This window comes from Scyliorhinus canicula, chromosome 4 (genome assembly GCF_902713615.1).
Source record: "Scyliorhinus canicula chromosome 4, sScyCan1.1, whole genome shotgun sequence".
Classification (NCBI taxonomy): Eukaryota; Metazoa; Chordata; class Chondrichthyes; order Carcharhiniformes; family Scyliorhinidae; genus Scyliorhinus; species Scyliorhinus canicula.
This window is the reverse complement of record NC_052149.1, coordinates 227,505,754-227,577,552: the sequence shown is the minus strand read 5'-3', so window position 1 is coordinate 227,577,552 and position 71,799 is coordinate 227,505,754. Positions and strand designations below refer to the sequence as shown.

At 49.2% G+C, this 71,799-nt stretch overlaps 2 protein-coding genes across 2 annotated transcripts in view; both read left to right on the top strand.

Moving 5' to 3' along the window:
- cyfip2 (cytoplasmic FMR1 interacting protein 2) overlaps positions 1-2,414 on the top strand; it is a 133,504-nt gene extending 131,090 nt beyond the window's left edge. The window contains 1 exon segment of the mRNA XM_038793554.1: positions 1,964-2,414. Within this exon segment, the coding sequence (XP_038649482.1) occupies positions 1,964-2,131 (168 nt within the window). The 3' untranslated portion in view covers positions 2,132-2,414.
- A 30,030-nt stretch (positions 2,415-32,444) lies between these two features.
- On the top strand, positions 32,445-71,513 carry LOC119965421 (magnesium transporter NIPA2-like). The gene is made up of 6 exons (XM_038796187.1): positions 32,445-32,581; positions 38,473-38,715; positions 45,753-45,809; positions 61,799-61,889; positions 66,362-66,522; positions 68,042-71,513. Exons 1-6 carry the CDS (start codon positions 32,539-32,541, stop codon positions 68,656-68,658), a joined length of 1,212 nt encoding a protein of 403 aa, XP_038652115.1. The 5' UTR covers positions 32,445-32,538; the 3' UTR covers positions 68,659-71,513.
- Positions 71,514-71,799: the final 286 nt, after the last annotated feature.

Here is a 71,799-nt window from a genome sequence, read left to right as displayed (position 1 = left end):
ATGATTAATTTATGGCTTGGTATCTGGCCGTAGAAGCAGGATATCGACCATTAAACTACGCCCCCCGCCCCCCTCTTGCCCCACCTTTGCGCAAGCGGGAACAGCTGGACAAAGGCTTGGGATGCTCCAGATGTTCCATCCATGTTTCCTTGATCTCAGTGATCCTTCTCCGTGCCCAGAGTCAGTTTGGGTTTCCTTTCAGTCCCTAGGGACAGGTCTTCTTCCACCGGCAACGGGAGAATCCCAGAACCCGTGGCCACGCAGAATCTGTGATCAGCATTCCAGACAAAGGGCAGGATTCTCCGGCTCACCAGTCCCCTATTTCTCGGCCGCGCGCCGCTCACTGGCGGCAGGATTCTGTCTTTCCGCTGATTGTCGATGGGATTTCCTGTTGAAACCACCCCACATCTCCGGGGAGCCGGCCGGCAGGAATAGTGAATCGCGATGAGCAGAGAATTCCGGCCAAAGGCTAATACAAGAATGGAGCCAATCGGGTTTTAATAATAATCGCTTATTGTCACAAGTAGGCTTCAATGAAGTTACTGTGACAAGCCCCTAGTCGCCACATTCTGGCACCTGTTCGAGGAGGCCGGTACGGGAATTGAACCCGTGCTGCTGGCATTGTTCTGCATCACAAGCCAGCTGTTTAGCCCAACTGTGCTAAACCAGCTAATGGTTTACAGTAAATTCTACATTTACTGTAGAATGATCTATATCCAGCTCATTTACATAGATACATAGCAGAAAGGAGCAGGAGGAGGCCTTTTGGCCCTTCAAGCCTGCTCCACCATTCATCACAATCATGGCTGATCATCCAACTCAATCGCCTAATCCTATAGATACATAGCAGATAATTTACATAGAATTTGCCAGACAGCCAGAGGCCATTCATTCCAAATAACACCAACCAGTTTTTAAGTGCCCCCACCAGCTTTTACCCTACTTCATCTAATGCATCGCCCTCTGGTCCTTTCTCCTTCATACACTTATCTCCTTCAATGCATTTATAGTTTCCCCTCAGCTGCTCTTTGTGTTGGTGAGTTCCACATTCCCACCATCCGCTGTGTGAAGAGGCTTCCCTCAAATCCGCTATTGGGGTTATGAGGCGACCTTTACCTTTGACCTTATGTATGATTAAGGAGTGATCTAATTGAGGTGTTTAAGATGATTAAAGAATTTGATAGGAAAGATAGTTGGTGTCAGAGCCCAGAACAAGGGGGTATAATATTTTCTTTTTAAGAGTATCCAATTCATTTTTTCCAATTAAGTGGCAATTTAGCGTGGCCAATCCACCTAGCCTGCATATCTTTGGGTGGTGGGGGCGAAACCCACGCAAACACGGGGAGAATATGCAAATTCCACACGGACAGTGACCCAGAGCTGGAATCGAACCTGGGACCTCAGCGCCATGAGGCCACAGTGCTTAGATTACCCAATTATTTATTCCAATTAAGGGGCAATTTAGCGTGGCCAATCCACCTACTCTGCACATTTTTGGGTTGTGGGGGCGAAACCCACGCAGACACTGGGAGAACGTGCAAACTCCACACGGACAGTGATCCAGAGCCGGGATCGAACCCGGGTCCTCAGCGCCGTAAGCAGCAGTGCTAACCACTGCGCCACCGTGCTGCCCGAGGTATAATCTGAAAATGAGAGGCAGGCCATTCAATGATGTCAGGAAGCGTTTCTTCACACAGAGGACCTTGGAAATCTCAAACCGTTTCCTCTTGGAAAACAAATGTCAAGGATTGGGGGGGGGGTCAACTGGAACTTTCAAAACTGAGGTTTGTAGATTTGTTCTTCGATAAGTGTATTAAAAGTGACATAACCAAGGCGAGGTAGGTGGGGATCAGCTGTGAACCAGTCGAATAGCAGAGCGGACTTGAGGGGCTGAATGGCCCACTGCTTTTCCTGTGTCAGCGTGTTCTTGTGTCTGAGTCTTGTTTATTCTGCGTTCCTACAGCCCCTGAAGAAGATGGCGGACAGGATCAGAAAGTACCAGATCTTGAATAACGAGGTTTTCGCCATGTTGAACAAGTACCTCAAGTCGGTGGAGAATGACAGCTCGACAGTAGAGCACGTGCGCTGCTTTCAGCCGCCAATCCACCAGTCCTTGGCCACCACCTGCTAGGAGTAACACCGGCCCCGGTTAAACACCCCGGATCAGCCAGAGTTGCAAAAGTGGAACTGAGTTCAAAGTTGTTGTGGAGCAAATTCTGGTTTTGGTTTCAGTCATATCTACGTTCCCTGGTGATCCTGAACGAGGTCACTCCCAGCCTCTCCTCGCCATTTCATTTCAGCTGAGCCATTTGGAGACAAAAACAACATATCCATGTAGCCTCTTCCCAGCCAATTGCAAAGTTGAGCTGCTTTTTTTTTCTTGGAGGTGAAATTAAGTTGACTGATTCAGATGAGAACAACTGAGCTGACGGTGTTTTTATTGGTCATTTCTCCTACATGTTCTGTCCTGCCCACCCAACGTGCCCTCGGGCGGTTCATGCCGTGTTGTTGTCACCTGGCGCTCCCTGGGCACCAGACCTTGCCACCTGCCATATCTAAACACTTGAGCTCTGGTTAACAGTGCGATGGGGAATCCCCGAGGGCTTCACAAGTGTTGTCAGAAATCATGAACATGTTGGAAAATCCCGATGGAATTTTCAGGTCATCCAGCCTGTCACTCCACAAACCATCCCCTTAAAAGGCTTCTATGATTTGGGCACTTGGAGAAAAGCGTTCTGGAGTCTGAACTTACATTCCTGTGGCATCTTTCAGATGCTCCGGATATTGCAAAGTGATTCACAGCCAATGTTCTAGTCCAGGAAGTCAGCTGGTGAATGATACAACTGGAACCAATCATTACCCATTTTAATATTTATTTACGGCGTTGCAAATTACAGGCGTACACATCCTATCATTTCAGTCTGTGTCAATTTACAAGGGCTCAAGTCAATGTCTAGGTAATACCCACCACCTTCATATAATTAAATGTAATTAATATAAAATAACAGCCAAGTACTTCTTGAAGTATAGCTACTGTTATTAAGTAGGAAACTTGTGCAGCAGACTCCCACAGTCAGCAATGGAATTATTGATGAGATCCTTTGTTTTGTGGTCCTGGTTTTGGAATCAATGATGGGCAGGATGAGAACTCCCCTGCTCTTTGAAACCTGACATTGGATCGTTTACCTGAGAGGGCAGATGGGGCTTGATTTAACATTTCTCCTGAATAGAGGGACCACTGACGGAGCAGTACTCTCAGTTACTACACTAGGAATGTCGATCTGGATTCTGAGTCTCTGAAATGGGATTTGAAACCATGACACCCTGACTCAGGTTCAGAAATTGCAGCTACAAACAACGTGTGGACGAACGGGGCGGTATTCTCCGCTCCCGGGACGAAGTGCCCGCGCCATCGTGTATGCCGTCTCGTTTCACGACGGCGCGAACAGGTCCCGGGCACGACCTATTTAGGCCAGCACGGCGCTTGGAGTGGTTCACGGCACACCAGCGTCCCATGCACAGTTGGGCTGCGCCATCCTGCACATGCACGCGTGCCGGCCCCTCACCAACATGGCGCCGGTGTTCTGGTGCTGGCCGCGGAAGGAGGTAGGCCCGGGGTGGGGGGGTAGAGTCCGGCCCGCCGATTGGTGGGCCCCATCGGAGCCCCCCCCCCCCCTTCCGGTGAAGGAGCCCCCCTCCCCCCTCACAGGCTGCCCCCCCCCCAACGTTCCCGCACAGTTCCCGCTGGGTGCGACCAGGGGTGGACGGCGCCAGCGGGAACCTGTCGTGTCGGAGCAGCCACTTGGCCCATCCGGGCCGGAGAATCGCCGCTCGCCGTTTGCGGCGATTCTCCGAGCAGCCCCCCGCGATTTGCATGCCGCTGGTTTTGGGGGGGGTGGGAGAATCGTGTGCAGGGGTCGGGGTGGCGTGGCGCCCTGGCGATTCTCCCCCCCGGCGTGGGGGGGGGGGGGGGGGGTAGAATACCGCCCATGGTTAAAGGCTTTACCACTTCCTGTCTAAATTCACCACACGTCAGCTTGCAATTCCACGATTCATTCACACTTCACAGCTATTCATCTCAAGGGGGCTTAATCTTACAATAAAGTAATAGTTAATAAATAAATTAAATTCAAGTTCAAAAAGAAAGGGGAGATTTTCCTGTGTCTGCCAGACCGTCAGATACAGTGGTGCAGACTAGTCAGTCAGAGAATGTTTTGTTTTAAAGCAAAGTATTGGTTCACCCGGGAAAGAAACCTGTCATCCTTTAATAAAAGCAAATTACTGCGGATGCTGGAATCTGAAACCAAAGGGAAAATGCTGGAAAATCTCAGCAGGTCTGGCAGCATCTGTAGGGAGAGAAAAGAGCTAACGTTTCGAGTCCGATGACTTTGACAAAGGGTCATCGGACTCGAAACGTTAGCTCATCATTTCTCTCCCTACAGATGCTGCCAGACCTGTTGAGATTTTCCAGCATTTTCTCTTTGGTAACATGTCATTGTTTCCCAGTCTGGGCCTATATTGGCTCCAATCTCAAATCAATGTGGTTGACTCTGAACTATCGTCTGGAGTGGCCCAGTAAGAGATTCAGTTTGTATTAAGCCAGTCACTGTTCAAGCAGAAGGCCCACCATCACCCCAGGGAAACTAGGCTGAACAATTAATGTCAACGTTGCCACATCAATAATGAATTAAAAAACCACCAGGGCACAAGGATTATCGAAAAATGGAGTGGCCTCCTTCGATAGGCGCACAGTCTCCCCTGTCCGAATTTCCAACATTTGCTGCTTTTGAGGTGAACAGGTCCGGGAAACCCTGCCTGTTTTCCTGATGGGAAATGTGTAAAGAAGCGTTTGTAAATGGGGGGGAAATCCCACTAGGCCCAACCAGCCTGCTTCATTGTGAAAGGCCCAGGCCTCGGTTAATCTGACCAGATTTTACACTGTCACAGCCATGTGTGCAATGCCAGCTCCTCTCTTGGGCTTTCTCCCCGCCTTAAATCCATGCCCCCCCCCCACCCCACCCCCAGTTCAATCCACCCCTCCCCAACCCCCAGTTCACTCCGGCCCAGTTCAGGCAGCAAAGCCCATCTCTGAGTCATGCTGATCAGGAGCGGCCCCGTGCGTCAACCCAGCAAACAGAAGCACTACAATTGGCGTCATAGTGCTGAGCCGAGGATGGGGTTGGGACAAGAATTTCGCCGGGGTTCCTGCTCCACTCTGCCCACCCCTTTCTTGGGTCGTCTTCACGCAGGGATTTTGATGGAGGACTTTGGGCTGATTGGCAGATCGACCTGTTGAGGTGCTCGCGGTCTTGACTGACTGCTGGAGCTGGGCGAAATGCTCGATTGCCTTGTCCGCAGTACAGAGTCCTGGGGGTACAGATTCTGTTGCACCACTCAGGGGGCTCGGGAATGGGCAATGCTGTGAGCATGTGTGGGAGAGTATGCAGCAGAACCTGTGACTCGCCGCATTCAAAAAAGTAGAGCTGAAAAGTGGTTTGAATTCACCAGCACGGGCAAAGATACCACCACCCAACCCCAGTCTCTGTGACTCTCCAATACATCTGTTAAAAGTCAACATATCATTTCTCGGAAACCCGAGGAACAAAATCTCTCAGAGGCCTCTGGATCCTGCTCTCCTTTTTTTTTTACAAAACAATCTAAAATATTTATCAAGTGTGGCACCATTTAATGGGACATGTGTGCCAGAGAACAAGGAAATTTAACGAGCTGAACTAATTTATGTGTGACGTATGATCCCTGAACTTTTAATGTAAATTGTTCCGAGAGGAAGGTTTTTTTTTCATTATTTACACTTTTTGTTACACACGTCCTGCTCTCGGTGAACATTGACGCTGAGAATTTGTCGGTGTTGGTACTGACGCAGTGTTGTTGGTTGGGGTCTGATTGCTGCTGCACTGCCCGATGACACCCTACAATAGAACTCCCCGTGTGAGAGGAACTGGCAGCAGGTGAAGGAACCCCTGTCGCTGCTGCCTTTCATTGCGAGAGGGGATCATACGCCCATTAGCAGCGGCAGACGTGAATGCTGGTCTAAAGTGTGTCACCGCCCTCGAGCTGACGAGCGGTTGTGTAAATAAGTGTTTGTGCTATGTGCTTGTTTGGAATGTAAACGGTTTAATCTCTGTGACTGCGATGCATCATTTGTCAAACCCCACCACCAAGATCAATTAAAAGAAAGAGCATTTCCTTTGAATATTAAAACTGCTGGCCTGTCCAAGTTACTGCTTATTAGTCCGAATCTCAGAAAGGAAAAAAATAACTTGAATTTATTCAGCACATTTCAGCTCCTCAGTGATTTGCAGCCAATGGATTAAGGTAAATGCAACAAACGTTTTTTGCATTGCAAGATAAACAAATAAATAAATCCAAAGATCTCACTAACATATGTTCATGACCATAGCAGGCGATATTCTCCGATAAAATTTCCAAGAGTGGTAGCAAGCGGGAACTGCCGCGAGCTCCCGACGGTCGGGCAGCGAGGCCGGCAACGCTATTTAACATTAATCGGTCCACTTAACGAGGCCCCAGCGGCTTCTCACTGCAAATGAAGGGTCGCCAGCTGATTCGCTGGAACTGCACTCGCCAGCCCCCCGCTAACAAGGTCGAGCAGCACTTGCTCAGCAGACAGGGAGGGGTCACACTGTGATATAGATTGAGGAACACTGCCGCTCAGCTCTCTGCAGGTTATCATCAGTCCCCTGCCCTCAACAGTGACCCGCCGACGGTGCCGACACAATCACACAGCACCCTGGAGTGATGTAACACATACCCTGGGAGGGTGAGGAGATGAGGGTGGGGGGTGGGTAAGGTATCGATGACGGACCAGGCCATGTCCTATGTGAGTTGGGTGAGCATGAGGGCCTCTCTGGCCCTCCGGGCTTGCTGCACCCTCACCACGTCTGCCTGTCCTGTAGCCTCTGGCAGGTCCTCCCGCCCCTCCCTGGGATCGTCCTCCAATCCGTTACCTCATCATCCTCGTCCTCCTCCTCCGAGGTGGCCACATGTGCCTCATCACCAACCTCCAGCTCGTCGCCCCGCTGCTGTGCAAGGTTGTGCAGGACACAGCAGACCACCACAAAGCGGGCGACCCTCCGCGGGGTGGACTGCAGGGCATCCTGGTGATGGCAGAGAAACCTGCTGCCCGGGCATCTTGCTGGGCATGGTCCATGTCAATGTTGATGTAGTTTTCGGCACGGGTATACAGGGCATTCGTAACCTGTAGATGCACCTGTGGCCTGTGAGATACCACACAGGTCCCCCTCGAGCCCTGGAATGATCCCGTGGCATAAATATTCAGGGCTTGACGGCCACTGGGAGCGGGTGGCCCCCTCCTCCACGTGGTGCCATGTCCGTGAGGACGTGGCACAGGTGCTGCACCATCTTGTTGAGGCAGAGCCTCCTGCGGCTCGTGGTCCATCATCTGTTCAAACAACCAGTGACGCCTATACACCCTGGGCCGTCACGAGACTCCTCCCCTGGATCCCTCCCTGGTCTGATGGGTGACCGGATCTTCAGGGTGTGCGGCGGGGTCCGGCACATGGGCTGCTGCCTCGAGCATTGGCAGACACTGCTGCTACCGTCGTCTCCGACGTCTGACCACCCGAGTTGTCAGCAGCATCACTAGGGCAAATTCTGGGTCCGGAATCCCTGCGTTCAATACGTGTAAGGCATTGGGAGAGGGTGTTAGACTGACAAACAGCGGTGGCTCCCACTACGGGACCCTCCATTCCCCCACTGATTCCCCCCCATGGCTCAATCGCAAGATTGACTCCCTACTGAAGGACAGATCTGAGGCGTTCAAGTCAGGCGACCCTGACCAATACAAGAAATCCAGGTACGATCTCCGCAAAGCCATCCGAGCTGCCAAGAGAGAATATCAGACCAAGCTAGAGTCACAGATTAGCGTTACAGACTCTTGGTGGTTGTGGAAAGGCCTAAACAACATAACACGCTATAAAGTGAAGCCGAGCAGTATCTCTGGCAGCAGCACACCACTCCCCGATAAACTCAATGCATTCTATGCTCGGTTCGAGCAGGAAACCAACAATCTGCTGTCAAGTGCCCCAGCAGCCCATAACACACCCGGGATCACTGGTCGTGCACTCAGAGACCGCGCGGACCAGCTGGCAGATGTGTTCGCGGACGTCTTTAACCTGTCTCTACTTCGCTCCAAGGTCCCCACCTGCTTCAAGAAGACCACCATCATACCGGTACCAAAGAAGAACCAGGCAACGTGCCTCAATGACTACCGCCCGGTGGCCCTGACGTCAGTTGTAATGAAGTGCTTCGAGAGGTTGGTCATGAAGCGTATCACAGGGCAGCACGGTGGCCTAGTGGTTAGCACAACCGCCTCACGGCGCTGAGGTCCCAGGTTCGATCCCGGCTCTGGGTCACTGTCCGTGTGGAGTTTGCACGTTCTCCCCGTGTCTGCGTGGGTTTCGCCCCCACAACCCAAAAATGTGCAGAGTAGGTGGATTGGCCACGCTAAATTGCCCCTTAATTGGAAAAAATAATTGGCTAATCTAAATTTAAAAAAAAAAAATGAAGCGTATCACCTCCATGCTCCCGGAACACCTTAATCCACTGCAATTCGCATACCGTCGCAACTGGTCCACAGCAGACGCCATTTCCCTGGCCCTACACTCATCCATAGAGCATCTCGACAACAAGGACTCCTGTATCAGGCTCCTATTTATAGACTACAGCTCCGCCTTCAACACCATGATCCCAGCCAAGCTCATATCAAAGCTCCAAAACCTAGGACTTGGCTCCCCACTCTGCAACTGGATCCTTGACTTTCTGACCAACAGACCACAATCAATAAGAATGAACACCAACACCTCCTCCACAATAGTCCTCAATACCGGGGCCCCACAAGGCTGCGTATTTAACCCCCTACTTTACTCCCTGTACACACACGACTGCGTGGCAAAATTTGGTTCCAACTCCATCTGCAAGTTTGCTGACGATACGACCATAGTGGGCCGGATCTCGAATAACGACGAGTCAGAATACAGGAGGGAGATAGAGAACCTGGTGGAGTGGTGCAGCGACAACAATCTCTCCCTCAATGCCAGCAAAACTAAAGAGCTGGTCATTGACTTCAGGAAGCGAAGTACTGTACACACCGCTGTCAGCATCAACGGAGCTGAGGTGGAGATGGTGAGCAGTTTCAAATTCCTAGGGGTGCACGTCTCCAAAAATCTGTCCTGGTCCACCCACGTCGACGCTACCACCAAGAAAGCACAACAGCGCCTATACTTCTTTAGGAAACTACGGCAATTCGGCATGTCCACATTAACCCTTACCAACTTTTACAGATGCACCATAGAAAGCATCCTATCGGGCTACATCGCAGCCTGGTATGGCAACTGCTTGGCCCAGGACCGCAAGGAACTTCAGAGAGTCGTGAACACAGCCCAGTCCATCACACGAACCTGCCTCCCATCCATTGACTCCATCTACACCTCCCGCTGCCTGGGGAAAGCGGGCAGCATAATCAAAGACCCCTCCCACCCGGCTTACTCACTCTTCCAACTTCTTCCATCGGGCAGGAGATTCAGAAGTCTGAGAACATGCACGAACAGACTCAAAAACAGCTTCTTCCCCACTGTCACCAGACTCCTAAACGACCCTCTTATTGACTGACCTCATTAACACTACACCCTGTATGCTTCAACCGATGCCGGTGTTTATGTAGTTACATTGAATATCTTGTGTTGCCCGATCATGTATTTTCTTTTATTTTCTTTTTATTTTCAAATATTTAATGATCTAATGAGCTGTTCGCAGAAAATTATTTTTCATTGTACCTCGGTACACATGACAATAAACAAAATCCAAATTCAAATCCAAATCCCTCAGCCAGAATGTCCTGCCCTTGGACACCCAGCCGCAGACCCTGTACCCCAGATACCCGCCCAAGACGTCACCTGGACCGGGCACTGGTGTCCTCCCCGTGGCACTAAGCCATCCTCCAGCCATGGACATGTCCCTGGAGCTGTGTCCCATCCCCTGGGTGTTTGGATGTTGGCTGCTGCTTGTGTGATGTTCCCTCCCACAATGTTCAGGCAGGGTTCAGGCATCACGATTGGGATGCAAGGCAATGGCTCCCACATGCTACATGGCCTCCGCACGGGGATTCACTGGGTTGTGTGGTGCTCACTTAATAACGGCTGCCAATACTCTAAGAGCAACAGCCTTCTGTCACACGGCCAGAGGCCTTAACAGCCAGTGGGGGTTATGGGTGATCAGTGGGGCGGACGGGCAGGAAGGCTTGGGCCCGGAACGGGTACACATGATCCAGGGGATGGCATGGTGGTGCCGTGAACTGTTGCCCCTGGTTGCCCCCCCCCCCGCCCCCCCAAGCGCCTTTCTCCCCCCACCCTCCCATGGCGGCCCAGCCCTGCGGAGAGTGTCCCACTCCCAGCCGAGGTGTCCCCCCCACCCCCCCCCAGCGCCTTTCTCCCCCCCACCCCCCCATGGCGGCCCAGCCCTGCGGAGAGTGTCCCACTCCCAGCCGAGGGTCCCCCCACCCCCCCCCCCCCCCCCGCTGAGCACTGGGGTGGCAAACCCAGGGCCCCTGGGCTCACTGCCTGTGGACAAAGATGGCTGTTCACCTCCTCAGCTCCCCGCAGAAGCCCTTCTGCCAGGTTCACATTTTTCAAAAGGAGTACCAATCGGCGCCAACGTGACCACTTGCTGGTGAGGCCGCTAAATGTCGGCAGGCCATTTGATATGGGGTGGCTCTCGTTAATTGTACGGAATAGGGCTTAAGTGGAGATAATTGATTTCTCGCCTTGCTACGACGGGATCCCGATTTCACCTCCGGGTGCGGGCCGGTTGCATCGTAAACTGTATGGCGCCTGCCGCGGTTCTCATTTTCTGCCTCTCCAGCAATCCACCGGCCTTGTTTCACTCGAGTGAGAGCGCATGAGGCCGGAGAATCGCGCCCATTATCTTGGTTAAGGTGGAAATATTAGGCCTGGATAACAGGAGGAATCGCCTGTTCTTTCAATAGTGCCAGATAGGACAGGTGAGGCTTTGGTTTAATGTCTATAGTTAGCCTCTCTGACAGTGCAGCATTCCCCCAGGAATGACCCTCCGTGGCTTAGAACTGAGAATATTACTCACTCAGTCACGGCCAACAGGGATTGAGAAAAGGATTCTCGGCCCGTCATGCATCACAATTTTAACTCAGGCAACAAACTCTCAGGCTGTGTCAGTCTGAGGCTTGAGCTCATTCAGCCCCACCACACCTCCCGGGTTGCCATCCATATTCATAGAACCAAGATTGTAAATTATGTTCGGATACAGGTCTGCCATTGGGAGACTGACAGTTTTCCTATTGCAAGAATTCCTGCTCCTCCGGACCCACGAGGAAATGGTTAACGTTTCTAAAGTATGGCACGGTGGCACAGGGGTCAGCACTGCTGCCTCACAGTGCCAGGGACTAGGGGTCAATTCCGGCCTTTGGCAGCAGTGTGGAGTTTGCACTTTCTCCCCGTGACTGCATGGGTTTCCTCCGAGTGCTCCGGTTTTTTCCCCACAGTCCAAAGATGTGCAGGTTAGATTTGTTGGCCATGGTAAAATTTTCCCTTCATGTCCAAAAGATGTGTGGGTTGGGTGGCGTTGTGGGAATGAGGAGGGGAGTGGGCCTAGGTCAGGTGCTCTTTCAGAGGGTCGGTGCAGGCTCGATAGGCCCAATGGCCTCCTTGCTGAGCCCTGGCTCCCCACTGATGTGTTTGGCAACATCGATGACTTTCACAACCCTGCGTTGGACTCCAGTCCCTATTTTAACCGCCTTGTTTGCCCCATTCCCATTGGGCACTGGGCAGGGGCGTTAAAATCAGGGCTGTAGAATTTTATAGTCTGGAGTAGCCCATTCGGCCCTTCACAACTGTATTGTCTTCCTGACGTATCCACCTATCTTCCTACTCTTCCGTCTTATTCTCATACAGCTGTTACATGTTCTCTCTCAGATGCTTTTCCACTTCAATTTAAAGAATATGAACCCCGCTCTTTCCATGTCCTGTTAAGGGCCTCACACACACACAGCTTACCCTGGACAGTCCGGACAGGGGAACTTCTTCTTGAAATTATTGTCCACTAAATGTGGCTGAACTTGCTTGTGAAAACTTTGCCTCATAGCTCTCGGTCCATAATCCTCACCTAAAAATATCTCAGTACCCTCACCAAGCAAAAATCTATCTCAGTTTTAGACAATTAACCCTCAGCCCAAGAACTATTTGGGTAGAAAGTGTTCCAGATGACCGCTGACGTTTCTGTGAGTTCTGGCATTATCCCTTTTCAAAATAAATTTGGAGTACCCAATTCATTTTTCCAATTAAGGGGCAATTTAGCTTGTTCAATCCACCTAACCTGCACATCTTTGGGTTGTGGGGGTGAAACCCACGCAGACACGGGGAGAATTTGCAAACTCCACACGGACAGCGACCCAGAGCCGGGTTCGAACCTGGAACTCGGCGCCGTGAGGCAGCAGTGCTAACCACTGCCCCACCGTGCTGCCCTCTGGGCATCATCTCTGAATGGTTTTTAAGATTCTGCCCTCGGGCAGCACTGTGGCCTAGTGGTTAGCACAACTGCCTCACGGCGCTGAGGTCCCAGGTTCCATCCCAGCTCTGGGTCACTGTCCGTGTGGAGTTTGCACATTCTCCCCGTGTCTGCGTGGGTTTCGCCCCCACAACCTAAAAATGTGCTGAGTAGGTGGATTGGCCACGCTAAATTGCTCCCTTAATTGGAAAAAATAATTGGATAATCTAAATTTTAAAAAAAAGATTCTGCCCTCACGTCTGGACTAGAAATAATTTCCTGGATCTACCCTATCCTTTATCATGATTAGGTAACCACGCAAACATGGGAAGAATGTGCAAACTCCACATGGACAGTGACCCAGAGCCGGGATTCGAACCTGGGAACTCGGTGCTGTGAGGCAACAGGGCTAACCCACTGTGCCACCGTGCTGCCTATTATTACTCTTTCAAAGGTCAGTATTTCCCTCAATACTACACCGGAGTGTTATGCAGTACAAACGTTGGGTTTTGAACTCAGTATCTTATGATTCAGAACTCAGAGTGCTACAGGAAGCACACCTGAGAGAGGGGGACCGACTGTGGGTGAGGAAGGGCTGGGTGGGACAAACATTTCACTCATGTTTCGACACTCGGACAAAGGGGAGGTGTCCATATTAATCAATAGTCTCATTTACGGCGACTAGCAGAGTGACGGACCTTGGGGGGGGTGGTACATAATGGCCAGCAGGCCCCTTGACGGGGACTGAGTAGTTTTGCTAAACATATACGCCCCGAACTGGGACAATGCAGATTTCGTCAAGAAAACGATGGCCAGGGCAGCACGGTGGCACAGTGGTTAGCATTGCTGCCTACGAAGGGCGGCATGTGGCGCAGTGGTTCGCACTGGGACTGCGGCACTGAGGGCCCGGGTTTGAATCCCAGCCCCGGGTCACTGTCCGTGTGGAGTTTGCATGTTCTCCCTGTGTCTGCGTGGGTTTCACTCCCACAACCCAAAAAAAAAAGATGTGCAGGGTAGGTGGATTGGCCACGCTAAATTTCCCCTTAATTGGAAAAAATTGTTGGGTGCTCTAACATTTTAAAAAAAAGAAAACGATGGCCAAAAGGGTCGGGGTTGCGGGCACTGCTGCCCCTTCCGTTTTACCCGGTGCGGGGGGGGGGGGGGGGGGGGGGGGGAATACTCGGATTGTCCTGTGGTGATAGCCAAGCTGAAGATCTGGGAGGAATTTCATCAGCACTGTGCATTAAATTTGTGTATTGCTGTAAATATTAAGCAGAATTGGAGGCCCAGTCGTGAGAGTTACAGCGAGGGGCTCGAATCTTGTTCCTATTTTTGGTTATTATTACAGTCGTGTTGCCTTTTACAATCGAAATTCAGTGTCTTTGTTTGTTTTTCTGTATCTATAACTCCAAACACCAATTAAATGATCTTTTGTGAAAAAAGCCTGCAATGAGTCTCACTGTCGAGAGGGGGCGGGGCAGCAGTTCAATGACTTCATCTCACCTGACTAGTTCCTCCTGAGTCACACACTGGTATGTTCCACCTTGTGCCAGAGAGATGAGCCGCTGCCTCTAATCCCTCAATAGTCTGCAGCTATTCATATTAAAGTCAGGACTGAGAGGGAGGGTTCATAGAGAATTCTCCCTTCTCACTGAAAACTTTTCCATATTTCAACAATGACTTTTGTTTGTTGTCGCAAGACACAAGTTAATTTAAGGAACTCAATGACACGGAAAGTCCCCAAGGGTAAGGGAAGGAACTTTGTAAGGATGAGTGATCTCTCCCTCGGCCCGGCCCCTCCACTCCATTAGTCATTGAAAGGAATGAAACTTGGCTCTGAGTGCAGGAAATCTCACCCCTCTGCTGGTCTCACTTGTCCTTCTGTAAGCGTCACAAAACACGCACACACAAACTTACGTGCACAAATGGAAAACATAAACATACACACACACACATATATAAACACATGCACACATCTACAAATGCCACACAGGTAGACAATTAATACCATTGTGCCAACTTCTGGTCAGAATTTTCATTCTCACACGAAAAGGATCATTGAACATGAACTCTGAGCCGTTACCACAATGAAGGTTGCAGTGGGGGAACTCTTCCACCTGACAGTTATCCATCGTCTTTCACTTCCCCAGGACATCCCAACAGCCATCGCAAGCCAGTGAGCAAAGCCAACACCAAACCCAGATCCATGTTCAGGCCAGGGCATTGGGGGAAGAGTCAACTCAAGCCATGACAGAGTGGGAACAGGGGTGGGACACTGGGATCTGAGAGTGGGATTGGGAATAGTGATAAATCACTAGGAGCTGAGAGGGGGATTGGGATTGGGAATAGTGATCATTCACTGGGAGCTGAGAGGGATAGCGGGATTGGGAATAGTGATCAGTCACTGGGAGCTGAGAGGGGGATTGGGATTGGGAATAGTGATCAGTTGCTGGGAGCAGCAAGTGAGATTAGGATTGGGAATAGTGATCAGTCACTGGGAGCTGAGAGGGGGAGTGGGATTGGGAATAGTGATCAGTCGCTGGGAGCTGAGAGTGGGATTAGGATTGGGAACAGTGATCAATCACTGGGAGCTGAGAGGGGGAGTGGGATTGGGAATAGTGATCAGTCGCTGGGAGCTGAGAGGGGTAGCGGGATTGGGAATAGTGATCAGTCACTGGGAGCTGAGAGTGGGATGGGGATTGGGAATAGTGATCAGTCGCTGGGAGCTGAGAGTGGGATTGGGATTGGGAACTGTGATCAGTCGCTGGGAGCTGAGAGGGGTAGCGGGATTGGGAATAGTGATCAGTCACTGGGAGCTGAGAGTGGGATTGGGATTGGGAATAGAGATCAGTTGCTGGGAGCTGAGAGGGGTAGCGGGATTGGGAATAGTGATCAGTCACTGGGAGCTGAGAGTGGGATTGGGATTGGGAATAGTGATCAATCACTGGGAGCTGAGAGTGGGAATGGGATTGGGAATAGTGATCAATCACTGGGAGCTGAGAGTGGGAATGGGATTGGGAATAGTGATCAATCACTGGGAGCTGAGAGTGGGAATGGGATTGGGAATAGTGATCAATCACTGGGAGCTGCGAGTGGGAATGGGATTGGGAATAGTGATCAATCACTGGGAGCTGCGAGTGGGAATGGGTTTGGGAATAGTGATCAATCACTGGGAGCTGCGAGTGGGATTGGGATTGGGAATAGTGATCAATCACTGGGAGCTGCGAGTGGGAATGGGATTGGGAATAGTGATCAATCACTGGGAGCTGCGAGTGGGATTGGGATTGGGAATAGTGATGGGTCACTGGGACCTGCGGGTGGGATTGGGAATAAAGTTACCCCTGTGTATTCTGCTCACATTGCAGCCTCCTCCCTACTGTATTTATCTTTCTGCTTTCAATTCAGAGGAAAGGTGATCTCCGCTGCTGTTTCCCCTTGTACTTCCCAATGAGCACCTTATGCTTCTATCGATGATGACTGGGCGATTGGCCATGATACAATCAGCCTTTAATACCGGGACAGGGAGAAGGAGCAAACTCTCAAGCTGCTGCAGTCTGTTTATTGCACAGTGTTCCCTGGGGACCCACACACCATGTTTTGGGTAGTGTTCTGACCTCATTGATCCCGGCTACCTGCTATTTCGATAACCGCTTTATTGACAAATAATTATGGAGGCAGCTGCCGAATTGTCTTGAAGATAGAATCAAAACAGGTAATCATAATGTCTCCAACATAGTCATCGACAACCACCAAAATAAAAAATGATGTATGAAATAATAAAATAATTGCACAATGATGAAGATTTCAGTCTGTAAATAATTCAAATTACGATGCAAAATGCAGGTCTCCTGAATTGACAGAATAAAATGAAAGGTCGACAGCGCTCTGCATTTTGTGTCGTGCCCCCCTGTCCTGTTTATGCCCAGGATTGCTTTGGAAAGTGTCACCGACTGTCCCAGTGCTAATTCCAGGTGATGCATCACTCCGTCAGCCTCCATCCTTCGGGAACAAAAACAGCTCCTGTTTTTTCTGCCTCCTTCCCCACAGAGTGAGGGTAAGGGGTAAGCTGTCCTGACATGTATGGTCAAGTGTCCATTTGTTAACTGGGCATCACCCGTGCATCACTCTCCCCCCACCCCACCCTATCAATCCCCCCCCCCCCCCCCTCAACCCGCCTCCGTGACTTCTGAGTCAGAGAGACCCAGAGACGACAACACAAAATCTAGGACAGCAATTCAGGCAGGTCGGAGCGCTGCCCAGTCACAGGGGCTATATTAAGGGAGTGCTGCATTGTCAGCATCATACTGGAGTGACATTGGAGCAAGACAGGACATTGCACTGTCAGAGGGGAGGTACTGAGGGGGTGCAGCTCTGTCAGAGAGGAGGTACTGAGGGTGTGCAGCTCTGTAGAGGAGGTACTGAGGGGGTACTGAGGGGGTACAGCTCTGTCAGAGAGGAGGTACAGAGGGGGTGCAGCTCTGTAGAGGAGGTACTGAGGGGGTGCAGCTCTGTAGATGAGGTGCTGAGGGGGTGCAGCTCTGTCAGAGAGGAGGTACTGAGGGGGTGCAGCACTGTAGAGGAGGTACTGAGGGGGTGCAGCTCTGTCAGAGGGGAGGTACTGAGGGGGTGCAGCTCTGTAGAGGAGATACTGAGGGGGTGCAGCTCTGTAGAGGAGGTACTGAGGGGGTGCAGCTCTGTAGAGGAGGTACTGAGGGGGTGCAGCACTGTAGAGGAGGTACTGAGGGGGTACTGAGGGGGTGCAGCTCTGTCAGAGAGGAGGTACTGAGTGGGTACAGCTCTGTCAGAGAGGAGGTACTGAGGGGGTGCAGCTCTGTCAGAGAGGAGGTACAGAGGGGGTGCAGCTCTGTAGAGGAGGTACTGAGGGGGTGCAGCTCTGTAGAGGAGGTACTGAGGGGGTGCAGCTCTGTAGAGGAGGTACTGAGGGGGTACAGCTCTGTAGAGGAGGTACTGAGGGGGTGCAGCTCTGTAGAGGAGGTACTGAGGGGGTGCAGCTCTGTCAGAGGGGAGGTACTGAGGGGGTGCAGCACTGTCAGAGAGGAGGTACTGAGGGGGTACAGCTCTGTAGAGGAGGTACTGAGGGGGTGCAGCTCTGTAGAGGAGGTACTGAGGAGGTACTGAGGGGGTACAGCTCTGTCAGAGAGGAGGTACTGAGTGGGTACAGCTCTGTAGAGGAGGTACTGAGGGGGTGCAGCTCTGTAGAGGAGGTACTGAGGGGGTGCAGCTCTGTAGAGGAGGTACTGAGGGGGTGCAGCTCTGTCAGAGAGGAGGTACTGAGGGGGTGCAGCTCTGCAGAGGAGGTACTGAGGGGGTGCAGCTCTGCAGAGGGTCAGTACTGAGGGAATGCCGCACTGTCAGAGGGTCAGTACTGAGGGAGTGCCGCACTGTCAGAGGGTCAGTACTGAGGGAGTGCTGCACTGTCAGAGGGGCAGTACTGAGGGGGTGCAGCTCTGTCAGAGGGTCAGTACTGAGGGAATGCCGCACTGTCAGAGGGTCAGTACTGAGGGAGTGCCGCACTGTCAGAGGGTCAGTACTGAGGGAGTGCCGCACTGTCAGAGGGTCAGTACTGAGGGAGTGCTGCACTGTCAGAGGGTCAGTACTGAGGGAGTGCTGCACTGTCAGAGGGTCAGTACTGAGGGAGTGCTGCACTGTCAGAGGGTCAGTACAGAGGGAGTGCTGCACTGTCAGAGAGTCAGTACTGAGGGAGCGCCGCACTGTCAGAGGGTCAGTACTGAGGGAGTGCTGCACTGTCAGAGGGTCAGTACTGAGGGAGTGCTGCACTGTCAGAGGGTCAGTACTGAGGGAGTGCTGCACTGTCAGAGAGTCAGTGCTGAGGGAGTGCTGCACTGTCAGAGGGTCAGTACTGAGCGAGTGCTGCACTGTCAGAGGGCAGGTACTGTCGGAGTGCTGAAGTGTTGGAGGAGCAGGACAAAGGGAATGTTACACTGTTGGAGGAGCAGTACAAATGGAATGGAACATAGAACAGTACAGCACAGAACAGGCCCTTCGGCCCTCGATGTTGTGCTGAGCTTTGTCCAAAACCAAGATCAAGCTATCCCACTCCCTGTCATTCTGGTGTGCTCTATGTGCCCATCCAATAACCGCTTGAAAGTTCCTAAAGTGTCCGACTCCACTATCACAGCAGTCAGTCCATTCCACACCCTAACCACTCTCTGAGTAAAGAACCTACCTCGGATATCCCTCCTATATCTCCCACCTTGAACATTATAGTTATGCCCCCTTGTAACAGCTACATCCACCCGAGGAAATAGTCTCTGAACGTCCACTCTATCTATCCCGCTCATCATCTTATAAACCTCTATTGTCGCCTCTTATCCTCCTCCGCTCCAAAGAGAAAAGCCCTAGCTCCCTCAACCTTTTCTCATAAGACCTATCCTGCAAACCACGCAGCATCCTGGTAAATCTCCTTTGCGCCCTTTCCAATGCTTCCACATCCTTCCTATAGTGAGGTGACCAGAACTGCACACAATACTCCAAATGTGGTCTCACCAGGGTCCTGTACAGTTGCAGCATAACTCCGCGGCTCTTAAACTCAAGCCCGCTGTTAATAAACGCTAACACACTATAGGCCTTCTTCATGGCTCTATCCACTTGAGTGGCAACCTTCAGAGATCTGTGGACATGAACCCCAAGATCTCTCTGTTCCTCCACATTCCTCCACACCCTGCCCTGTAATCCGCATTCAAATGTTTTCTACCAAAATGAATCACCTCACACTTATCAGGGTTAAACTCCATCTGCCATTTTTCAGCCCAGCTCTGCATCCTATCAATGGATGGGATTCTCCGACCCCCGCCAGGTCAGAGAATCGCCGGAGGTCGGCGTGAATCCCGCCCCCGCCGTCCTCCGAATTCTCCGACCCCCCCAAAAAACGGCGAGGCCGCCGCCCGCCTCGGGGAATGGCGTGGGTCATGCCAGCGTAAATTAAACCACCTTATATAACGCCGTCAGCCACCTTATATAACGCCGGGCAGCGTGGAGGTAGGTCACGACGTGGGGTGGCCGCAGGAGAAGTGACGGCGTGGCCGCAGTCTGTGTGTGTGTGGGGGGGGGGGGGGGGGGGGGGGGGGGGGGGGTGAGAGACCGATTTGTTTTTAGGGGGGGCGTGAGAATCGGCGAGTATGGGCACAGGCCACACACCACGGCACCAGCCGACCACCCTCACCCTCACCCCCCCACCCACCCACCACCAACGCCCTCACACCACCCACCCACCACCAACACCCCCCCCCCCCCGGGCCACCCACCCAGGACTCCTGTGATTCCTGCCCTGTGACTCGGGACCCCTTTGGCGGCCGTTTCCTGGGGCGGCCCAGCCTAGATGGGCCAGGCTGCGGCTCGAGCGACTGGGATGACGAGCTGCCAGCCTGTCCTGCCTGTTGCCCACCGGATGCACCTGGGACGAAAGCGGGGGGAGTCCGAGTTGCCGCAGTGTTCCGGGGCCACCCCTACAGGGGGACACGGGACGGGCCCCAGCACCTCCTCCCCCCTGGGGGTGCCCGATGGCCCCCAGGCCTCTACATGGGTTGGGGGTGCAAACGGACCAGCCATCCAATGCCCCCCCGACACTGGCACTGCCAGTCCTGGAGGCTCGCCGTGGTATCGACAAGGGTCTGCAAGTTTGCAGCAATGGAGCTCAGGGAGTTGGCCATCCCTGTCTGTGTCTGGATGACACCGGACAGCATCTGGGCAATGGTGCCGATGCCCCCAGCGATGGCCTGCAGAGACTGGGCCATGGCCTGCTGGGACTGGGCCATGGTCTGCTGAGATTGGGCCATGGCCTGCAGAGACTGGGCCACGGCCTACTGAGACTGGGCCATGGCCTGCTGGGACTGCGCCACGGCCTACTGGGACTGGGCCATGGCCTACTGGGACTGGGCCATGGCCTGCAGAGACTGGGCCATGGCCTGCAGCGACTGGGCCATGGCCTGCAGCGACTGGGCCATGGCCTGCTGGGACTGGGCCATGGCCTGCAGCGACTGGGCCATGGCCTGCTGGGACTGGGCCATGGCCTGCTGGGGCTGCGCCATGGCCTGCTGAGACTGTGCCATGGCCTACTGAGACTGGGCCATGGCCTGCTGGGACTGGGCCATGGCCTGCTGGGACTGCGCCATGGCCTGCTGGGACTGGGCGATGGCCTGCTGAGACTGGGCCATGGCCTGCTGAGACTGGGCCATGGCCTGCTGGGACTGGGCCATGGCCTGCTGGGACTGCGCCATGGCCTGCTGGGACTGGGCGATGGCCTGCTGAGACTGGGCCATGGCCTGCTGAGACTGGGCCATGGCCTGCTGAGACTGGGCCATGGCCTGCTGAGACTGGGCCACGGCGTTAAGCGTCTCTGCCATCTGCCGCTGGCTCTGGCTGATGGCTTCCTGTGAGAGGGCAGCCATGTCCTGGGCCACAGACGCCGCCTGCAAGGAAAGCCCAGGGCCTTGCATTCTGCTCCCCATGTCTGACACCGTCGCACCCATTGCCTCCACCACGGACACCACCCGTGCGGTTTCGGCCTGGGTGGCACGCATGACCGGCACCACTCCCAGCTCCTGGACGCGGGTCCACTCCTCCACCTGCGTTTCCAGCCGCTACAAGCCGGCCGTTACCCCCTTCGATCGTCACTGGTTCGGTGACTGCATCAGGTCTATGGGTGGGTGCGGTAACTCCAGGAATCCGGGACCCATTTGGGCGGCAGATGTTTGCTTGGACCAGGATGCCCTCCGACCTCCCGCATGCTGTACCGGTACGGCTGTGTTGTGCGAACCAGTGAGTGTACCAAACGCCTCATCACTAAAGTCCCCAACCGAGGTGACTGTCTCTGCGATGGTGGAGGGTGTTGGAGATAGCAGTGGTGTTGTGTCGTGAGCATCGTCCGACCCAGAATCCATGGTTCCCTGGGGTGGCGGTTCGTCTCCACCCGTCCAGTGTGTGTCACTGTCATGTCTTTCGGTGACATGTGTGTCGGTGTCCTGGGTAGGGGTGTCCTGGGTAGGGCTGTCCTGGGTAAGGGTGTCCTGGGTAGGGCTGTCCTGGGTAGGGCTGTCCTGGTTAGGGCTGTCCTGGGTAGGGGTGTGCTGGGTAGGGCTGTCCTGGGTAGGGCTGTCCTGGGTAGGGCGGTCCTGGGTTGTGGTGTCCTGGGTAGGGGTGTCCTGGGTAGGGGTGTCCTGGGTAGGGGTGTCCCGGGTAGGGCTGTCCTGGGTAGGGGTGTCCTGGGTAGGGGTGTCCTGGGTAGGGCTGTCCTGGGTAGGGCTGTCCTGGGTAGGGCTGTCCTGGGTAGGGGTGTCCTGGGTAAGGGTGTCCTGGGTAGAGGTGTCCTGGGTAGGGCTGCCCTGGGTAGGGCTGTCCTGGGTAGGGCTGCCCTGGGTAGGGGTGACCTGGGTAGTGGTGTCCTGGGTAGGGCTGTCCTGGGTAGGGCTGCCCTGGGTAGGGGTGACCTGGGTAGTGGTGTCCTGGGTAGGGCTGTCCTGGGTAGGGGTGTCCTGGGTAGGGCTGCCCTGGGTAGGGCTGTCCTGGTTAGGGCTGTCCTGGGTAGGGCTGTCCTGGGTAGAGGTGTCCTGGGTAGGGGTTTCCTGGCTCGGCTCTGACGGGGGCCTATGGCTGCTCCCCTCGTCGCTGGGTGTCACACGCCTGCGTCGCCACACCCGCACGAGACGGGAGCGTCGTCTCCGTGTTGCTCCGGGCTTGTCCCTCTCTCGTGGCCGCCCTGGGGTGTCCTGCGGGCAGTCAGCATCTGCGGGGACGGGAGCCTCGACGTTTGGTCCTGCAATACACAATACAGCAGCAGCATGGTTAGACACGCGGGTGGGGATCGGGGGATATGGGGGGAGGGGGGATATGGGGGTAGGGGGGGATATGGGGGAGGGGTTATATGGGGAGGGGGGATATGGGGAGGGGGATATGGGGAGGGGGATATGGGGGAAGGGGGCTATGGGGCATATGGGGAGGGGGATATGGGGTGTATGGGGATATTGGGGAGGGGAGATATGGGGGATATGGTGGAGGGGGGATATTGGGGAATGGGGACGGACCGTGGGGGGTCTCACTTGCTGGCGGGCCCCCGACATCTGCATCGGCAACCTCCCGGTCCTCTGGTCCGCCTGCCAGTTCCAGAGCCCTTTCCTCATGGACGGTGAGTGGCCTCTCATCAACCGTGCCCCCTCCGGTCCTCTCTCACAAGCTGTTGTTGTGTGCGTGCTTCTCCTGTGGGGGGCGGGGGGGGGGGGGGGGGGGGGGGGGGGTTTGTGGCAGGGATAAAGGGCAACAGTGTTAGGCAGGGATATACATGCAGGCCAGCATATGTGTGTATATTGGCATAGGTACGCAGCACATTAGGGTTAGCATTAGGGTTGGTTGCACCTGGGGGTGTGCTGCACATCGGGGGGGGGGGGGGGGTTCTCACCCTGGCTGCCCCTGGCGACGTCATTCACCTTCTTGTGGCATTGTGCACCTGTCTTTGGTGTTACAGCCACAGCGCTGACGGCCTCTGCCACCTCCTTCCACAGGCGCCGGCTGAGGCGTGGGGAAACCCTGCGGCCGTGTCCGGGGTACAGGGTCTCCCTCCTCTGCTCAACTACGTCCAGGAGCACCTCGATGTCGTGCTCCTGGAACCTTGGGGCTGTGCGGTGGGCGGCCACCTTGTCGGATCTCTGGGGGGGGGGGTGGCGACGGTGTCTTTTGTGCTGTGACACCGCCTGCGTTAATTATGCCACGTGTCCGCGGCGGGCGGCGCCGTCGCAAATGGCGTCACGCCGCTACTTCCGGGCCGGAATATTTGCGTCGTTTAGGGGGGCCCGACGCACTCCAAGTCATTGATAAGAATCACAAATAGCAGAGGACCCAGCACTGATCCCTATGGTACACCACCTCCTTTACTAAGTACGGGTAAAACCCAAAGCTGTGGGTCTGAGTCATACTTTCCTGAGTAATAGAATTGTGAATAAAATTGCGCTAAACTGTGAACTTTCCACATTGCTGGAGGAGGTGCTGACGACAAGGGGACTGGAGAAGGGGGTAGTGTCAGCGGTTTACGGAGCTATTTTGGAAGAGGATAAGGCACCACTGGAAGGGATCAAAGCAAAGTGGGAGGAAGAGTTGGGAGAGGGTATAGAGGAGGGGGTCTGGTATGAGGAGCTCCGGAGAGTGAGTGCCTCCACCTCATGTGCGAGGTTGGGGCTGATACAGCTGAAGGTGGTAAATAGAGCGCACCTCACGAGGGCGAGGATGAGCTGATTCTTTGTAGGGGTAGAAGATGTGTGTGATCGTTGCCGGGGGGGGGGGGCTAATCACGTGTATATGTTTTGATCCTGTCCAAAGCTAGAGGAGTACTGGAAGGAGGTTTTAAGGGTAATTTCCAAGGTGGTGCATGTGAAACTGGACCTGGGTCCCTGGGGGGCCATATTCGGGGTGTCAGACCAGCCGGGGTTGGAAACGGGTCCGGAGGCAGATATCGTAGCCTTCGTCTCGTTGATCGCCCGAAGGCGGATCCTGCTGGGATGGAGAGCAGCCTCTCCACCCTGTGCCCTGGTGACTATGGGTAATCTCTGATACCTTTTTGTCATTTGTTTATGTAAACATGCGGGCTAATGTTTGGGGGTTGGTGGGAGGATGGGATCATTGTTATTGTTATGGGGATTCACATATTTGTTGCTGATTACTGTTTATTGTTGGTGGGTGTAAATTCGGGAGAAAATGTGGAAAAGGAGAATAAAAATATTTTTTAAAAAACTGTGAACCTGTTTTGTCCTTTGTTCATCTCGTAAATAAGGGCACCTGGGTTAAACTTCTGAGTAAGTGAACTGGTCGACGTATCAGAGGTTTTAAAGGTACAACATGTTGGCACCCCAGGTGGCCCTTCGATAAGAAGCGATACGTTGCTCCAAAGTCGAACCTTCAGCCCAGTATTCTCCAACACTCCGTCTGAGCCTGAATTAAGAGGGCAGATTGCCCCACGTAATGACCAGCCTTAAGTGAGTGGAAGACTAATAAGATTTCGATCAGTAAAATTAGGCCATAAACCGGGGCCAGGATTCTGCGAAATTGAATCCGGCGTCAAAACCGGCCCGAGAGACGCTGGCCTCCAGGCCCAGTCATTCTCCCCTTCCTCGGGGGGCTAGCACGGTGCCGGAGTGCTGTGGGCCTCCAGGCCCAGTCATTCTCCCCTTCCTCGGGGGGCTAGCACGGCGCCGGAGTGCTGTGGGCCTCCAGGCCCAGTCATTCTCCCCTTCCTCGGGGGGGGCTAGCACGGTGCCGGAGTGCTGTGGGCCTCCAGGCCCAGTCATTCTCCCCTTCCACGGGGGGCTAGCACGGCGCCGGAGTGCTGTGGGCCTCCAGGCCCAGTCATTCTCCCCTTCCTCGGGGGGCTAGCATGGCGCCGGAGTGCTGTGGGCCTCCAGGCCCAGTCATTCTCCCCTTCCTCGGGGGGCTAGCATGGCGCCCGAGCGACGCTGGCCTCCAGGCCCAGTCATTCTCCCCTTCCTCGGGGGGCTAGCACGGCGCCGGAGTGCTGTGGGCCTCCAGGCCCAGTCATTCTCCCCTTCCTCGGGGGGCTAGCACGGTGCCGGAGTGCAGTGGGCCTCCAGGCCCAGTCATTCTCCCCTTCCTCGGGGGGGGGGCTAGCACGGCGCCGGGGAGGCCCTCCGTAGTGACCTGGTCCGCGATCGGGGCCCACCGATCAGCGGGCCGGCCTCTCTGGCTGCGGACCTCTTTTCTTCCGCGCCGGCTCCTGGATCCCTGCACCATTTGGCATCGGGGCCGGCGCGGGGATGACGGCCAGTGCGCATGCGCTAGTTGGCGCCGTGCTGGCCCCCCCAGGACCCGAGAATCGGGTCTTGGATCCGGCGCCGGAGTAAAGTACTCCCGTTTTGGCGCCGGCGCCGGCACTCTGGCGCCGGAGCAGAGAATCGCGGCCATGATATTTCAGAAGTCAGTGTGGAAATCGGTGCTCTGGCAGCACCATAATGTCAGACGTTAGGGAAAAGAGGTTAGCGTCTGGAGAGTTCCCAGTCTCTGTCCAAAGGGATATGATGTGTGCTTTTGGGGAGCAAGCAATAGATAAAGATGACGGAGATATAAATTGGGGAGTTTTGTCTTTTGCGTTTCAACAAAAAAAGATAAATTAAGAATTTGGAAAGGAATCAAATTATATTCTGAATACCTCTCTGAAAGAAATTGGGAAGTGGTTGGTTTTATTCAATATAAGGTTAAAAGTTAATCTGCGGACTTTAATCAACTCAGTCAGAGCGGCTGGCAGCTGGAAAAAAAGGAGAACTGATTGTGTGTTGGGTGTGTGTGTTTACTAAATAAGTTGTGAATTTCCGTTGGTGCTTCTAGTTTTTTTTACATGTTTCTGCAAAACTGAGTTTTAAATCAACTGGCAGCTGTAAACTGGATTTTAATTTTATTTTAAATTGACAAATTCATCTCAACCAAATGAACTAATTTGGCTCCAGGCCGAGTGTATCATTGTGGTTTTGTTTTCAATACGGATAAATGGCAAGTCATAGCCAACGATTCTAGCTGCTTCAAGAATTCCAAGATTGCTCTGTCACAACACAGGGACAATGGGGATATGAAGGCTTTTCCTTTTGTGGAATGTTTACCTCATTCAGACTTGACTGCTGCCCTTTGAATTAAAGTTTTTTGTGAAATGTTGCACTTACCTTCTACACCAATTGCCGTGTCTGATGATTTGGTTTCTCTCAGAACTGCCATGCTGGGATATAATTGCTTTAGAGATCTATTTGATTAAATAGCAATTAAGTGAAAATAGTAACGAATATGGAAAGGACTGAGGGATGCTCAGTGAATAGGCCCAGTAATACTAAAAGGAATAAAACGGGAAGTAAAAACATAAATGGTAAGCGACGCAGCAGGTTGTTACATGAAGATATGGGTTCAACGACAAGGAAAATTAGGAGAAAAGTTAAGAGGAAATATAAATTAGGAGACGTTACTGATCGAGGTGTTAAGATTCAAAACAGAGGTATAAAAGCCAACATAAGTGTACTTTACCTGAATGCTCGTAGTATTCGGAATAAGGTAAATGAGGTGAAGACGCAAATCATCGTGAATGACTATGATTTAGTGGCCATTACTGAAACATGGTTAAAGGATGGTCACGACTGGGAGTTAAATATCCGAGGGTATCAAACTATTCGGAAGGACAGAGTGGATGGTAAGGGAGGTGGTGTAGTTCTGTTATTTAAGGATGACATCCGGGCAATAGTTAGGGATGATATCGGTGCTGTGGAGGATAAGGTTGAATCCATTTGGGTGGAAATCAGGAATAGTAAGGCGAAAAAGTCACTGATAGGAGTAGTCTATCGGCCACCAAATAGTAACGTTATGGTGGGGCAGGCAATAAACAAAGAGATAACTGATGCATGTAGAAATGGTACAGCAGTTATCATGGGGGATTTTAATTTACATGTCGATTGGTTTAACCAGATCGATCAAGGCAGCCTTGAGGAGGAGTTTATAGAATGTATCCGCAATAGTTTCCTAGAACAGTATGTAATGGAACCTACGAGGGAACAAGCGGTCCTAGATCTGGTCCTGTGTAATGAGACAGGATTGATTAATAATCTCATAGTTAGGGATCCTCATAGTTAGGTGGAATTTAAAATACAGATGGAGGGTGAGAAGGTAAAATCAAACACTAGTGTTTTGTGCTCAAACAAAGGAGATTACAATGGGATGAGAGAAGAACCAGCTATGGTAGACTGGGAGCAAAGACTTTATGGTGAAACAGTTGAGGAACAGTGGAGAACCTTCCAAGCGATTTTTCACAGTGTTCAGCAAAGGTTTATACCAACAAAAAGGAAGGACGGTAGAAATAGGGAAAATAGTGGATATCTAAGGAAATAAGGGAGAGTATCAAATTGAAGGAAAAAGCATACAACGTGGCAAAGATTAGTGGGAGACTAGAGGACTGGGAAATCTTTAGGGGGCAACAGAAAGCTACTAAAAAAGCTATAAAGAAGAGTAAGATAGATTATGAGAGTAAACTTGCTCAGGATATAAAAACAGATAGTAAATGTTTCTACAAATGTATCAAACAAAAAAGAGTGGCTGAGGTAAATATTGGTCCTTTAGAGGATGAGAAGGGAGATTTAATAATGGGAGATGAGGGAAATGGCTGAGGAACTGAACAGGTTTTTTGGGTCGGTCTTCACAGTGGAAGACACAAATAACATACCAGTGACCGATAGAAATGAGGCTATGACAGGTGAGGACCTTGAGATGATTGTTATCACTAAGGAGGTAGTGATGGGCAAGCTAATGAGGCTAAAGGTAGACAAGTCTCCTGGCCCTGATGGAATGCATCCCAGTGTGCTGAAAGAGATGGCTTGGGAAATTGCAAATGCACTAGAGATAATTTACCAAAATTCACTAGACTCTGGGGTGGTCCCGGTGGATTGGAAATTAGCAAACGTGACGCCACTGTTTAAAAAAGGAGGTAGGCAGAAAGCGGGTAATTATAGGCCAGTGAGCTTAACTTCGGTAGTAGGGAAGATGCTGGAATCTATCATCAAGGAAGAAATAGCAAGGCATCTGGATAGAAATTGTCCCATTGGGCAGACGCAGCATGGGCTCATAAAGGGCAGGTCACGCCTAACTAATTTAGTGGAATTTTTTGAGGACATTACCAGTGCGGTAGATAACGGGGAGCCAACGGATGTGGTATATCTGGATTTCCAGAAAGCCTTTGACAAGGTGCCACACAAAACGTTGCTGCATAAGATAAAGATGCATGGCATTAAGGGTAAAGTAGTAGCATGGATAGAAGATTGGTTATTTAATAGAAAGCAAAGAGTGGGGATTAATGGGTGTTTCTCTGGTTGGCAATCAGTAGCTAGTGGTGTCCCTCAGGAATCAGTGTTGGGCCCACAATTGTTCACAATTTACATAGATGATTTGGAGTTGGGGACCAAGGGCAATGTGTCCAAGTTTGCAGACGACATTAAGATGAGTGGTAAAGCAAAAAGTGCAGAGGATACTGGAAGTCTGCAGAGGGATTTGGATAGGTTAAGTGAATGGGCTAGGGTCTGGCAGATGGAATACAATGTTGACAAATGTGAGGTTATCCATTTTGGTAGGAATAACAGCAAAATGGATTATTATTTAAACGATAAAATATTAAAACATGCTGCTGTGCAGAGAGACCTGGGTGTGCCAGTGCATGAGTTGCAAAAAGTTGGTTTACAGGTGCAACAGGTGATTAAGAAAGCAAATGGAATTTTGTCCTTCATTGCTAGAGGGATGGAGTTTAAGACTAGGGAGGTTATGCTGCAATTGTATAAGGTGTTAGTGAGGACACACCTGGAGTATTGTGTTCAGTTTTGGTCTCCTTACCTGAGAAAGGACGTACGGGTGCTGGAGGGTGTGTAGAGGAGATTCACTAGGTTAATCCCAGATTCCAGCCACGCCTCTTGGGGCCGTTGGAAGCGGCACCCTGGCGATTCTCTGGGCCCCGATGGGCCTAGCAGCCGTCCGTTTTTGGCCAGTCCCATCGTCGTGGGTTATGTATGGTCCCATACGGCTGGACTTGGCAGGTAAGTCGGCATGGGCGGCCCTCGGGGGGGGGGGGGGCACGGGGTGATCCGACCCCGGGGGTGGGGGGTGGCCATCACGGTGGCCTAGCCCGTGATCGTGGCCCACTGACCTGCGGGCGGCCTGTTCCGTGGGGGTACTTCTTCCTTCCGCGCCGGGACCCTGTAGGGCTCCACCATGGCTGACGCAGAGAAGAGAACCCCCGCGCATGCATCAAAATACGACAGCCGGTCTGCGCATGCGCGGAATCACACAGGCAGTTCCACACATGCGATTTGATTTGATTTCATTTATTGTACCGAAGTACAGTCAAAAATATTTTTCTGCGACCGAGGGAATGTACACAGTATACATAGACAAAGAGAATAATCAACCGAGAACATTGGCAAATGGTACAGTCACTGCGGCGCCGGCTAGAGTGGGCAAACCCCTCCGGCATCCACCTAGCCCCCTAGACAGATGAGAATTCCTCACCTTGGGGGCCCGTTGTCGCCAGAGTCGTTGGCACTGGTTTTCCCGCCGGCATGGCAACGTAGTCCCCGGAAGGGAGACTCCCACTGTATAATGATCTGATGGCTGGTCAGACAAGGGGAGTTACAGAGGACAATGGGTGATTGAACCACCATGGATAAAGAGGAGCATCCTGTCTTGCCCATTAACAAGTTGGGGTCTGGCCCGGACAATGGCCAGTGGTGGACTGTATACCTATGACTCAATCCTAGCTTCCTAGTATAAAGAAAGGAACTTCGAGCAGATCTTGAGCAATAACCTGGCAGTTCCCCAGGCACAACCATCGCAAGAAGAAAGTACCCTGGGTTTCGAACCCAGAGATGACACCCACATCGAGTGATGGCAGCCTGCCAGCCTCCTTTACTAATTGCGGTAAAACCCAGAGCTGTGAGTCTGAGTCACATTTTCTTGAGTAATAGAATTGCGAATAAAATTGCGTTAAACTGTGAACCTGTTTTATCCTTCGTTCATTTCGCAAATAAGGGCACCTGGGTTAAACGTTTGAGTTAAGTAAACTGGTTGAACGGATCAGAGGTTTCAAGGTGCAACACCGTGCACTCCCTCTGTATACAATGTGCACATATTCATTTTGTTTTTATGATTTGAAATTGATGCCAGTTCTATTAATATATCAATGAGTAAGCATTTTCTATTACACATTGTGGAACATTTAGCGTGTATTAAAAATCTTATTCATTGGGTCACGATCTGTGAACAATCCTGATTTCAATCTTGCCACTCACTGAGATGAAGGAGGGACATTCATGCAGCCCACTCACTCACCTGGGTGGTTTTATCACTGGCTGTGCAAGTAACATATACCTGGACAAGGGTTTCAGCCACTAATGCTTCAGGGTTGGAATCAGGCAATCTTACTGATGTGGATGTAGGTGGTCTTGGTGATCCATGGGTATGTGGGCAGAAGCTCATTTCGGGGCCAAACGCAACATTCTGAGGTTGCAAACAGCTTGATTTTAGGTGGTTGCCAAGGGAAGGAAAGGAAGCCAGTTTAGCTCAGCTAGCTGGATGGCTGGTTTGTGATGCAGAGCAAGGCCAGCAGAGCAGGTTCAATCCCCGTACCGGCTGAGGTTATTCATGAAGGCTCCGCCTTCTCAACCTTCCATCTCGCCTGAGGTGTGGTGATCCTCAGGTTAAATCACCACCAGTCAGCTCTCCCCCTCAAAGGGAAAAGCAACCTATGGCCATTCAGGACTATGGTGACTTTACTTACTATGGGCAGCATAGAATCATAGAATTTACAGTGCAGAAGGAGGCCATTCGGCCCATTGAGTCCGCACCGGCTCCTGGAAAGAGCACCCCACCCAATGTTAACACCTCCACCGTAACCCAGTAACCCCACCCAACACTAAGGGCAATTTTGGACACTAAGGGCAATTTAACATGGCCAATCCACCTAACCTGCACATCTTTGGACTGTGGGAGGAAACCGGAGCACCTGGAGGAAACCCACACACACACGGGGAGGATGTGCAGACTCCACACAGACAGTGACCCAAGTCGGGAATCGAACCTGGGACCCCGGAGCTGTGAAGCGATTGTGCTATCCACAATGCTACCGTGCTGCCACATAGCATGGTAGCACAGTGGGTAGCTTGTTGCTTCACAGCTCCAGGGTCGATTCCCAGTTTGGGTCACTGTCTGTGTGGAGTCTGCATGTTCTCCATGTGCCTGCGTGGGTTTCCTCCGGGTGCTCTGTTTTCCTCCCATAAGTCCCGAAAGATGTGCTTGTTAGGTAATTTGGACATTCTGAATTCTCCCTCAGTGTACCCGAACAGATGCCGGAATGCCGTGACTAGGGGCTTTTCACAGTAACTTCATTGCAGTGTTAATAATGTCAGCCTACTCGTGACAATAAAGATTTTTTTAAAAATTAAAGTGGCATTCAGGGCGCTGGGGTTTGCGGCAGGGGGGGTCAGGGGGAGAGGGTCTCAGTGTCACTGAGAGAGTGGCCAGGGTGTGGCAAGTGGCCGATGACTTCACCCGCCTCTCTAATCTAATCTTAAATGTTGAGACAGTTTGTGCCTCACCCACAAGTCCTGGGATCAGAGTCTGGCGGCTACTCTCTGGGTGACCCATGTGCCTCCTGCCTCTGTGCTGAAGCGTAAAATGATATAGGAAGCATAGAAGGAGACAGCACAGAAGGCCAGTCTGCCCATCGTGCTGGTACCGGCTTTTGGGGAGAGCTGTGAGATCAGTCCCACTCAATTGTCAAATATTTATGCAAAGCTCCTTCTGCCTCTGCACCGCCCTTTCAGGCAATGCATTGCAGATCAGAGCAGGCTGAGTAAATAATTCGCCTCTGCAGCAGCTTTCTTTTTGTGTCTCACATTTTAATCGAGACCCCCCCCCCCCCAAAATACCTGACCCATTCTCACAAACGTGTGCAATGTCCCAATTAAACATTTTTCAAATCTTTGCTATTTGTATCTCCCTATTTCCAGGCTGGACTCAGAATGTCGACTCCGGGTTGGGGGGGGGGGGGGGTGGGAACAAGAACCTAAAGTTGTTGCCTTGGTTGTTGCCCTCATGTCTGAGGCTTTATTTAGCCCACAATTTTAAAAAAAGGTGACTTTGCCGGAGGCAGACAGTTGCAGAACCAGTTTGGAGTGTGGAAATGTGATGCCCTGTTCCCAACTTGAAGCGTCAGCAGAAAGGAATCATGTTCCTTTAAGGAGGAGGATGGTTGTGACACATCAGCAGCATAGAAAGGGGGAGGAGGGTGGCTCCTCAAGGCAAGCCAGGTGCCGCCGAGGTGAAGCACAGAAAGCCATTCTCACACAGACAGCTGGGCTTTGTTGTGTGTGAGCTCCTGTTTTTTTGGATGAGAAGCTGCAGAAAGGCTTCTCAGGGATGGAGGAAGCCACCGTCATGGCTCAACACAACTGCTCGAAGGGTAGGTACAGACTGTAACCCTGTGGGGATGGGGGGGGGGTCAGACAGGCAAGTTTTGCAAAGTTTGCAAAGCGGAGTGTCGCTTTTGGAGAATTCTACATTCTTGGATTTGGGCCAGATCTCTATTTGGAACGTCCCTGGTTTAATTGTTCCTTTTGCATTCCCAGTAAAGTTGTCCAATTCTAAATGTGCTGGGTGAACCGGCACATGAAGAGGTGTCGATCGGTGGGAAGCCCTGAACAATTGGATCAGAACTTTTTGTCTTGAGTTCTGCTTGGTGTGACAGCTTAACCAGGGTGTGCGGGGTGGAGGAGTGAGATTGGGTGGGTTGGTGGGGTAAATGGGGGGGGGGGGGGGGGGGGGATATCACAGTCCGGGGCTGTGAAAAGGCAAAAATGCTGAAAGTAACATTCTATAGAGCATTGAAATGAGCTCTGTCTATGGGGTAAGGAGGCTCAGAGTCCATTCACTGGATGGGTTGGACGCCTGGGGAGGGGTCAGGAAAACGTTCCACCCTTGGAGGTAGGTTTTGTAAGCATTTTATCTTCTAAGGAGGGTGACAAGAACTGGGCAGGTTCCATGTTGGCTTAACAGGGTGTGTGCTCCTGGCTTAATGAAATGTCATGCTAAATCCATACCCATCCTGTGACCAGTTCTGGGCACCACACTTTAGCAAGGTTCCTTGAGACCTCATGATAATAATCTTTATTGGTGTCACAAGTAGGCTTACATTAACACGGCACCTGTTCGGGTACACTGAGGGAGAATTCAGAATGTCCAATCCACCTAACCTGCACATCTTTGGACTGTGGGAGGAAACCGGAGCACCCGGAGGAAACCCACGCAGACACGGGGAGAACGTGCAGACTCTGCACAGGCAGCGACCCAAGCCGAGAATAGAACCTGGGGCCCTGGAGCTGTGAGACAACAGTGCTAACCTCTGTGCCACCGTGCCGCCAGGCGGCATACACCGGAGATTTACTAAAATGGGATCTGGGATGAAGGACTTTGCAGTCAAAGAAGTGCAGGTTAGGTGGATTGGTCATGTTAAATTTCCCTTAGTGTACAAAATTGCCCTTAGTGTTGGGTGGGGTTACTGGGTTATGGGGATAGGGTGGAGGTGTGGGCTTGGGTAGGGTGCTCTTTCAAAGGGCCAGTGCAGGCTCGATGGGCCGAATGGCCTCCTTCTGCCCTGTAAATTCTATGATCTTATGGAGAGACTGGAGAAGCTCGAGCTGTTCTCTATTAAAGTGGAGATGGTTGAGTGTTGATTCGATGCCGATGTTCGATATCTTGAAGGGTTTTGGCGAATAGATAGAAACTGAGGAGACTTGGTGACCAGATTTCAGATGATTGTCAAAACAAGCAGGGATGGGAGGAGGGAGGACACCGCTGCCAGTGGGTCCTGGAGCATGCTGCCTGAAAGGGTGGTGGAAGCCGATTCAACAATCGATTCCAAAATGGAATCAGATAAACACTTGGAAAACAAATGTTTTCAGGGCTGTGGGACAAAGGGAGTGGGACTTGATGGATAACCATTTCAAAGAGCTAGTGCTAGCAGGATGGGTGGAATATTGCGTGCTGCATTATTCATGGTCTATTGAGTGAAGATGATTTAGTGCGAGCTGCACATTTAATGCAGACTGCTCCAAGTTTAAAATGGACTGCTGCTGCTTAGTGGAAGTGGTGGCTGGTTATAACAACAGAGTATAACATTACAAAGAGGCTGGAAAGCTTTAACGTGGTGGTCTGGTACAAAGATAAAGCATAAAGACAGTGAAATGTTCAGGCTGTTCATACAAATCTCCGTCAGCGTTTCTTGATTAATACATACTTGCCCACATGATTGTTAATTTTGTCCCAGATCATCGTTTCTCAAAGCTTTTCCACTATTGAGGTTGGGCTTGTAGTTGCTGTGTTTATCCTTGTACCCTTTTTTGAACAGGCATGTAGTATTTGCAGTTCTTCAGACCCCCTGTATCTAAGAGGATTGGCAAACCATGGGGTGTACTTCCACCATTTCCATCCTTACTTCCCTCATCATCTTCCAATGCATCCCACCCAATCCTGGTGACTTATCGGCTTTAGGTACAACCAGCCACCTCCGACACCTACCTTTTATCAATTTTCAGCCCGTCCAGCATCTGAATTGTCTCCTCCTTCACTATGACTTTGGCAGCATCGGCTTCCTTGATTTGTGCCTGGTTTCACGGATTTGAGGAATGAATGGTCAGAAGGAAAGGCTTGCATTCTTACAATGTGGGTTTCCATGACCTCCGGATATCTCAAAGCACTTGACAGCCAGCGAGATACTGTTTGAAGTTCAGCCACCACTGAGTGAGATGTAGCAGCCAATCTGCACACCGCATTGTGATATATGGTGAAAAGCTGGAAATGGTGTAGATCCAATGAAATTTGGGGCGGGGGAGGGGGTGAGGGTGTCCAGGTCAACAGCTTGGATTGGATTGGATTGGATTTGTTTATTGTCACGTGTCCGAGGTACAGTGAAAAGTATTTTTCTGCGAGCAGCTCAACAGATCATTAAGTACATGGGAAGAAAAGGGAATAAAAGAAAATACATAATAGGACAACATAAGGTATACAATGTAACTACATAAGCACCGGCGATGAAGCATACAGGGTGTAGTGTTAATGAGGTCAGTCCATAAAAGGGTCATTTAGGAGTCTGGTAACAGCGGGGAAGAAGCTGTTTTTGAGTCTGTTCGTGCGTGTTCTCAGACTTCTGTATCTCCTGCCCGATGGAAGAAGTTGGAAGAGTGAGTAAGCCGGGTGGGAGGGGTCTTTGATTATGCTGCCCTCTTTCCCCAGGCAGCGGGAGGTGTAGATGGAGCCAATGGATGGGAGGCAGGTTCGTGTGATGGACTGGGCGGTATTCACAGCTCTCTGAAGTTTCTAGCGGTCTTGGGCCGAGAAGTTGCCATACCAGGCTGTGATGCAGCCAGATAGGATGCTTTCTATGGTGCCAAAGTTGGTAAGGGTTATTGTGGATTTGCCAAATTTCCTTAGTTTCCTAAAGAAGTATAGGCGCTGTTGTGCTTTCTTGATGGTAGCGTCGTTGTGGGTGGACCAGGACAGATTTTTGGAGATGTGCAGCCCTAGGAATTTGAAACTGCTCACCATCTCTACCTCGGCTCCATTGATGCTGACAGGGGTGTGTACAGTACTTTGCTTCCTGAAGTCAATGACCAGCACTTTAGTTTTTCTGGCATTGAGGGAGAGATTGTTGTCGTTACACCACTCCACTAGGTTCTCTATCTCCCTCCTGTATTCTGCCTCATCGTTATTCGAGATCCGGCCCACTATGGTCGTATCGTCAGCAAACTTGTAGATGGAGTTGGAACCAAGTTTTGCCACGCAGTCGTGTGTGTACAGGGAGTAGAGTAGGGGGCTAAGTACGCAGCCTTGCGGGGCCCCAGTATTGAGGACTATTGTGGAGGAGGTGTTGTTGTTCATTCTTACTGATTGTGGTCTGTTGATCAGAAAATCGAGGATCCAGGTGCAGAGTGGGGAGCCAAGTCCCAGGTTTGGGAGGTTTGATATGAGCTTGGCTGGGATTATGGTGTTGAAGGCGGAGCTGTAGTCAATAAATAGGAGTCTGATGTAGGAGTCCTTGTTGTCGAGATGCTCTAGGGATGAGTGTAGGGCTAGGGAAATGGCGTCTACTGTGGACCAGTTGCGACGGTATGTGAATTGCAGTGGATTACGATGTTCTGGGAGTATGGAGGCGATGCGCTTCATAGAATCATAGAATTTACAGTGCAGAAGGAGGACATTTGGCCCATCGAGTCTGCATCGGCTCTTACAAAGAGCACCCTACTAAAGCCCATGTTTCTACCCTATCCCCGTCACCCAGTAACCCCTACTTAACATTTTTTGGACACTTAAGGACAATTTAGCATGGTCAATCCACCTAACCCGCACATCTTTGGACTGTGGGAGGAAACCGGAGCACCCGGAGGAAACCCACGCGGACACGGGGAAAATATGCAGACTCCGCACAGGCAGTGACCTAAGCCGGGAATTGAACCTGGGACCATGGAGCTGTGAAGCAACTGTGATAACCACTATGCTACCGTGCTGCCCACTTGATGAACATCTTGAAGCACTTCATTACGACTGAAGTCAGGGTCACCGGATAGTAGTCATTGAGGCACGTTGCCTGGTTCTTCTTTGGCACCGGTATGATGGCGGTCTTCTTGAAGCAGGTGGGGACCTCGGAGTGGAGTAGGGACAGGTTAAAGATGTCCGCGAACAACTCTGCCAGTTGGTCTGCGCAGACTCTGAGTGTGTGACCAGGGATCCCGTCCGGGCCCATCGCCTTCCAAGGGTTCACTTTCAGGAAGGCCGATCTGACTTCGGAAGCTGTGATGGTGGGTATGGGTGAGTTATGGGCTGCTGGGGCAAAGAACAAAGAAAAATTACAGCACAGGAACCTTGGCCTTCCAAGCCTGTGCCAATCCACATCCTCTTATCTAAAACTGTCGCCTATTTTCTAAGGATCTGTGTCCCTCTGCTCCCTGCCCATTCATGTATCTGTCTAGATACATCTTAAATGACGCTATCGTGCCCGCCTCTACCATCTCCGCCAGCAGTGCATTCCAGGCACCCACCACCATCTGCGTAAAGAACTTTCTATGCATATCTCCCTTAAACTTTTCCCCTCTCGCCTTGAACTTGTGACCCCTAGTAATTGAGTCCTCCACTCTGGGAAAAAGCTTCTTGCTATCCACCCTGTCTATACCTCTCATGATCTTGTAGACCTCAATGAGGTCCCCCCTCAACCTCCGTCTTTCTAATGAAAATAATCCTAATCCACTCAACCTCTCTTCATAGCTAGTGCCCTCCATACCAGGCAACATCCTGGTGAACCTCCTCTGCACCTTCTCCAAAGCATCCACATCCTTTTGGTAATGTGGCGACCAGAACGCAGTATTCCAAATGTGGCTGAACCAAAGTCTTATACAACTGTAACATGACCTGCCAACTCTTGTACTCAATACCCCGTCCGATGAAGGCAAGCATGCTGTATGCCTTCTTGGCCGTCCATCAACCTGCGCAGCCACCTTCAGGGTACAATGGACCTGAACACCCAGACCTCCCTGTACATCAATTTTCCCCAGGGCTTTTTCATTTACCGTATAGTTCGCTCTTGAATTGGATCTTCCAAAATGCATCACCTCGCATTTGCCCGGATTGAACTCCATCTGCCATTTCTCCGCCCAACTCTCCAATCTGCCTATATTCTGTTGTATTCTCTGACAGTCCCCTTCACTATCTGCTACTCCACCAATCTTAGTATCATCTGCAAACTTGCTAACCAGACCACCTATACCTTCGTTCAGATCATTTATGTACGTCACAAACTCGACAGCGGATTGTTGGTTACCTGCTCGAACCGAGCATAGAATGCGTCGGGGAGGGGTGCGCTGCTGCCAGAGATACTGCGCGGCTTCACTTTGTAGCCCGTTATGTTGTTTAGTCCTTGCCACAACCGGCGAGAGCCTGTCTGTGACTTCTCTCGGTTTGATATTCTCTCGGCATCTCGGATGGCTTTGCGGAGGTTGTATCTGGATTTCTTGTAAGTCTCCGGCCCCATTTAAAAGTGATGAACAGCCAGGGAAAATAATCAGACTGGCCAATGGAACGCTGGCCATTGCACCTAGAGGCTAAAATACAAGGGGATAGAAGTTTCAATAGTGTAAACTCGCCTAGGTGTTGAGGGAAACTGCATCAGCAGAACCCAAAAGAATTGAGTGGGACAAGGATGGGAGCACAGGGGGGAAGGGTTGGGAATTCTTAAAAATAAGGGGGAAGTGTGAATGAAGCCCTCTTGGATTCTGCTTTCTCAACCACGCTCTGCTCTCTCTACAGGATCTTACGTGACATTGGTGTGCCCTTTGACTTCCTGTGAGGCCTTGTGTCAGATTATCCATGTGAAGGATCTAGCCGGCTCCTCCCTGAATGAATCGCTGGCACAGGACCCAACAGGGCGATCTCCTGATTTCTACATTGGCCTGGCCCTGGCCATTTTCTCCAGCTGCCTGATCGGTATCAGTGTCATTCTCAAGAAGAAAGGCCTGCTGCGTTTGGCTCAAATTGGTGGCACCAGAGCAGGTAAGGGGCTTGTTGTAGTTCTCACTCCGCCCCTCTTTAGATCCCGGGACTGATGGAGGAAGCCCCTCTCACTGTCGTTAATTGGGCCATTCCCCATCAATCGGCCAGACAAGGGTCCATGTGGGCTTTGTGTTCTTGCCTTGCTGAAACCAGAAAAGAGAGAACTTGCATTTGTACAACACCGATAAGGATTGATTGATAAGGAGATAAAATGATATGGGGGAGAACATAAGAACATAAGAAATAGGAGCAGGAGTAGGCCATCTGGCCCCTCGAGCCTGCTCCGCCATTCAATGAGATCATGGCTGATCTTTTGTGGACTCAGCTCCACTTTCCGGCCCGAACACCATAACCCTTAATCCCTTTATTCTTCAAAAAACTATCTATCTTTACCTTAAAAACATGTAATGAAGGAGCCTCAACTGCTTCACTGGGCAAGGAATTCCATAGATTCACAACCCTTTGGGTGAAGAAGTTCCTCCTAAACTCAGTTCTAAATCTACTTCCCCTTATTTTGAGGCTATGCCCCCTAGTTCTGCTGTCACCCGCCAGTGGAAACAACCTGCCCGCATCTATCCTATCTATTCCCTTCATAATTTTAAATGTTTCTATAAGATCCCCCCTCATCCTTCTAAATTCCAACGAGTACAGTCCCAGTCTACTCAACCTCTCCTCATAATCCAACCCCTTCAGCTCTGGGATTAACCTAGTGAATCTCCTCTGCACACCCTCCAGCGCCAGTACGTCCTTTCTCAAGTAAGGAGACCAAAACTGAACACAATACTCCAGGTGTGGCCGCACTAACACCTTATACAATTGCAACATAACCTCCCTAGTCTTAAACTCCATCCCTCTAGCAATGAAGGACAAAATTCCATTTGCCTTCTTAATCACCTGTTGCACTTGTAAACCAACCTTCTGTGACTCATGCACTAGCACACCCAAGTCTCTCTGAACAGCGGCATGCTTTAATATTTTATCGTTTAAATAATAATCCCGTTTGCTGTTATTCCTACCAAAATGGATAACCTCACATTTGTCAACATTGTATTCCATCTGCCAGACCCGAGCCCATTCACTTAACCTATCCAAATCCCTCTGCAGACTTCCAGTATCCTCTGCACTTTTCGCTTTACCACTCATCTTAGTGTCATCTGCAAACTTGGACACATTGCCCTTGGTCCCCAACTCCAAATCATCAATGTAAATTGTGAACAATTGTGGGCCCAACACGGATCCCTGAGGGACACCACTAGCTACTGATTGCCAACCAGAGAAACACCCATTTATCCCAACTCTTTGCTTTCTATTAATTAACCAATCCTCTATCCATGCTACTACTTTACCCTTAATGCCATGCATCTTTATCTTATGCAGCAACCTTTTGTGTGGCACCTTGTCAAAGGCTTTCTGGAAATCCAGATATACCACATCCATCGGCTCCCCGTTATCTACTGCACTGGTAATGTCCTCAAAAAATTCCACTAAATTAGTTAGGCACGACCTGCCTTTTACGAACCCATGCTGCGTCTGCCCAATGGGACAATTTCTATCCAGATGCCTCGCAATTTCTTCCTTGATGATAGATTCCAGCATCTTCAATATTACCGAAGTTAAACTCACTGGCCTATAATTTCCTGCTTTCTGCCTACCTCCTTTTTTAAACAGTGGTGTCACGTTTGCTAATTTCCAATCCACCGGGACCACCCCAGAGTCTAGTGAATTTCGGTAAATTATCACTAGTGCATCTGCAATTTCCCTAGCCATCTCTTTTAGCACTCTGGGATGCATTCCATCAGGGCCAGGAGACTTGTCTACCTTTAGCCCCATTAGCTTGCCTATCACTCCCTCCTTAGTGATAACAATCGTCTCAAGGTCCTCACCTGTCATAGCCTCATTTCTATCAGTCACTGGCATGTTATTTGTGTCTTCCACTGTGAAGACCGACCCAAAAAACCTGTTCAGTTCCTCAGCCATTTCCTCATTTCCCATTATTAAAACTCCCTTCTCATCCTCTAAAGGACCAATATTTACCTTAGCCACTCTTTTTTGTCTTATATATTTGTAAAACCTTTTACTGTCTGTTTTTATATTCTGAGCAAGTTTACTCTCATACTCTATCTTACTCTTCTTTATAGCTTTTTTAGTAGCTTTCTGTTGCCCCCTAAAGATTTCCCAGTCCTCTAATCTCCCAGCAATCTTTGCCACTTTATATGCTTTTTTCCTTCAATTTGATACTCTCCCTTATTTCCTTAGATATCCACGGTCGATTTTCCCTCTTTCTTCCGTCCTTCCTTTTTGTTGGTATAAACCTTTGCTGAGCACTGTGAAAAATCGCTTGGAAGGTTCTCCACTGTTCCTCAACTGTTCCACCATAAAGTCTTAGCTCCCAGTCTACCTTAGCTAGTTCTTCTCTCATCCCCTTGTAATCTCCCTTGTTTAAACAAAAAACACTAGTATTTGATTTTACTTTCTCACCCTCCATCTGTATTTTAAATTCCACCATATTGTGATCGCTCCTTCCGAGAGGATCCCTAACTATGAGATCATGAATCAATCCTGTCTCATTACACAGGACAAGATCCAGGACCGCTTGTTCCCTCGTAGGTTCCATCACATACTGTTCTAGGAAACTATCGCGGATACATTCTATAAACTCCTCCTCACGGTTGCCCTGACCGACCTGGTTAAACCAATCGACATGTAGATTAAAATCCCCCATGATAACTGCTGTACCATTTCTACATGCATCAGTTATTTCTTTGTTTATTGCCTGCCCCACCATCTCGTTACTATTTGGTGGCCGATAGACTACTCCTATCAGTGACTTTTTCGCCTTACTATTCCTGATTTCCACCCAAATGGATTCAACCTTATCCTCCATAGCACCGATGTCATCCCTTACTATTGCCCGGATGTCATCCTTAAATAACAGAGCAACACCACCTCCCTTACCATCCACTCTGTCCTTCCGAATAGTTTGATACCCTCGGATATTTAACTCCCAGTCGTGACCATCCTTTAACCATGTTTCAGTAATGGCCACTAAATCATAGTCCTTCACGATGATTTGTGCCACCAACTCATTTACTTTATTCCGAATACTACGAGCATTCAGGTAAAGTACACTTATGTTGGTTTTTTTACCTCTGTTTTGAATCTTAACATCTCCAGTTTTATTCCTTTTGTTATTACTGGGCCTATTCACTGTGCTCCCCTCAGTCACTGTACCTTGTACTGTCGCCCTTATGGATTTCTGACTATGTCTTCTCTGCCTTGCCCTTTTCCCCTTACTTCCTTTTGTTTCTGTCCCTGTTTTACTACCTTCCAACTTCCAGCATTGGTTCCCATCCCCCTGCCACATTAGTTTAAACCCTCCCCAACAGCTCTAGAAAACACCCCCCCTAGGACATCGGTTCCAGTCCTGCCCAAGTGCAGACCGTCCAGTTTGTACTGGTCCCACCTCCCCCAGAAGCGGTCCCAATGCCCCAGGAATTTGAATCCCTCCCTCTTGCACCATCTCTCGAGCCACGCATTCATCCTATCTATCCTGACATTCCTACTCTGACTAGCTCGTGGCACTGGTAGCAATCCTGAGATTATTACCTTTGAGGTCCTACTTTTTAGTTTAACTCCTAACTCCCTGAATTCCGCTTGTAGGACCTCATCCCGTTTTTTACCTATATCGTTGGTGCCTATGTGCACCACGACAGCTGGCTGTTCATCCTCCCCCCCTAGAGAAGGCAGGTGAATGGGGATATGAAACATATCAGCCATGATTGAATAGCGGAGCAGATTCTTTGGGCCGAATGGCCTGATTCTGCTCCTATGCCTTATGTCCTCAAGAGTGACCTTGAGGAATAATGCTGCTCACTGAGGGACGGGGGTAGGTCTGTGATCACCTCCACCCGCCAATATTTACACTTGCTCCTTTGTTCTGGGAGGTTCCACTATGTGACCTCCTGTCCCCACACACTCGCTATTGGTTGCCTCCCCTCAGCCAAATGGAAAGTGAACAGACTCCTTGTTACTCAACTCGGGCGGCACGGTGGCGCAGTGGGTTAGCACTGCTGCCTCATGGCGCCGAGAACCCGGGTTCGATCCGGGCCCCAAAACACTGTCTGGGTGGAGTTTGCACGTTCTCCCCGTGTCTACGTGGGTCTCACCCCCACAACCCAAAGATGTGCAGGGTAGGTGAATTGGCCATGCTAAACTGCCCCTTAATTGGAAAATAAAGAATTGGGTCATCTAAATTTATTTAAACAAATACTCAACTCAGTGATTCCTCACTGACTGCCAGTCACTGTCACTGGTTTCACCTCTCAAATGGACATCATTGATACCAGTCTTCAGCCAATTTGAATCACACCACATGATATCATGAATGGCTGAAGGCACCAGACACAGCAAAGGCTGTGCGCCCAGACAACATACTGGATACACTGCTCCAGAACTAGCTGCAATTCCAGCCACGCTTTTCCAGTACAGCTGCAACACTGGTATCATTCTGACACAGTGGAAAATTGCAGGACAGATACATTCCTACCAATTACCACACCATCAGTCTACTCTCCATCATCAGCAAAGTGATGGAAGGTGTCACCGGCGATGCTATCAAGCATCTATATTCACTGGGAACCTGCTCAGCAATGCTGACGTTGGATTCTGCCAGGACCACATGGACCTCATTGCAACCTTGGTTCAAAAATGGACAAAAGAGCTGAACTGCAGAAGTGAGGCGAGTGTGATTGCCCCTGACATCAATGCAGCATTTGACCCAAAAACGACACGAAGGAGCCCAGCAAAACTGGAAGTTAATAGGAATTAGAGAGTACTCGCCATTAACAAAAAAAGGAATGGGCGTGGTTTTTGGAGGCCAATCATCTTAACCCCTTGGGGCATCACTGCAGGAGTTTCTCACAGTAGTGTGCTCGGTGCAGCCATTTCCAGCTGCTTCATAATTGATCGCTCCAACATGAGGCCAGAAGTGGGGATGTTCGCTGATGACTGCAGACTGTTCAGTTCCATTTGAACCTCCCCGGTTAATGAAGTAATCCGTGCCTGCACACGCCACATGCGGCAAGATCCGGATAACATTCAGCCTCGGCCTGAGAAGTAACAATTCGCATGCACTCCACACAAGTGCCAGACAATGCTCCTTGTTACAAATTCAGTCAATTGTGTCCCGGGGTGTTAAATTAACAGTCTGTGGAAATTGTAACATGTAAGGTACAGGATGTTCCAATTCTGGTTATAATGGTTCCTGCTTAGTAACAAGGGTGGGACTCTCCTGAGTGTTTTGATAGGTCCCCAGATCAGTTCAGCGAACAACAATTGGTGGTCTGTCTGTGGGAGAGTGAGGAGCAGAAGGAAGAAACACCAGGGGGACAATGTTAAAGCTTCCGAGTGGGAGTAACATTTGGAGAGGATTCCTAGGAGAGATCTTCAAATGTTAAGGTGGGAATCCTGTTTCATCAGATTGTTGGACATGGTGTTTACTGACACCTGGGCGGGTTTTTGGAGAAATCCATGGACTCAATCTTGGTTGCATCTGTCATTTACTCTGTTGTGTGGTGTGTTTGACAGTTCACCTGTTAATTCACATGTACCCCACACTTATCCTGAATGTTAGAGTAGAAAATACCTATTGTATGTTGTTTTATCTTTCGGAACTTGTATAATAAATTTTGTTTTCTGTTTGTTCAAAACCTGTGAAATCATGTGTCTTTATTACAAAAGCAGGTGGCTTGAATCAGACCTTTTATCTACTTTAAACTAAATGTTATTGGTCCCTAATCGGATCTTTCCCCCCATGGCCTGGGGTGTGGCCAAGGATTGTAACACTATCACCGACGAGAGAATCTAACCCCCCCTCTTCCCGGATGCCATTGCCGAATACCCCACCATCAACATCCTGGGGCTACCATTGAACAGAAACTTAACTGAATCAGTCACATAAATACTGTGGCTATAGTAGCAGGCCAGAGGCTGGCATTTCTGTGGTGAGTCAGCTCACGGCTCCCCACAGTGTTTCCGCTATTTGCAATGCAAAAGTCAGGAATGCTATGGAATACTCTACATGTCTGAATGGGTGAGGCTTCAACGCTCAAGAAGTTCCAAACCATCCAGGACAAAGCGGCCTTGCCTAATTGGCATTTCCCCCTTCACCTTAAAAATTCACTTGTCCCACCACTGGCTGTAGTGTGTATCATCTAAAAGATGCACTGCAGCAACCTGTCCATGTTTCTTTAACAGTACCTCCCAAACGCCCATCCCCTATCACCTGGAAGGTCAAAGCAGCAGGAACATCGGAAAAGCAACGCTCCAGCATTAAGTTGCCCGCTCACGTCACGCACCATCTTGACTTGGATCTGTGTCGCCATTCTTTCAATGTTGCGAGATCAAAGACTTGGAATTCCTTTCCTAATGCCACACGGAGTGCAGGGGTCCAAGAGGTTGGCTCACCACCACGCCCTCGAGGGCAATTCGGAATGATGGCCAAGTCAATGTTACCCAAATCGAATGGATGAATTTTTTTCCAAGTCCTTCCTCCATATCCCTTTTTTTTAAACAAATAAAAACGTGTACAAAAAACTGACAAAAACACCCCAAAGTTTTTTTTTTCTGAGATGTGTTCTGGAGATTAATCTGTAATTCCAGAGTTATTATGGAATGGTACATCACAGAACTGGCCCATTTTTGGAAAATTCTTGGTAGTTTTTTTTCCTGAGAAAGAAATAACTCGTGTTTGTTCATATAGCACCTTTTGCTACCTCCGAACATTCCAAAGGAATGTAGCCAATATTGTAATGCAGGGAAACGCTAAGACCAATATGATCACAACAAGCTCCCACAATCAGCATTGACCAGATTAGCTGTTTTTACTGATGTTGATCTCGGGATAAATATTAGCAGATTCCAGGCTTTCCTTGATGAAGATAAGGCTCTCTCTAGATTGAAGTTTCCTCAGATACAGGAACTGTAGTTGTGTAAACATTGTGCCTTAATTTTATGTTTGGCCTTGTTGTCTGTTCTAGGGGACGGTGGCCATGGTTACCTGAAGGATTGGATGTGGTGGGCTGGCCTGCTAACAAGTAAGTAACAAACCTGGAGAACGGGTGAAGGCCGTATCAGTGTTTGCTGAAATAAGAGACAGTCATATTGTTGGAGAACATGCCCCAGTGTGTAATTAGGAGCTGTTCAGCTTATTATTCCACTAACTCTTAGGTATTATTGCTCGAATGTAAACATGTCCAAACACTTCATGTTATATTTTCATGCTAAAGAGGAGATGTGGTAGAATGGCCCAAATCGTCAGGTCTCTAGATCGTCAAAACGTGCCCCAAGACATTCATTGGGACCCCGTGGAAGCCCTGACACCCTGACCTCTGTGGAAATTACCTGGGAAGTTTCAACTTCTGCTCGGCAATCTCCCCGTTCCCAGGACCTCTTCCATGAATGTCTCTGACTCAGTTTGAGTTAAAGACTTTGGACAGTTACCCAGGAAATGTTTGTACACAAAAAATCCTAGCCTAGCTCCTCTGTAACTTCAGAACAGAACTCCAATCACGCACATTGACCTCCCCCACCGTCACCCAACTACCCCAGGCTCCCCAACTGACCACCCAACTGCATTCCCTGACGACCCGACTATCCCCTGATCAGACTGTAACCACCACCACGTGACCTGAGCTGACCAGCTACCAACCTGGCTACCCCACCCGACCCGGCAACCAATCCTGCCACCTCACCCATCCAGCCCCCTTAACCAACTCACCCACTAAGCCACCTTGCCCATTCACTGATTCATCCACTCAGTGACATTCGCATTGGACCTTTAAGCTTAACATATGGCAGCTAATGCCATAAAAATGCAGCGTATCTGTCATTTCCCCCCACCCCCCCCCCCCACCCCCCCCCCCCCCCCCCCCACCACCCCCCGTCCCTCAAGAGCACTGCGAAGAACCTCTTGAAGGGACACTGTGCTCTGTATTTCTGGTAAAGCCGGAATCGGAAGGTCTGGCAAGAATTGCGCGGCAGTGTCGCGGTAAAATGTTCCAGCGGAGCGGCAATCCATTGACTGCCTCTCCTTGCAAGAAATCATGTCGTAAATTGTTAAAAAATCTGAAATCCGCTGCCTGAAAGGGTGGTGAAAGCAGATTCAGGAGTAACTATGAAAATAGAATTGGAAAAAGACTGGAAGCCAAAAATATTTGAGGGTTGTGAGGAAACAGCAGATGAATGGGAGTAATTGGAAAGCTTTTCCAAAGAGCTAGCACGGGTACAATTAGCCAAATGGCCTCCCATGCTGCAGGATTATCTGAGGATACAGGTAAAAGATTTTTGATTGAGTCCACTTCAGCTCCTGTGATTTATTCACCTGAGATCGCAGAGTTGTTCAGCAAACCCACTGGCCACAATGTGAAGACTCGCTTCTGCAATATCCTCTCGTTCCATGACCAGTACAGATATGTTTTCTGTCGTCTTCCTTCAAACCTCCGAACACTTCAGCAGCCTATGTAGATGTCCTGCTCTCTCTCTCTCCAGTCCCACTTTGTGTGGCTGCACTCCATCCTTCCATTTTTTTTTTGCTTTCTCCTAATATTATCCTTCGCTTCTCTTGCCAGATTCAACTCAAGACTTCTCTTGCTCGCTTTGCCACTTTTACATCCTGGCATTCCTCCTCATGTTAATTCTGTACCATTTTCCTTCATGGCCTGAATCCAGCAGGGGCACTACGGGACGAATGGCCTCTTCCTGTGCTATGTCGTCGTTTTTATTCTTTTGAGTTGTTTTGCTGTCGAGTTCAACCAGGCTTTGCTTTGCCTGGGTGCAGAGTGACCTGTTGCATTCGGAATTGGCTCCAGAAAGGATTGAATGTTCCTCCACCCACCTGACCATGCTCACAGCTGCCAGGATCACTCTGACAAAGCTTACCAAGTGCGTAAAGTTGGCCTAATGAAGAATTAATTTGGTGATTTATTTTTTTTTGTTTGGGTTTTTTAAACCTCACCAAGCTTTTTAACCCCCTAGTCAAAGTCTGAAAGCCATGTCCACCTTTGAGTTGCATAGGAACATAGAAAACCAAAGCAGTAGGAGGCCATTCGGCCCTTTGAATCTGCTCCCCCACTGAATATGATCATGGCTGATCAGTCAACTCAATAGCCTATCCTGCTTTCCCCCCCCATATCCTTTTGATTGCTTTAGCCCCAAGAGCTGTATGTAACTCCTTGAAAACATGCAATGATTTGGCCCCTACTGCTTCCTGTGGTAGTAAATTCCACAGGCTCCCCATCTCTCTGGGTGAAGAGATTTCTCCTCCTCTCAGTCTGAATGGTTACCCCGTATCCTTAAACTGTGAACCCTGGTTCTGGACTCCCCCTGCCATCAGGAACATCCTTCCTGCATCTACCCTGTCTAGTCCTGTTAGAATTTTACAGATTTCTATGAGATCCCCCCTCATTCTTCTGAACTCCAGTGAATATAATCTGGACCGACTCCATCTCTCTTCAAACATCAGTCCTGCCATCCCAGGAATCAGCCTGGTAAAGCTTCGCTGCACTCCTTCTATGGCAAGAACACCCATCCTCAAATAAGGAGAGCAAAGCTGCACACACTATTCCAGGTGTGGCCTCACCAAGGCCCTGTATAATTGCAGCAAGACATCCCTGCTCCTGTACTTGAATCCCCTCGCTATGAAGGCCAACATCATTTGTCTTCTTTACCACCTGCTGCACCTGCGTTTTTACTTTCAGCGACTACTGTGCAAGGACACCCAGGTCTCGTTGCCCATTCCCCTCTCTCAATCCACAGCCATTCAGGTAATAATCTGTCTTCGTGTTTTTGCTACCAAAGTGGATTACCTCACACTTATTCACATTATACCTCATCTGCCATTCATTTGCCACTCAAATTGACCAAATCATACTGAAGGATCTCTGCAGTCTCCTTACAGTTCACCATTCCAGCTTTGTCATCTGCAAATCTGGAGATATTGGGCGGAATTCTCCGACCTCCCGCAGGGTCGGGGAATCGCCCGGGGCCGGCGTAAATCCCGCCCCCGCCGTGGCCAGAATTCTCCACCACCCGGGAATCGGCGGGAGCGGGAATCGCGCCCCGCCAATCGGCGTGCCCCCCGCAGCGATTCTCCGGCCCGCGATGGGCCGAAGTCCCACCACTGTCAGGCCTCTTTCGCCGACGTGGTTTAAACCACCTCTGTGCCGGCGGGATTGGCGGCGCGAGCGGGCCCCCTGGGGGGGGGGGCTCGGGGCGATCAGACCCAGGGAGGGGTGCCCCCACCGTGGCCTGGCCTGCGATCGGGGCCCACCGATTGGCAGGCGGGCCTGTGCCGTGGGGGCACTCTTTTTCTTCCGCTGCCACCACGGCCTCCACAATGCCGGAGGCGGAAGAGACCCCCTCCACCGCGCATGCGCCGGTGGTGATGTCAGCAGCAGCTGACGCTCCGGCTTATGTGCAGACTCACGCCGACCGGCGAAGCCCTTTCGGCCAGCCGATGCCGGCCGGCGGGCGCCAAAGGCCGTTGGCGCCAGTTTTGGTGCCAGTCGGCGGAGCAGGAGCCACTCTGGCGCGGGCCTAGCCCCTGAAGGTGCGGAGAATTCCGCACCTTTGAGGAGGCCCGACGCCGGAGTGGTTGGTGCCACTCCGCTACGCCGGGACCCCCCGCCCCGCCGAGTAGGGGAGAATTTCGCCCATTACATTTAATTTCCTCATCTAAATCATTGATATATATTGCGAATAGCTGGGGTCCTAGCACCGATCCCTGTGATACCCCGCTAGTCACTGCCTGCCATTCGGGGAAAAAACTGTTTATTCCTGTTTTTTGTCTGCCAACCAGTTTTACATCTATCTCAATACACTAACCCCTATCTCACATTCTTGAATGTTACATGTTAATCTCTAATGTGGGATTTTGTCGAAAGCCTTCTGAAAGTTCAAATAAACCAGATCCTCTGGCTCCACCTTGTCAACTCTGCTAGTTATAATTTCAAGCTTGATTTCCCATTCGTAAATCCATGTTGATTCTGTCCAATCCTGACACTTTTCCAAGTGCTCTGCCATTAAATCTTTTACAATGGACTCTCACATTTCGCCCACTCCCAATGTCGCTGGACTGACTGGTCTATAATTTCCTGTTTTCTCTCTACTTCCCTTTTTCAATAGTGGGGTGACATTACCTACCCTCCAGTCTATAGGGACTGTTGCAGAGTGTATAGAATCTTGGAAAATGACCACCAATGCATCCACTATTTCTCGGGCCACTTCCTTAAATACCTTGGGATGTAGGTTATCAGGCCCTGAGGATTTATCCACCTTCAATCCTATCAATTGCCCCAACATCATTTCCCTACTAATACTGATTTACTTCAGTTCCTCCAGCTCACTAAACCCTGGGTTTCCCAATATTTCTGATGTTATTTGTGTCCTCTCTTGTGAAGACAGAAACAAAGAATGTATTTAATTGATCAGCCATTTCTTTCTTTCCCCCATTATAAATTGCCCTATTTCTGACTGTAAGGGACCTCCATTTGTCTTCGCTAATCCTTTTCCCTTCACATACCTATAGAAGTTTTACAATTAGTATTTATGTTCTCTGCAAGCTTACTCTCATACTCTATTTTCCACTTCTTAATCAATCCTTTTGTCCTCCTTTGCTAAATTCTAAACTGCTCTCAATCCTCGTGTCTGCTGTTTTTCTGGCCGATTTGTGTGCCTCTTCCTTGGATCTAATAATGAGCTGGATTCTACGGTTCCCCAGCCGTGTGTTTCTCGGTGGTGTGCCGTTTACTGGCGGCAGCATTCTATATTCCTGCTGCTTGTCAATGGGATTTCCCATTGAAGTCACCCCACACCACCGGGAAACCCATGGGCGGGATATGCTGCAGGTGGGAAAAGTGAATCATAACAGCTGGAGAATTCTGGCCATGATCTCTAATTTCTCTGGTAAGCCATGGTTTGACCACCTTTCCCGTTTCATTTTCACACCAGACAGAAATGATAAATTGTTGCAGTTCACCCATGCATCTTTGAAATGAAAATCGCTTATTGTCACGAGTAGGCTTCAATGAAGTTACTGTGAAAAGCCCCTAGTCGCCACATTCTGGCGCCTTGGCCATCCACCGTCATTCCTTTAAGTAACATTCGCCAATCCATCATAGTCAACTCATACATCGCAGTTTTTAAAAATTTAGATTCAGGACCCTAGGTTCAGTACCATTCACTGTCACTCTCCATTTTGAAGAAACATCCTATACATTATGGTTGCTCATTGCTCAACCCCAAGGAGCTTTGTACAACTCGATTGCCAATTATTCTTTTCTCATTGCACAATACACAGTCTAGGATGGCCTGTTCTCTAGTTGGTTCCTCAGGGTATTGGCCCACAAAACCATCCCGTCCATATGCACTCCAGGAATTTGTCCTATACGGTATTGTGACTAATTTGATTTGTAGATTAAAGTCACCCATAATTACAGATATTCCTTTATCACATGTGTCTCTAATTTCCTGTTTAATGCCTTCCCAACATCACCACTACAGTTTTGGAGTCTATGTACAACCTCCGCTAATATTTTTGCCCTTGGTGTTTCTCCACTGTACCCATTTAGATTCCAGATCGCCAGAGCTAATATCGTTCCTCACTATCACGTGAAGTTCCTCTTTAACCAACAATGCAACTCCACCACCTATTTCCTTTATGGCTGTCCTTTATAAATACTGAATACCCCTTGATGTTCAATTCCCATCTGTGGTCACCTTGCAGCCATGTCTCTGTAATCCCAACTATATTGTACCCATTTACATGTATTTGCACAATCAATTCATCCATTTTATTGTGAATGTTCCATGCATTTGGCACAAATCCTTAAGGTTTGTCTTTTTATCATTCCTCAAACCGTTCCCATTATTTTTCACCGTCGTCCTATTTGATTCTGGCCCTTGATTTCTCTGCCTATCACTTTTCTTATTCCCCTTTCTGACTTTTGTTCTTGTCTGTCTTTCCCCTACTCTGACTCCTTGCACAGGTTCCCATCCCCTGCCACTTTAGTTTCAACTCTCCACAACCACTCTCGCAAATTCTCACCCTCGGATATCAGTCCCGGTCCTGTCCAGGTGTAACCTGTCCAGTTTGTAATGGCCCCGCCTCCCCCAGAACTAGTCCCAATGCCCCAGTAATCTAAAACCCTCCCCCTCGCAACATCTCTTCAGCCATGTATTCATCTGATAGATCCTGCTATTTCTACTCTGACTATCAGGGGGCACTGGTAGCAATCCTGAGATCACTACCTTTTGAGGTCCTACTTTTGAACTTTAACTCCCAGCTTCTGCTTGTAGGACTCAATTCCTTTTTTTTAAGCTATGTTGTTGCGATTTGAACGTCTCTTTGTGGGCAGCTCAGTAGCACAGTGGTTAGCATAATTGCTTCACAGCTCCAAGGTCCCAGGTTTGATTCCCGGCTTGGGTCACTGTATGTGCGGAGTCTGCACGTTCTCCCCGTGTGTGCGTGGGTTTCCTCCGGGTGCTCCGGTTTCCACCCACAGTCCAAAGATGTGCAGGTTAGGTGGATTGGCCATGATAAATTGCCCTTAGTGTCCAAAATTGCCCTTAGTGCTGGGTGGGGTTACTGGCTTATGGGGATAGGGTGGGGGTGTGGGCTTCGGTAGGGTGATCTTTCAAAGAGCTGGTGCAGACTCAATGGGCCGAATGGCCTCCTTCTGCACTGTAAATTCTATGATGGTGCAGCTATTAATCAATCCTTGTTGGCACTTTCACAAGAAAGTTGGCACTCTAGAAATCGTCTGCAACAAAGTTTCACTATTTTGGCATTGGATGATCTTACTGTCACACTACTTACAGATTAGCAGCTGGAGCTGGCCATTTGGCCCCTCTAGCCTGCTTCACCATTAAATAGGTCTGATTGCATTGAGATTTTCTACGTTCCCGCTACAACCTCCTTCGTAATAGATTTAAGCAGCTTCATTATGGTAGGTGTTAAGCTAACTGCCTATAGTTTCCTGTTTCTACCTCCCTCCTTTCTTGAGCAGAGGAGAAAACCGCCACTATTTTCCAACCTGGGACCATTCCAGAATATGGGGAATTTTAGAAAATTAAAGCCAAAACATCTACCACCTCAGCAGCCACTTATTCTAAGACACCAACAAGACCTGGGGACTCAAAAGGTTTTAGTTCGAATTATTCTCGCCGGTGATTGTAAATGTTCCTCCCTCATTTTCACCTTCCGATTTACACTTATTTCTGCAATGTTATTTGTATCTGTTCAATTCATCCGCCATTTCCTTATTTTCTATTATTAATTCCCCAGACCCTCTCGACAGTCGTGCTCAATTTTCCTTTTTAAATACCAGTCTAAACTCTTACTATCTGTTTTTAATATTCTAGCTCACATTCTCTTGTACTCTAATTGCTCTCTCATTAATTGTTTAGTTATTCTTTGTTGTTCTTTATGTTTGGTCCAATCGGGCAGCACGGTGGCCTAGTGGTTAGCACAACCGCCTCACGGCGCTGAGGTCCCAGGTTCGAATCCCGGCCCTGGGTCACTGTCTGTGTGGAGTTTGCACATTCTCCCCGTGTCTGCGTGGGTTTCGCCCCCACAACCCAAAAATGTGCAGAGTAGGTGGATTGGCCACGCTAAATTGCCCCTTAATTGGAAAAAATAATTGGGTAATCTAAATTTAAAAAAAAAAAAATGTTTGGTCCAATCTTCAGACCTGCACTCGTCTTTGCGAAATTTACATTTTTCTTTCAATTTGATATTATCTTTAACTTCTTTATTTAGCCAAAGATGCTGCATTATTACTAAGGAGGTTGTATTCAGAAATATTTCCATCAATGAAATGAAATGAAAATGAAAATCGCTTATTGTCACGAGTAGGCTTCAATGAAGTTACTATGAAAAGCCCCTAGTTGCCACATTCCGGCGCCTGTTCGGGGAAGCTGTTACGGGAATTCAACCGTGCTGCTGGCCTGCTTTCAAAGCCAGCGATTTAGCCCTGTGTTAAACAGCCCCTGTCTGCCACTTCACCTCCACTGGCCTATCCTTTAACCTAACTTCTAGTTCACTTTAGTCAGCTCTGCCTTCATGCCATCACATAATTGCCGTTATTAAGTTTCAAACACTAGTCTTAGATACACTCTTTTTTCAAATTAATTTACGGGATGTAGGTGTCGCTGGTTAAGCCAGCATTTATTGCACTTCACTAGCTGCCCTTTAGAAGGTGGTGGTGTGTTGCCTTCCTGAACCACTGCAGTCCCTGATGTGTAGATACACCCACTGTGCTGTTAGGGAGGAAGTTCCAGGGTTTTTCCACAGCGACAGTGAAGGAATGGCAATAAAGTTCCAAGTCAGGGTGGTGGGTGACTTGGAGGGGAACCTCCAGGTGCTGGTGTTTCCAGGTATCTGCTGCTCTTGTCCTTCTAGATAGTAGTGGTTGTGGGTTTGAAAGGTGCTGTCTAAGGAACCCTGGCGAGTTCCTGCAGTGCATCTTGTAGATGTCATACACGGCTGTCACTGTTCGTCGGTGGCGGAGGGTTTGAATGTTTGTGGAAGCAATCAAGTGGGCAGCTTTGTCCTGGATGGTGTCAGGTTTTTTGAGTGTTGTTGGAGCTGTACTCATCCAGACAAGTGAAGAGTATTCCATTACACTCCAGACTTGTGCCTTGTAGATGGTGGACAGGCTTTCGGGGGGCCAGGAAGCGAGTTACTTACTGCAGGATTCCTAGCCTTTGACCTGCCTGGTAGCCACAGTACAAATATGGCTAGTCCAATTCAGTTTCTGATCAATGGTAACCCCCAAGATGTTGATTGTGGGGGATTCAGCGATGGTAATGCCATTGAATGTCAAGGGTGATGGCTAGATCCTCTCTTGTAGGAGATGGTCCTTGCCTGGCACTTGTATGGCGTGAATGTAATTTGCCACTTGTCAGCCCAAGCCTGGATCTTGTCCAGGTCTTGCTGCATTTGGATATGGACTGCTTCATTGTCTGAAGAGTTGCGAATCGTGCAGTCATCCGCAAACTTCTCTCCTTCTGACCTAATGATGAAAGGGAGGTTATTGATGAAGCAATTGAAGATGGTTGGGCCGAGGGCACTACCCTGAGGAACTCCTGCAGTGATGTCCTGGAGCTGAGATGATTGACCTCCAACCACCATAACCATCTTCCTTTGTGCCAGGTATGACTCCAATCTCTCTCCCTCAAACTGAACTTGAAATTCAACCATATTATGATCACTACTACCTTCACAAAGACATCACTCATTAATCCTGTCACCTTGTATATTACCAGATCGAGTACAGCCTGCTCTCTGACTGACTCTAGAGTACATTGTTTGAAGAAACTGTTTCAAAAACTATGAACTCATCATCCAGGCTACCTTTGCCAATCTGGTTTGTCCAATGTATATGTAGACTATCCGCCATATCTTCCTCACAAGCCCCTTTGTGTATTTCTTCGTGTATACCCTGTCCTACAGTGTGGTTACTATTAGGGGCCCTAAAACCACTCCCACAAGTCTATTTCCCATTCACTATTTCCTATTCCCTTTACTATTTCCCCATCTCCACTCAAAGTTATTCTACATCGGAATCTCTAGAAATAAGGTCACCTACCTCTATTGTGCCAATACCGTCCTTAATTAACAGTTACCCCTCCACCTTTTGCTACCTTCCTGTTGTTCCTGAATGTCATAGAGCCTTGAATAAGGGCAGCGCGGTGGCACAGTGGTTAGCACTGGGGACTGCGGCGCTGAGGACCCGGGTTTGAATCCCGGCTCTGGGTCACTGTCCGTGTGGAGTTTGCACATTCTCCCTGTGTTTGTGTGGGTTTCACTCCCACAACCCAAAAATGTGCAGGGTAGGTGGATTGGCCACACTAAATTGCCCCTTAATTGGAAAAAAATAATTGGGTTCTCTAAATTTACTTTTTAAAATAGAGCCTTGAATATTCAGGTCCCAGTCTTTGCCAGCTGCAGCTATGTCTCTGTGATTATCAGATTTGTTTTTCTATATGCACTGTTAATTCATCTGTTTTGTAACGAATTCTACCTGCATTCAGGCACAAAGGGCTGGATTCTCCCCCCCGCCGCGCCACTTTTCTGTCCCGACCCGCTGGTGGGATTCTGCGTTACGCTGGCCGGTCAATGGTGTTTCCCGCTTGGGGCACCGTCGGGCCACCCCCGGGTCCCGGCAAAATGGAGAATTATGCCGGCGGAGAATCACGCCCAAAGCCTTCAGTTCTGTCTTTTAAAACTATTTTTGTAACATTTTGCTTTTCCTGCTGGTGATTGGCTCATTCCAGATTAGTCCCAATTTAGATGGTGATGTTTTTGTGCCTATGGGGCTGTGGAGAAGAATCATGGGATGGACAGTTTTGTGGGCAAGGCCAGCAGTATTATGAACAAAAGGAACCAGATTGAGGTTTGTGTTGAGACTATTCAGCCCATCAAGCCAGTTCTAGCATTCAGTGAGATCACTGATCTTCAACCTAACTCCATTAATTCGCTTCATTTCCCTTAATACCCCTGGTTAGCAAAAACCTATCAATCCCGGATTGACGTCAACCTTTGAACCAACCTTAGTCCAAACATGGACAAGAGTGGTGAACTTGAGATGAGGTGAGAGAGAGACTGCCCTTGACATCAAGGCAGTATTTGATCGAGTATGGCATCAACGGGTCTTAGCAAAACTGGAGTCAATGGAAATCAGGGAGGAAATTCCACTAGCGCAAATAAAGATGGCTATGGTGTTTGGGTCAATCATTTCCACCCCAGGATGTCACTCCGGGAGTTCCTCAGAGTAGTGTCCCAGGCCCAACCATCTTCGGCTTGTGTCCAGATGCAGCCAGACATGAATAACATTCAGGATTGGGCTGATAAAGTGGCAAGTAACATTTGCACCACGCAAGTGCCAGGCAAAGGCCATCTCCAACAAGACAGAATCTGACCATTGCCCCTCGACAATCAGTGATATTACTGTTACTAAATTCCCCACTATCAATATCCTGGGGTTACTATTGTCCAGGAATTGAACTGATCAGCCATATAAATACTGTGCTACCAGAACAGGTCCGAGGCTGGGTATCCTGCGGCGAGTAACTCACCTCATGACTTCCCAAAGAATGTTCACTGCTTCACAGCTCCAGGGTCCCAGGTTCGACTCCGGCTTAGGTCACTGTCTGTGCGGAGTCTGCACATCCTCCCCGCGTGTGCGTTGGTTTCCTCCGGGTCCTCCGGTTTCCTCCCACAGTCCAAAGATGTGCGGGTTAGGTGGATTGGCCATGCTAAATTGCCCTTAGTGTCCAAAATTGCCCTTAGTGTTGGGTGGGGTTACTGAGTTATGGGGATAGGGTGGAGGTGTTGACCTTGGTAGGGGTAGGGTGCTCTTTCCAAGAGCCGGTGCAGACTCGATGGGCCGAATGGCCTCCTTCTGCACTGTAAATTCTATGTAATACAAGGCACAAGTCAGAAGTGTGATGGAATACTCTCCACTTGTTAAGATGAGTGCAGTTTTGGGGCAGCACGGTGGCACTGTGGTTAGCATTGCTGCCTCACGGCGCTGAGGACCTGGGTTCGAATCCCTCCCCTGGGTCACTGTCCGTGTGGAGTTTGCACATTCTCCCCGTGTCTGCGTGGGTTTCACCCCCACAACCCAAAGATGTGCAGGATAGGTGGATTGGCCACACTAAATTGCCCCTTAATTGGAAAAAATAATTGGGTACTCTAAATTTAAAAAGAAAAAAAAAATGAATGCAGATTTTATCCTGTGTACATAACGATAAATATACTTTGTTCTGGGCAGCACGGTGGCCTAGTGGTTAGCACAACCGCCTCACGGCGCTGAGGTCCCAGGTTCGATCCCGGCTCTGGGTCACTGTCCGTGTGGAGTTTGCACATTCTCCCCGTGTCTGCGTGGGTTTTGCCCCCACAACCCAAAAATGTGCTGAGTAGGTGGATTGGCCACGCTAAATTGCCCCTTAATAGAAAAAATAATTGGGTAATCTAAATTTTAAAAAAAACAATAAAAAAAAATATACTTTGTTCAAAAACCCAATAAAAAACATTTATTAAAAAAAAGATGAGTGCAGATCCGCAAACACCAAGGAGCTTGATACCATTTGGACAACGCAGCCCGCTTGATTACCACACCATCCACCACCTTAAACATTCACTGCCTCCACCACCCACATACATTAGCAGCATATCTACCACCTACAAGATGCACTGCGGTAAGTCACCAAGGTTCCTTCAACAGCACCTAGAAAGGAAAAGGCAACAAACACATGGGGACGCCATCGCCTGCAGGTTCCCCTCCAAGCCACTCACTATCCTGACTTGGAGAATATCCTTCACTGGCATTGGGTCAAAATCCTGGAATCCTTTCCTAACAGTACTGTGGGAGTACCTACACCACATGGACTGCAGTGGCTCAAGAAGGTGTCTCAGTACCACCTTCTTGAGGACAATTAACAATGAGCAACAAATGCTGGCCTAGACTGTTAAGGAATGACAGGAAGTTGGGTGGGAGGTTGAGCTGTGAGGAGGATGCAGAGATCCTTCAGTGTAATTTGGACAAGTTGAGTGAGTGGGCAATGGCAGATGGAGTATAATTGTGATAACGGTGAGGTTATCCACTTTGGTAGCAAAAACAGGAAGGCAGATTATATCTGAATGGCTTTAGATTGAGAAAGGGGGAATGTGCAATGAGACCTGGGTATCCTCATACACCAGTCGCTTAAAGTAAGCATGCAGGTGCAGCAGGTGGTGAAAAGGCAAATGGTATGTTGGCCTTCATAGCGAGAGGATTAGAGTACAGGAGCAGGGATGTCTTGCCGCAATTATACAGGGTCCTGGTGAGGCCACACCTGGAATATTGTGCGCAGCTTTGTCTGCTTATCTGAGGAAGGATGTTCTTGCTCTGGAGGAAGTGCAGCGAAGGTTTATCAGGCTGATTTCTGGGATGGCAGGACTGACGTATGAGGAGAGGTTGAGTGGGTTAGGATTGTATTCGCTGGAGTTCAGAAGAACGGGGGGGGCGGTCTCATAGAAACCAATAAAATTCTGACAGGTCTACACAGAGTAGATACTGGACGGATATTCCCGATGGTGAGGTGTCCAGTACTAGGGATCACAGTCTGAGGACATGGGGTAGACCATTTAGGACAGAGATGAGGAAACATTTATTCACCCAGATGAATTTATTCGGCCTGTGGAATTCGCTACCACAGAAAGTAGTTGAGGCCAAAATATTGTATGTTTTCAAGAAGCAGTTAGATATAGCACTTGGGGGCAAAAGGGGATCAATGGGCATGGGGAAAGGCGGGATCAGGCTATTAGGCTGGACGATGAGCCATGAACAACGGAGCAGGCTCTTAGGGGCAAATGGCCTCTTCCTGCACCTATTTTCGATGTTTACCTGGAATCATCTCAATAAAAAGCATCCACTGCTGTTTATGGATGTGATTTCCATACTTCCACCAATTGTGGGAAGAACTGTTTCCTAACTTGCTTGATGAATTGATTGATTTGGATTTTTATAACCTCGGCAATCCTTGATTTAAAAAAAATTTGTTGTGGATAATTTGTATGAAGGGTTGAAACGCGGATGTTTATGCATTCCGTTTGCAGATCATATAACATGACATAAATTTTATACATAGCGAAAACAAAGGTGCTGAAACTCATTGAAATATTATACTTGTGAATTGTTTATTCCGTGTAACCCAAGGCATGTCTACCTGGAGCCGATTGAAACAAATCAGTTTGTAGTCAATGCAAAGTTGCATGACTACTTTAGACACCAGAATATGAGATGGAACTAAAAAAATCACTTTTAATTTCCCAAATGTGATCACAACAATCGGTAAACAATTCTATTCAATATCATTAGCTTTAGTGATTTTTTTCCTTCATCTGCATTAATGCCCAACAATGTGGCAGAAAGCACTCAGGATATTTCTGGTTATCCTGCTGCGACCCTTCGACTCGTCTATTCCAATGCTATCCTGCTGGCCTCGCATCTTCCACTCCATATAAATGTCTGCACATCTAAAACTCTGCTACCTGAATCCTAATTCACACTAAGTCCCATTCACTGATCAACCCAGTGATCTGGATCTACAGCTCCTGGTCCGGCAACCACACCATTCCCAAATTCTCATCCTTCTTTTCAAATCTCTCCTGGCCCCGCCTCTCCCTATCTCTGTAATCTCCTTCAGCCCTTTACGGTGGCACAGTGGTTAGCACTGCTGCCTCACCGCTCCAGGTACCCGGGTTCTATTCAGGCCTTGGGTGACTGTGTGGAGTCTGCACGTTTTCCCCAAGTCTGCTTGGGTTTCCTCCGGGTGCTCCAGTTTCCTCCCACATTCCAAAGATGCGCAGGTTAGATGGATTGGCTGTGTGAAATTGCCTTAGTGTCCAAAAAGGTGAAGGGATTGGGCGTGGGCCTGGATGGGGTTCTCCTTTGGAGGGTCGGTGCAGACTGGATGGGCCGAACAGCCTCCTTCTACACTGCAGGGACCCTGCTTCTATGAACCCTCTGAGCTCTGCATACCTATTCTGGCTTTTTCCTTATCCTCAATCTTAATTTCAGCACTGATGGTGAACGTGCCTTCAGCTATCAGGAATCTGGATTCCTTCCTTATATCTCTCTACCTCGTTACCTCTTTTCCCTCCTCAAAGACATTCCTTAGAATCCATTTGATTGACTAAGCTTTTGATTTTCTGTCCTAATATTGTCTTATGTGGCATGATGTTAAATTTTGTTTGGTACTGCTCTTGTGTAGCACTTTGGAATGTAACATAATATTATGAGGGCTGTATAAATATAAGTTGTTTATAAAGAAATTAAAATTCTAAAGGGCCATTGTTGTAAATTTGCGTAACCAAAAGGGGAGCCCTAACTGCTGGCGGTGTGCTTTTACAGAATCAGCTAACATGTGTGATGCTGGGCATAACAGTCTCTTTGTTCCAAACGCAGTTCACTCTATTTAAGGCCACATAAACACTGTGGTGACGAGAGCAGGCCAGCGGGTGGTCATTCTGCGTCAAGTAATTCCCCTCATTCTGGGTAGGATCTCCATCACCTACAAAACACAAGCCAGGTGTGTAATGGGATACTCTCCACTTGCCTGGGTGAGTGCAGCTCCAAGAACACTCAAGAAGCTTGGCAGTAGCCAGGACAAAGCAGTCCGCTTGATTGGCACCCCATCCACCCCTTAAATACTCCCTCCCTCCATCACTGGTGAACAGTTGCATCAGTGTGTACTATCCAATTGATGCTCTACATCAATGACTCCAGTTACCATCTGGAAAGACAAGGGCAGCTGATACCTGGGAACGCCATCACCTGCAATTCCCCTCCAAGCTATTCACCACCCTGACGTGGACATATATCGCCGTCCCTTCCACTGTCGCTGGGTCAAAACCCTGGAACTCCCTCCCTAACAGCACTGTGGGTGTACTTACACCACAGCGACTGCAATGGTTGAAGAAGGCAGCTCACCACCACCTTCTCAAGGGCACTTGGGGATGGGCAATAAATGATGGCCTAACCAGTGAGGCCCACATCCCTTAAATCAATAAGGGATTAATTACCTGACCAGGACGCTCAGCGCTCCGAGTGGAGTGACAACCGTTGCTGGAGCAAAGGCGTACGCTGCAAAGTTCATCGCTTCTCCAATGCCCACAGGAAGAGACAAGGCTCTGGATTAGTACATTGCTAAGGACAAGAAGGACAAGGGCCTGGGATTGCCAACACCAGCAAGTTCCCCTCCAAGTTTCACATACCATTCTGACCTGAAAATGTATCATCATTCCCTCAAAATCCTGGAACTTGCTGTGTGAAGTGTTGTGGGTGAAGTACTGCATATGGGCTGCTGCAGTTGCACCTTCTCAAGTTATGACAATGGATGGGCAGAAAATGCTGCTCTTCCTAGTGTTGTTCGTATCCACAGAACAATTTATCTAAAAATATAATTTATGCAGAGCTTTTTTTTTGAAAGGATGTTTTATAACGGGCAATGTACTAATCCAGAGCCTTGTCTCTTCCAGTGGGCATTGGAGAAGCGATGAACTTTGCAGCGTACGCCTTTGCTCCTGCAACGGTTGTCACTCCACTCGGAGCGCTCAGCGTCCTGGTCAGGTATGTCCAACCAACCAAACTGGTGTCAACACAAATCGGCCTTTTTAAAGAATTTTCATTGGCATTCCCCCATCTTCTCAGTTTTCCAGCCATGCTCCCTCTGACCTCTTGCTTGGTTCCAGTCCACAGCAGCACATCGCCATCCCGCATCAATGGGCCAATCTTGGGTAATAGCTCCTAATGTGGCCCGATACCAATTTGTATTTGGCTGTTCTGTCATCAATTTACATAGATGATTTGGAGTTGGGTACGCAGTGCAATGTGTCCAAGTTTGTAGGTAACACTCAGATGAGTGGTAAAGCAAAAAGTGCAGAGGATACTGGAAGTCTGCAGAGGGATTTGGATAGGTTAAGTTGTTGGGCTAGGGTTTGGCGGATGGAATACAATGTTAACAAATGCGAAGTTATCCATTTTGGTAGGAATAACAGCAAAAGGGATTATTATTTAAATGGCAAAATATTAAAACATGCTGCTGAGCAGAGAGACCTGGGTGTACTAGTGCATGAGTCGCAAAAGATTGGTTTACACGTGCAACAGGTGATTAAGAAGGCGAATGGAATTTTGTTCTTCATTGTTAGAGGGATGGAGTTTAAGACTAGGGGGGTTATGCTGCAACAGTATAACGTGTTATTGAGGCCACACCTGGAATATTGTGTTATGTTTTGGTTTCCTTACCTGAGAAAGGATGTACTGGCACTGGAGGGTGTGCAGAGGAGGTTCACTAGGTTAATCCCAGATTTGAGGGGGTTGGATTTCGAGGAGAGGTTGAGTGGACTGGGACTGTATTCATTGGAATTTAGAAGGATGGTGGGGGGGATGATCTTATAGCAACATCTAAAATTATGAAGGGAATAGATAGGATAGATGCGGGCAGGTTGTTTCCACTGGCGGGTGAAAGCAGAACTAGGGGGCATAGCCTCAAAATAAGGGGAAGCAGATTTAGGACTGAGTTTAGAGGAACTTCTTCACCCAAAGGATTGCAAATCTATGGAATTCCTTGCCCAGTGAAGCAGTTGAGGCTCCTTCATTAAATGTTTTCAAGATAAAGACTGATAGTTTTTTGAAGAATAAAGGGATTAAGGGTTATGGTGTTCGGGCGGCAAAGTGGAGCTGAGTCCACAAAAGATCAGCCATGATCTCATTGAATGGCGGAGCAGGCTCGAGGGGCTAGATGGCCTACTCCTGCTCCTAGTTCTTATGTTCTTCTAAGTTCTCCACTTGGAACATTTTACGATGTTAAAAAGATATGAATGTTGCAGGATAATCCACTATGGGAGCCATCACAGCCAAGACAAACAGCTGATCCTTTGATACATGAGAAATGGGTAATAAATGCTGGCAAACATCCACATCCTGAGAATAAATTGAAAGATGTAGGCAACTGTCATCTTAGTCCATAGTTTTATCTCCACCTTTGGAGTAAATGTTCTCAATAAACAGCAGCTTGGAGGGTTAAATTACCATAGATTGATTTGGATGGGGAAAGCCTATTACTGCTCTGATCGTCTTCCTGTTTTCTCGCACCCTGAAACAGGTAGAAATCATAGGAATCATAGAATTTACAGTGCAGAAAGAGGCCATTCGGCCCATTGAGTCTGCATCGGCCCTTGGAAAGAGCACTCTATCCAAGTCCACACCTCCACCCCTTCCCCGTAAACCATCAACCCCACCCAACCTTTCAGAACACTAAGGGCAATTTATCATGGCCAATCCACCTAACCTGCACATCACTGGACCGTGGGAGGTAACCGGAGCACCCGGAGGAAACCCACGCAGACATGGGGAGAAAGTGCAAACTCCGCACAGACAGTTACCCAAGCCGGGAATCGAACCTGGGAACCTGGAGCTGTGAGGCAACTATGCTAACCACTGTGTTACCGTGCCCACCCTGTGTAGGCTCCTGTGTAGTGACACATTCAGCAACACCCCTTCAATGCAGCACAGCCTGTGTACTCGGTGCTAAACACTGTGGCCTATGCTATAGGGAGGCCCAGTCTCATTGGCCGAATCACCTGTCCATATCCAAAGACGCCAATCTGAATGTGGGTTTGACCCCAGGCCTTCCTGACCTCTCCTTAATTCCTCGACATCAGTGTGGTCCTGGCCCTTGTCCCTTCCAATCTCTCTCCCTACCTCGGGGTAGTGATGTTTCCCTGGCCCTTCCTGAACACAGTAGCCCACCCCTCTCAAGGTTCACTGAAGCCTGAGGGGCCAGCCTTGTGTTTTGATTGTGTTTACACAAATATAAAGAATTGCCGTTTAGAATTCCAACATGTAATTGTTTTACTCTTAAGTTAAGATGTATTATGGACATGGTTCTAGTGTGACATTATCATAATGCGTCAGTTGATATTGTTGTGAGAGCGGTGTTTTCAGAACCCCAAAATGTATCATGCAGTTCAACCAACCTCTCCCTTTAATGTATTGTTGCTTTTGAAGCACACAGCTTGGTCTCCAGGTGTGGTATTACATTTATGGACACGTGGGTTTTTAAACACAAAACAATGTTTATCCATGAATTCAATTTAACCGTCTTTAATAAACATTGCATCCCTTAATACCCCTTACGTAAAATAATACAACACTAAATAATCCCTCAAAATGTTCCTTCAAACCTCCAAAATACTTAACACCTTTAAACAGAAACACATCAGGTTAAAGACATTGCTATTATGAGTTTAAATCACCCAAATGATTCAGAGATATTCTTTCCTGGCAGAGATCACAGCAGATCCAGCTCGCTGCAAACACAGACACACCCAAGCTCTTTTCCTCAAAACTAAAACTAAAACACTGCAAAATGGCTGAGCTAAAAACCCAGCTCCACCCACACTCTGACATCACTTCAGTAATATGAGCTGCTCCATTTCTTAAAGGAACATTGCTTAACTATCCATTTCTTAAAGGTACTCTCACATGACAATATATCAGTTTTAAATGTAATGAAATGAGGTAAAAATGATAATTTATTTTGCATTAAACTTCCATGTAATTAATGTTAAACTGTGAATCTATATATTGATTCATTCTTACTGCTTAGCAGTATTTCATCCAAGACAGTTCTTCTAATTAATAAAAGGAGAAAACACAATAATCTTTAACAGAGATGTTATTGATAGCTCTAGTGTTGTTATAAGTCACTTTACACAGGTTTTCCCGTCATTTTGCCAAGATTGACTCAATATATTGGAAAGTTTTTGTGAGAGGAATGTAAATTATTTTGTGAATTCCTGAGCCTGTGGCTTGAAGAAACAATTGGAATTGTGTGAGATATAATGACGGTGCAAGGACGTGGCGTGAAAACTCCTCCACCATCCATGGCTTGGTCAGTGTTGACCTCCCATCCCTCGAGTCGATGGTGTGGCCCTGCGTCCACTTTGCCAGCCAGCTAGAGTGCCTTTCCCAACCTCGCAAGAGTGCTTCTCTCAGCTACTGTGATGTATTTCTGGGGCCAATGTTATTGAGCAGGGAATTCTAACACCCTCTCTGCACTTGGCAAGATTCACAAGTTGGACCAGATGCTGGGGGATTGGGGGTCAACATTGGATGTTACCATGCCCTAGGTCACTGTCCGTGTGGCGTTTGCACATTCTCACCGTGTTTGTATGGGTTTCACCCCCCCCCCCCCAAACACACACACCCACACAATCCACACCCACACAATCCAAAGATGTGCAGGGTAGGTGGATTGGTTGGGCTAAAATTGCCCCTTAATTGGAAAAAATGAATTGGGCACTCTAAATTTATTTTATTAAAAAGCAATGGATGGATAAAAATTGTAAACATTTGAAATACATGGGAGCCTATGATTGAGGTCAAAAGAGCTTAAATTAAAGAAAATCGATGCACAAGTCATGACAAGGTGAAAAATAACATGACTGATTGAGGGAGAGGGTTAGGTGAAATGAAAATGAAATGAAAATCGCTTATTGTCACGAGTAGGCTTCAATGAAGTTACTGTGAAAAGCCCCTAGTCGCTACATTCCGGCGCCTGTCCGGGGAGGCTGTTATGGGAATCGAACCGTGCTGCTGGCCTGCTTGGTCTGCTTTAAAAGCCAACAATTTAGCCCAGTGAGCTAAACCAGCCCCAGGTTTGGGGGGGGTGGGGAGAGAGAGAGGAGGACAGAAGTACCAGGGCCCGCAATTTCTCTTCTTGGTCGTGGGGCTGGCCCAGGTTAATGTAAAAGTGATAGGGGTGGTAGCAAATATGTCAAACTTTCACTGGAGTACCTTTATCAAAATTTCCCTTCCGTTCCCCCCCCCCCCCAACATGTTGCAGTGCCATTACCCAACCATTCCCCCTCCAGCTTTAAACTCTCCCACTGAACCCCACCCCTCCCCCAACCTCACCCCTTACCCACACCAAACTGGAGATGGCTTAGTTGATGTTTGCTTATTGCAGAAAGTTGTTTAGAATCCCTTTGTGTTGGTTTCTTTACTTATTCTCCCTCCTTCCCCACTCTCATGTTCAGTGCCGTGTTGTCTTCCTATCTCCTACAAGAGCGATTAAACCTGCTGGGGAAGATGGGATGTCTGCTCTGCATTCTGGGATCAACCGTCATGGTGATTCACGCCCCTCAGGAAGAGGAGGTGAAAACGCTGGAAGAAATGGCACTGAAACTCAAAGAACCAGGTTAGTTTGGGAACAGAGAGGGGGCTTCCCTGATTTAAAAATTCATGCGCGGAGTGTGGGTGTCACTGGCATTTATTGACTGTCCCTGGTTGCCTGGAGATGGGTCATCTCTTTAAACAACTAGATAGGGGTTAGATACATTCTGGACTTGCTGGGCCACTTCGAAAGGCAGTTAAGACCCAACCACACATTGGCCTAGACAAGGTGAGGCCAGTGGGTTACCTTCCCTAAAGGGACATTAATGATCTAGTTGGATATTTTACAACAGTCTGACAACCTTGTGGCCACTTTTACTGAAACCATCTTTTTAGTTTCCCGATTAAACCAAAGCTGAGATTGTGGGCGGGATTCTTCGGAAGCCGGCGGGGCGGGTAAATCCGGCGCAAACTGGCGTGAACCACTCCAGCGTCGGGCCACCCCGAAGGTGCAGAATCCCCCGCAACTACAGGGGCTAGGCCGGCGACGGAGTGGTTTGTGCCGGCCGGCACAGAAGGGGCTTGGCGCTACGCCAACCGGCGCCGAAGGGCATGTGCCGGCCGGCGCGAGTTGGCGCATGCGCAGGAGCTCCAGCGTGTGCGCTGGGGGTGTTCATCTCTTCGCCGGCCATTACACCAGCTGGTGCGGAGTAAAGGAGTGCCCCCACGGCACAGGCCCGCCCACGGATCGGTGGGCCCTGATCGCGGGCCAGGCCACTATGGGGGCACCCCTCCGGGGCCCGAATCTACCGCGCCCCCCCGAGGACCCCGGAGACCGCCCGCAGAGCCAGGTCCCACCAGTAAGTACCTGTCGTAACATACGCCGACAGGACCGGCCCCAAAACGGGCGGCCACTCGGCCCATCGCGGGCCGGAGAATCGGCAGGAGGGCCACTGCCAGTGACCGCCAACCTGTGTGGTGCGATTCCCGCCCCCGCCAAAACCCGGCGCCGGAGAATTCGGCAGCCAGCGGGGGCGGGATTCACGCCGCCCCTGGCGATTCTCGGACACGGCACGGGGTCAGAGAATCTCGCCCCAGATTCTCAAACTGCTCTGGTATGATTTGAACTCACTTTCTTGGGATTATCGGAACAGAAGAAATGGGAGCAGGCCCATTGAGCCTGCTCCGTCATCCAATAGGATTAATGCCAATCTTCAGTTTCAATTCCACTTCCCCACCTGCTTCCCATTTCCCTTGATTCCCTGAGACAGCAGAAATCCGTCAATTCCAGCCTTAAATGTATTCAGCGATGAAGCATCCACAACACTCTGGGGTGGAGAGTTCCAAAGGTTCACAACCCTTTGAAGTAATTCACTCCAATAAATAACCACGACACAACCAGTGGGACACCGAACCTGGCCTGCCAGCTGCTTGAACCCAGGGGTCTGAAGGTGTTCAATTCCCCAGGATGCCCCTGATTCAGAGCAAAGATGAAGTTAAATTTTTAAAGCCCCTATTTGACCCTGGGACAGGAGATTGGGATGGGTGGGAGAGTTGGGGCTGGGAGCAGGCAGGGTTAATGAATGAGTGTTTTGTGCCTGCAGGGTTCCTGGTGTTTGCGTCCCTCTTACTGATCGCAGTGCTCCTCCTCATCTTCTACACGGCCCCCAGACACGGAAGCACCAACATCCTGGTCTACATTGCCATCTGTTCCCTCATCGGTGCTTTCTCTGTCTCCTCTGTGAAAGGGATCGACATTGCCATCCGAGGGTGCTTCGCCAAACTCCCTGTGTATAAACACCCGTTAACTTGGATTCTCATCTTCTCATTGCTGGCCTCCATTATCACCCAGATCAACTACTTGAACAAATCCCTCGACGTTTTCAATACCTCAGTGGTCTACCCTATTTACTACGTGTTCTTCACCACTGTAGTTATTACCACCTCAGTCATCCTGTTCAAAGAATGGTACAGCATGTCTGTGATCGACATTGTGGGTACAATCGTCGGCTTCGGAACCATCATTCTTGGTGTCTTCATGCTTCACGTCTTTAAGGACCTGAACTTTAGCCTGAAGAGCTTGCCAACAATACTCAGGGCACAAGAGGGAGTCTGTGTCAATCCTATGATGAAATTAGATGACAAGCACATCCTTATAGACAGCATGGACAATTCAGTGTTCACTGAGGAGAAACCCAGAGTATTTGTTATTTATGGATGAAAGTTCTAGGTTTATAGACAATGTAACAAAAAATAGAGTGCTAATGTGAGAGGTAGACTCGGGCGGACTGTAAAACTATTTAGTGTTTTGATGCAGCGTCTCATCGTGTGAACTGGTTCACGCCCCATACCCAATAACCCAAAGATTTCACTGGTGAAATGTCAGATCATTCCACAGGATTTCAATTCCATTCCAATCTATAACCTGGGATTCAGTGAGGTGACAATCTGAATCAGCGGAAGAGATATAGCCCGAGGCTGACTCACAATGATTTCCTCATATCTCTTACACTTCACATCCCCTTGCAACCAGGGCAAAGGCATCATGCGTTTGAAATGGGCTTTAAATGGTGGAGTTCTATCCACGATCAGCCCGACTCTGTCCCTGGTCAGGATTGGACATTTGAATGAAGAGCCAATGTCAAACCTATCAGCAGCACAAATAGCCAGACGTGTGTACTGGGAAATTCTTGTGATTCAACCAGTATACATGTCAAACGATCCCATTTTTTATTTCATTTTTATCGAAGAAACTGTATTTTTGAAGGGCAAGTTTATTTCACCCTCATTTCCGTCAGGTGATTGACTGACTTTCTCGTCCCTGAGTCCTGTCTTCAGATTTGATTAAACTGTTTGCTCGTGGCTGCTTGAAAGTTCATGGAAAGGTCAGCCTGCGCAGTTAGCTCATCTTAATCGAAGAGGCAGTTTATGTTCACCTTAACGCCCCAGGCTAGGGAGGGAAGAATCAACCACTGTTCCTGCTGCTAATCCCTATCTGGTGTGTGTGTTTATGTAAATACCACACGAGGAAAGCACTGGATTTGGACCAAGGCCTACAGATGGAGCTGGAAAGCACCGGCCAAGGTCGGACTTAGCCCCCTCGGACCAGTGGCCAGTACTGAATTCCCTCAGTACTGCATACGCCTGTGACAGCCTAAGTCAAACCCTGGAGTAAGGGCTTCAACCCACAACCTCTTCACTAACTGTGATGAGAATGCTATCCACTTAGCCAAGAACGAGACATTGTCAGGATTTGTCAAATCGACGCACGCCTGCCTTTTCTCAATCCTCTTACTTGTGTCTTGATTCAAGACACTGCCATAACGTCAGTGAGTGTGGAGTAACTCAGTAACCAATGCAACCCTTTCAGAGTGAATTGGATTTTCCCACCAGCAATGCTTCATTCAATCTCAGTACCATCAGACAGTGGGGAACGAGAATACTGCTAGAGCTCAGGCTTAGATTCTGAGGAAAGATTACATAACCTTGGCTTATATTTCCTGGAACATTGAAGGTTAAGGGAATGATTTTATTGAGGATTTTAGGATTTTGAAAGGATCGGATAGAGTAGACTTCTAGGACGAGGGGACATAAAAGTAAGCTGGGAAATACTTATTTACACAAAAAGTGGTAGAAATGTCCCATAAAAGCAGTTGAGTTTAACTCAATTAATAATAACCCTGAGATTAATTATATTTTTTGTGAGACAAGGGTATAAAAGGATATGGAACCAAGGCAGCTAGATTGAGTTAGCATACAGAACAGAACTTATTGAATGCAAGCTTGAAGGGGCTGAATGGCCTCCTTCTGTTCATGCTTGTGGGTAATTATTCCAATCTGGGTCATCCCTGACCGCACATTTGTCTTGCTCCATGCTGATTTGTCTCATTTTCAACTTGGGAAGATAGAATATCAGGTGAAAAATTTGTAATGCTTATGATTGCAGGCAAACTGATTTCTTAGCAGGTCCTTCACAGCACCAAGACCGAGGGGGTTTTAAATATAATTCTCTGGGTGCGGGCATTACTGGCAAGGCTGATGTTTATCGCCCATCCTTAGCTGCTTTGAGAAGTTAATGGTGGGGCTGTTTCTGTGGGGTGAAGGTGCTTCCACTCTGATGCTGGGCGTTTTGTACGAGTTCAAACCAGGGAGTCAAACCTCCGTCCATTGTAATTCGGCAGGGAACGGTGGTCAGAAATCGCCCGCAAGTTTTCCATCCTCGGTCATCACCTTGTGAAGTCTCAGTGAACCAACTGGTTCAGGAGGACCCCAGGTCCCAAGAATGGGCTGGGCTGAGTTCGCAAGTCTCAGTGTTTTGACATGGACTGGGGAGCAAATATCAGCCGGGGTTTCTGCTGTTGACCACTATGTCCATAACGAAGGGCGATTTGCCCCCCTGTAGAGCAAAGAATATTAGTAAACGCAGGAAAATATTAAAGGGCAGACGAGCTTTGGAGCATAGAAAAGCAAAATACTGCAAATGATGGAAATCTGAAAATTCTTGGAAGAATTCGGCAGGTCGGGCAGCATCTGTTCACGGAAAGACAAAAGGCAATCAATCTAAAATGTCAACATGTTCCTCTGTCCACAGATGCTGTCTGATCTCCTGGGTATTTCCAGCATTCCCTGTTTCTATTTGCTTTCCAGCGCAGTTGTGGCTTTGAACACAAGTCCAGTTCTGCCAGGCCCCAGATTTGCCCCCTGTTCTGTACGACCCTCAATTCCATTCCACATTGTGCAAGATTTGCGTACAGGCGAGGGAACATATTTTAGTCACTTGGAACCCTATGTAAATGAATGCAGCCTGAAGGGACAGCACATTGGAACAAGGTGAAAACAGTCCACTTTGTATTTTTCTACTTTATATATATTTTTGTAACGTCATTTTACCGATTGCTTTTGTAAAGGTGAATTATGTCTCTGTTAATGCATTGTGATTCCTTCAGTGTTGAGTGCGTTGACAACTGACTCAAAGTCAAACAGAAGCAAGCCATAAATGGTGCAGCTGCAACAAATGTTTGATACTATTATTGTTAAATGTTTCTACAGAAAAATAAAAATGAACTAACGTTTTAATTTCCGTATTGATTTACCTTCTGGAGTTTCTGGGCAAGTCATTCCTGCTGACCACGTGATTCTGGCCCTGGGCAGTTAGTTGGTCTTTACAGATGGCCCCAGTACTTCATGATAAAAATCAGCCAGGTTCCGTACTCCTAACCACTCTCTCCTGACATATGTTTAGAAAAGTAGATGCAGGGGGAGGTCAGGATTGGGATCGCCTGCGGCTCCTCCTTTGCGTGAATATGTTGTTCCCATTCTTTTTTTCTGTCTTTTTATAAATTTAGAGTGCCCAATTATTTTT

What these genes read in the sequence shown, in the direction of transcription:
- LOC119965421 (XM_038796187.1), top strand. Translation starts at nt 32,539, where the DNA reads ATGGAGGAAGCCACCGTCATGGCTCAACACAACTGCTCGAAGG. An exon ending in TCAACACAACTGCTCGAAGG is followed by an intron (nt 32,582 to 38,472) that starts GTAGGTACAGAC and finishes CTCTCTCTACAG; the next exon opens with GATCTTACGTGACATTGGTG. An exon ending in ACTGAAACTCAAAGAACCAG is followed by an intron (nt 66,523 to 68,041) that starts GTTAGTTTGGGA and finishes TTGTGCCTGCAG; the next exon opens with GGTTCCTGGTGTTTGCGTCC.